This window comes from Cottoperca gobio, chromosome 13 (genome assembly GCF_900634415.1).
Source record: "Cottoperca gobio chromosome 13, fCotGob3.1, whole genome shotgun sequence".
In the NCBI taxonomy this organism is placed as follows: Eukaryota; Metazoa; Chordata; class Actinopteri; order Perciformes; family Bovichtidae; genus Cottoperca; species Cottoperca gobio.
Window position 1 is genome coordinate 11,567,166 of NC_041367.1, and position 59,798 is coordinate 11,626,963.

General features: G+C 43.5%; 1 protein-coding gene across 1 annotated transcript; it reads right to left on the reverse strand.

Moving 5' to 3' along the window:
• Window positions 1-644: 644 nt before the first annotated feature.
• arhgap35a (Rho GTPase activating protein 35a) lies at window positions 645-58,834 on the reverse strand. The gene is made up of 7 exons (XM_029446147.1): window positions 58,188-58,834; window positions 19,590-23,439; window positions 15,114-15,255; window positions 9,017-9,094; window positions 7,679-7,810; window positions 6,058-6,163; window positions 645-4,817 (listed from the first exon to the last, which is right to left on the reverse strand). The coding sequence occupies exons 2-7, from the start codon at window positions 23,325-23,327 to the stop codon at window positions 4,322-4,324; spliced, it is 4,692 nt and encodes a 1,563-aa protein (XP_029302007.1). The 5' UTR covers window positions 23,328-23,439; window positions 58,188-58,834; the 3' UTR covers window positions 645-4,321.
• Window positions 58,835-59,798: the final 964 nt, after the last annotated feature.

A 59,798-nucleotide genomic window follows, 5' to 3' on the forward strand; every position in this document is an offset into this window, starting at 1 on the left:
TTCTTAAGGTTGTAAACTATGGGTCTTCAAAAGGGGGTCGGTGACCCCTAGGGGTCCTCAGAGTTACTACATACGTTGGATCATTTGAATTTATTTTTATTTATATTAATAGGTCTGAAAATACAATAACATGAATTCAACACAACCAGCTAGCTAACCTGTGCAAGCAGCTCCCCATAAGTGAACTAGTTAGCTATGGATACATATTATCTTAATAGCATAGTATTGTATCAATGTATTTTTATACATGAGACTTTAGGCCGGCCCTAATGTTATTGTAGGCCCAGTTTAATATGCAACTGAATTTTACACATACAGTGCGTAGTAGGGGGGGGGGGGGGGGGGGGGGGTCTTTGCTCAGTTTCTCTTTCAGCTAAGGGGTCCTTGGCCTGAAAAATGTTGATGACACAGGTGTCAAATAGCAATTTGACAACAATAAAACAAAACTTAACTCAAAGTTCACTTACTGGCTTTTCCAGAGCTTTGTTGGGCTTCATTTAGAAGTTGATTAAGACATTATTACACTAAGTAACAGACCGTGTCCCGGGACATTCACGTTTCTCCACACACTTGATCACGATTTCCTCACCTGTTCCATGTGTCAGTAATCACTCCGGTGTAACAAAAGAGACAAGAAGCACAAGTTTTACAAGATTTGATTTATTAACTATGATACAGATCACATAAGGCCTTGCTGTATACACCATTCCCATTGAGACAAATTACCATACTCAGCAAATAATGACAGTTTTTTTTGTTTGATGTTATCTTTTCACTTTACAGTACTTCATTTATTTATTTTTTATTATTTTCTTTCCCCCCCATTATTTCTTAATATTTTTTTTTTTTATCATCTCTTAAATAGCGAGAGTGGTGGAGCCCTCTTCCTTGGTTGGGAAGAAATCATGCACTATACTGGGCTGGTCTCTCAATCGTTCACAAAGAAATTGTTAAAAAAATGCTTTGTATTTTTTAATTATTAAAATAAAACATAAAAAGAAACTTTTTTTTTCTATCACCACTGACTAAAGGGCAAAGTGTTAGACCCCCTAACATACCAATAAACAACCATTTGAATATAGTTTTGCTTGTTTCTCATTTTAACTTAACAGACATCTGTCACCATTGTTGCAAAAAAAACAAGAAAAAGGAAAAAGAAAAGCAATGCAGCCACATATCGCTGAACCAAAGTCACATTTTTATTTCAATTGTTCTTCTAAACTGTCACTTTGCTTCCCATCTCTCCCTCGACCCTTTTTTCCACAGTCTTTGGCTGCCTCACAGTCAGTTCAGTATTAACACATTGATATACACAGGGAACGCCACTGGCCGGCGTTCACACACAAGTACCAGTGGTCACCCCCCTTCCTCCCTCCGTCTCCCAAATAATGATCCCATTCACCCGTTCGCTGTCTGTCTTCCCTCCCTCTCCCTCTCCCCAATCTCTCCCCCATCTCTCACACTTTCTCTGAGGATCAGTGTGTGTAATCTGGACGAGCTAACAGGGTTACACAGTGGGGTAATGACCGCAAGGAGAACTGCATTCCTCTCCTTCACGTTTATTTGGATCACGCTGGTGTCTGGCCGTCTGCCAAGCACAGCTTGCTAGCATGTTAGCTCAAACCCACCCACCCAAACACACACTCTTAATTCCTCTATCCTCTAATCCCACACACACACACACACACACACACACACACACACACACACACACACACACAAAAACACCCACACTCTAGGTAAATAGGTAGTGTAGACTTATAAAAGCTCCTTAAAGAGTTCAGTGATTGGTTAAAAGGTTGTTTTTCTTCTTCTTTTGGGCAGAGAGGACAGTCTGGGGAGACATGCAGAGATGTAATTCAGTGTCAAACAGAATAAGTGACCTTGGTGAGCATCTGCTTAACATTAACACGCATAAATTGACATGCGCACACTTTCGAGCTCACACACACACACACACACACACACACTTCAAAAGCTGCATCGATCGGGGCTCAGCAATTCTCCTCGAGCCCCATCTCACTGGTTTCTACGGTAACAGCAGGCTGGGTCGAGGAATTCTGTGATGCTCCGTTCCAGTCATGCAGACGGATGAATGGACTGTCTGTTCTGTCTGCTCCGTCTCTCCCAGACCCAACTGTCTCTCTTGGACTAGAAATGACTAGGGGATGTGGTGGCATAACAGTGACAGCGGGGGGAGTCTGGTCTAGTGGTTACACTTTTGCAAATTATATTTCGAGGCCCCAGAGAAACAGGTTTGAGTCTCCTTTGCGGAGGCATAATGCTGTGTCCTAAGAGAACAGCGTGCTGGGACATGGAGCAGTGGTTACCAATTATTTCCAACGATAAAAAGCCTCATCTCACACCTGTCAAAGCTTGAGCATCGCTTCCAGCTCTTACTTTCTGGCCCGTAATGCTACATTGTGCCTCAATCTCCTAAATCTTTATTTCCTTCCACTCAAATATAGCGACTGGGAAGTGGCATGCACTCCTTTACAAAGGGCAGAGTGCTGTGGTGAAGTGGAAACTAACAACAAAGCCAGAGAGGCAATTTTATTCACTACATGTCTAGTCAACTGCAATGTACAAGTAGCTACAGAGCATGAATCTATATCTCAATTGATTTGTACCAGATTTAAAACTGCTGTGTTCTTTTATTTACACTCTTAGACTAAATGAGCTCAAAAGTTAATCTTACTGACAAACAGTGATGAAAATCTTAACAATTGCACCTATAAGAGAATCTGACACAACAGTAGAAAATGGTGCTACGCCCATGCAGTGGTGGTAGAGACGTTATGGCTGCAATCCCCACTTCTTCCTCTAGATGTCAGTGGTGTGCTCCCAGAGAGAGGGAGTAGGGTGGACTGACAATAAAGTGAACGTGGCTGTCATGTCATGGCAGCTGCAATTTAAAATGTGCCTTCAAAGTGCTCAGAAAAGTGCTTTTTGAACAAGGTCCTTATTGTGGAAACTGCAGCACCGACTCGCTTGTAAAACCACCACTGCGTGAAAGAAGCAACATGACAGGTGAAGGTCCAACACTGGAATTATTCCCACTATCTGCCTAATATAGGGAAATTCAGGTAAAACAAAGAGGCATGGATACATGCGCACACAGACAGACAGTCACACAGACACTTACAAGGCCACTCATTGAGCTGTAGGCTCTGTGTTTCCCAATATTTAGTCAAATGAAGGACAGAAATAAAAAACTTGGTGGGAATGTGAATGGAGAATTAGACCAATCAAAGTATCCACTTTTTAAGCCGTTTTCTTCATGTGTTAACAAAGACTGGGTATGAGGTTGAAGTTCAAACTAAGAGAGAGAGAAAGCAGGAGAATGGGAGGATCCTTCCCACAATGCAAAGAGTGTGAGAGTTCCCATAATCCTTTGCTACAATTTACCGTCTAGTAGATCCGGTCGGTTGAGTATTTTCTTGTATTTGGCATACTGCCTCAACTTAAACTGATTTTGTGCAAGTGTGTGTGTGGCCGTATGAGGGGTTGATAGATAGGAATGTGTGCGTGTGTGTGTTGTGGAGGACCGAACATCCTGTCGGGTGAGTAGTAACACGTGTTTCTCGCTTATGTCATCTGTACAGTGGCGAAATAAACAAACATGTGTTCAGGTCTCGCTCTCTGCTCTACTTTGTTCCAGCCACAGACTCCCAGGTAGGTACAGTAGGTGTGTCGGATTTCAAAAACATGCAGCGACCACCTAAATTCCCAGCACAGTTAGAGGCTAAGGGATTGAGGAGACGGGTTGTCGGAGGCACACTGGCCACTGGGTGTGTGTATCAAGTGTGTGTGGTGAAGCAATCCCAACATAAAGTTCACATTCCCCTTTTCACTTTACTCCCCGAGTCCCTCCCTGAGTCCCTTTAACAGTTATTGGCAACATCTCACTCACTAGTGTGTTTTTGTGTAGGTTCTCTATAAGGCAAGGAGGGCAGGTCTCGATGAAGGGAGACTGAGAGACAAAGGGATAAAGTGGCGAGGGAGGGAGAAAGATCATACTGCCAGTTCAGAGGCTCTTCAGTGTTCCCCTTTTCTGCCTTGTGTGTATGTCCATTTTTCTAAAAGCAACAGAGGCTCAAACGCCCCCTTCTTCTCCCAAACATGTAGTTTTCTCCCTGTACATACTGCATCTCATTCAATATTTCCCCAACTTCTCTTTCTACCTCCTGCTCTCGTTTCAATTTATCTTCTTCAATTCCTTGCCAAACTTCAAAATCTCTTATTCTAAACCCTTAAATCTCTCTGAATCTCGTTATCCGTCCTCTTCGTTTCCCCCCCCCTCTTTCCCTTGATCCCTGGTTCACAGCGTGTGTTGTTCCGTAGGGGGGTGATGGGGGTGCAGGGAGGGCGGCAGCAGGGCTGGGATCGGGGACTGGGGAGTAGCAGGTGGGGAGTGGGGTGGGGATTGATGTGAATGTTGATGGTGAAGGTGGTGGTGGTGGTGGTGGTGGTGGTGGATAGGAGGGCCGTAGTGTGGAATGACAGGAGGGGTGGCTGGGAGGACGTAGGGAGTCGGGGACGGAGTCGGCGAGGATGAGTAGCCTCCAGCCATGCAGGAGTAGGCCGAGGTTCCTCCGGAGAGCGTAGAGGTGGGAGAGCCAGGGAGGACCTCGGACAGCGGCTGATTGTAGAAGAAGTACGCGCACTGGTGGATGAAGCTCTCGATGATTGTCTGGTAGGTGCGGGTGGCAGTCAGGGCGTCCATGGTGGTGAAGTCTGGTCTCATCAGTGTGGGCCAGAAACAGATGGACAGGTTCTCACTGGTCATTAGATTCGACTTGTTGTTCTGGCTCACTCTGCACAACACAAAGAAACAAAAACATTTAATTAATAGGCCACAAATTACCACCTCATTTCTACCAGCTGCAAATGAGCTGCTGCTGATCAAAAGCCGATGGTGTCCTCTGAATCTCCCGATCACATGAGCCAAATCATTACAAAGTGTTTTGCTGATAAAAATGGCATAACATGGGCAATCAAAACAGCAGGGGGCTCTTTTTTTCTGAGAGCAACTCCGGTGTATACTGTGTGGGAGCGTAGCTAACTGATATTTTCACTATTGATTAATGCCAATCATTTCCGCCAATCCTTAGGTGATGTCACCAAATGTCTTGTTTTGTCCAGCTAACAGCCCAAACCCAAAGATGATGTAAGAATCCTCACATTAAATCAATTGGAGCCATACAATGGTCATATGAAATTTGATTAATCTCCAGATTTATTTCCTGGCAATCCGACTTATCGATTAATCATTGCGGCTCTCATATTTTGAATTTTAAAATAATTTAACAAGAGGAGTCTACAGCCACGCTAACTGCTCTGATGCTGTAAGCTCATGCTAGCATGCTCACAATGTTAGCATGCTGATGTTTTGGTGTAATGTTTACCATGTTCATCAACTTAGTTTAGAGTGTGAGCATGCTAACAGTTGCTAATTGGCACTAAACACAAAGCACAGCTGAGGCTGACGGGAATGTTTTCAGTTTTCATAAGTACTAAATATATAAATATTCTGAATGAATTTTAGATGAAAGAAGCATCTACTTGTGACCCATCATTAAAAGGTTACAGTGTAGAGTTGTGAGCAGTTAAAACAAAAAGTTATAATTTTTAGATAGTATTATTTGAAGAAGGTAAAAGTATATTTTATTTGATTATTTTGAGAGAGAAAAACTGTTGAAAAGAAAGCCTCATGTTGTGACATTTTGTGGCATGTCTCCCCTTGTTCTTTTAATCATCTTGTGACCCCCTCAGATTTGTCTTGGGACCTCTTGGAGGGTCCTGACCCACAGGTTTGGAACCACTGCTCTACACTAAAGATCCCATTTTTGGAGAGTACTTGTCATCCACATACAAATAGAAGTTTTAAAAGAAACACTGCATTAACACAGATCATGACTCAACCTGAGTAACTCAACCTTTATTCTGTCAGTGTGCTAGTTTCGGTGATGTCACCACTAGGTCACTCGACTGTGTGACCGGCGGTGTCGTCAGCACGGCTGTCAGAGACCGACTCTGACCCCGTCACTCACTTACTTGTTCAAGTGGCTGGTGACATATTTGAAGACCTCGTAATTCTCCTTGGGGAAGCGGCGCAGAATGTCCTTCATCGTCTGGAAGCGCTGCTCCCTATCGGGGATCTCTGAATGGTTGAAGAGAGAGAGGGAGAGAAAGAGAGAGAGAGGAGAGAGAGAGAGGTTAGAGGAGGGACGAAAGTGGCTGAAAGAAAAGCTGTCAGGGAATATTTGGAAAAGATGTCAGGGGAGTGAGAGTTAAGATGAGGAGGAATGGGTTGGGTGGAGAGTACAATGGAGAAGGGGAGAGTTTGAAGAGCATAGTGAAAGCAATTGGATTCAGCTCTCAAATCCGTGCAGGACACAGTGATTTCATCCTACAACAGTACGAGTTTCACACATCCCAGTCACGAAAAAGACACGCATGATTCAAAAAGGACTCCAAACTAGAGTTTCAAAAAACACACCAGACAAAGACCACACACATTCCAGAGGAGAAAAATACACCCATCACAATGTCCTACAGATTACAGCTACTCACGCACGCACAAACACACACATACACTGGGTGTGTTAAGCCTGATGGCAGCGAGGAGTGAGTCAGAAAAGGCTGACGTCACCGGCTAACACAGTCCATCCTGTGTGTATGCGAGCGAGGCACAGAGCAGCATGTGGGAAAAGCAGATGATTTCCAATCAAGAGAATTTGAGTTTGTATTCCCACAATGAGGTCAGTGTGGATCAAAAACAGATTTCAGGCATAATGACTTAACACAGCCTCAGTTCCTCCTGCCGTACATCAATCATTGGTAATCAAAACATAACTTCCTACACATTATTTAAAGTAACGTCACCATGACAATATGCACTCCAATCCACCCGCCCAGCTTTTTCTGTATCCCTCTTTTTCTCCACCTCTCAGTCAGACAGTAGAAAGCTTAAATTCTCAACATGCCGATCACAATTAGCTATTTTCAACCGAATGAAGGCATTCTCGTCTCTAAACTCCACATCACTTTTCAGTCTCTCTCTTTTTTCCTCTATTGTGGCAGAGACTGCAGGAGCTTTATCAGGTCTCTGTCACGGCTGAAGAGTCTCACCGGGGCCGTTAAAAACACACACACACACACACACACACACGCAGAGCTTGGTGAGTGACAGCAGCCTTGCGGCCTAGGGGTAAATCTCTCTGGCACGATGCAAGACTAAGCTATGCCTTAAATCTCCATTGCGACAGATTACAGGACACAAAGAGAAAAGAGAGGCTGTAGAGAGCGCAGGAGCACCCTTGTTTATCTAACATATGACTGTTTTCTCATGACTTCATCCACACCCTGTTATCCACAGTGCTCCTGCCTCCCTCCATCATGTGCAATCATACCCACAGCCTCCTTCCCGAAGCCTTAAATATTCTCCCCTCCATCTCTTTCTTCCTCCATTCCCCTTTCCCTCACCTAGTGGCAAATCCAATTCTCCCCATGGATGGATTTGTATTGCAAGAGTTTTGCTTGTTAGGTTAAAGTAAAGTTGCAAAGAAAGGAAAAGGATTTAAGGCAAAATCCAATACACTTAGTGTTTTAGTGCAGCACTCTACCCCACATCCCCGTGCCCCGTGTCCCCTCACACCGGAGCCCCAGGACTTACTGAAGGCATCCACCAGATCTCCCTGCATGCTGTAGGGCACCAGAGGCTCGGGTAGCTCAGAGAAGAAGGCCTTCATGGCTCCGGCTACTGTGTTCATGGTGAAGTCTTTCTCCACCAGGTCCAGGTTGTGGTCTGGGGGAAAACAATGGAAATGCAAAGAAGAAATTAGTTTTATAAAGTAATAATAGTGTCATATAACTGAAAGAAATCAATAAACAGTAGTGTTTTATGGAAATAATTGACTTATTTTTAGTCTGGAGTCTGTAAAGTCTGGAGAGAGCGAGAGCGAGAGAAAGAGAAAGAGAAAGAGAAAGAGAAAGAGAAAGAGAAAGAGAAAGAGAGAGAGATAGAGAGAGACAGACAGACAGACAGAGAGAGAGAGAGCGACAGAGAGAGAGCGAGAGAGACATAAAGACAGAGAGAGAGAGCGAGAGAGAGAGAGCGAGAGACATAAAGACAGAGAGAGAGAGCGAGAGAGAGAGCGAGAGACATAAAGACAGAGACAGAGAGCGAGAGAGAGAGAGAGCATGTGAGCACAGACCTAATTGAAAAAAATATTATTTTCTGATAGCTTTTTACTTTACAAAAGGTAGTACGTGTAGACAGGCCAGAAAGAAAAGTAATACAGATACGGTTAGTGAGTTCTTGAACAGTCCGAGGAGAGCTCCCATTTTGAGAGTTCCAAAGTGCGGTGCTTCTGATGCTACTTCCTCCTGTAATGATTTATCTGAATCTTCAGCGCACTGCTGAAGTGCCATCTTCAATATGGCTACAAGACACCTACGCTGCAGTTTCTCCTGTTCTGTAATTGTGTTGTCCAATTGGCCGGAGGCTCAGAATGATTCAACGCAGGGCTTCAACTCTGATTACCAGTGTTGGATTTAACCTCAACCAGGCGCACACACACACACACACACACACACAGACACACACACACACACCTTGCCCTGCTATCTATCTCGGCAGGGACATGCTTCATTAACCAAACCAATCTGGAGGTAATTAACTGCCCACAGCAGATGGACACACGCATGGAGACACACATTGACAGCACTTCTACATACGTGTGAACATACGTACGCACGCACGCACGCACGCACGCAGGAGCAGGTAGAAGATTGAGGAGGCAGGTCTGAAGTCTAAAAGGAAGCGAAGGCCAATTCTGTAGAATTAATGCTCCCTGGTTAATTAAGGGGATCCAGGCGTGTTATAGGTAGAAGAAGACATACACATCTTTGTGTCCTTTTCTTCACACCCAGCTTGTTCGAGTACAGCTGAAGCAAGAAAAGAAACGTGTACACTTGTACGTGCGAGTACTGTGAGCGGAAAGTAACGTACCTTGGTCAAATTGCCGCTGCATGCTCTCCATCTCTGCCTTGTTCCCGCTGACCCTGTAGATGCCCTCTGTTGTCAACCCTAGTGGAGAGAGAGAAAGAGAAATTTTATTAGCACAGTGTTATTTTCATGTGTTTAATTTGTATCAAGTATTTATAGCAGCTGCTCAATCACCACCAAGAACTGCGTATAGATGCACTCTAAAGGGCTGAAAAAGCAGAGCTACTGCAGGCTGCTGTAAAGGCCTCTGCCATCTAAACACACTATTAGCACTATTTATTAAACCCATAAAGCACTCCTGCAGGTCTTCTAAGAGCCCACTGGTGCACTGTGACAAGCCGAGGCTACCTTAGTAACCACACACTTTAAAATGACTTGAGGGACTGCAGATGCCATGTGCTTTTCCTCACACACCTAACTTCATTCTGCGGAGGATAATAACTCTTCTCTACTTCTTTAGACACTTAACAGTCCAATTGCGTCCATCTATATTAAAAAAGGGCCACACTGAGGTTTTATAGAGGAAAAGTAGCTCAAATGTGCAAGTTCAAGCTCTTGTCGTCTATTTTACTATTTCATTTCTATTTAGATGTGCAAAATAAACTCACAGATAAGAAAACTACATTAGGAGGATTATACACAACTTTATCTAATAGTTCAAACAACATAAACAATTTTAGTGACCGCAAAAAAGAACGCTGCAGCACATTAAAAGATGCATAGAAAAAGGTGACTTAGCAATAGCTCCCCATTCATCACTATAACAAGACAAAAGAGCGGGAATATAAGAGTTTTCTATCTTTCATTCACTTCTGCCTGTTTCTCTCGCCTTGAATATGTATTTTTCCAGAATTTTAATGGCTCACAGCAGGTGCAGTCGAGTGCAATATGATTGAAGCAGCCAATTAAATACTTATTAAGGAGGCCTGTTGGAATTTATTATCTTCTTACAGCAATAATTCATCCAATTATAATCTAATAATCTAATATAGCCGACAGTTTCAGAGTTTTAACAACCAACAAAAATCTCCCGCATTGATTTTTCAAAACTCGGGGAGGACTTTTTAATTCAATCACTGATCCTTTTATTGAGCAGACAACCACTGACAAAGTAATCTTATATCTTCTCACATGCTGTATCATTTTCATTTTACAGGAAGAAAAAGCACAATGACAGTTTCAAAATTGTCCGCCTTCGGAATATTTCAAGTTCAGCAGCAGAAAGCACTCGTACAAAACATCTTTGACAGTCCAGCACCAGTTCTTATTTTGCATAACCTATCACATATATTAGCCTTAATAAGTACTCCCTGAATCCAATAGTGATGGAATTTGCAGTAGGCTCAGTAAATATAATCTTTAGACTTGTATTCCTTTGACGAGTACATGGATGTATTGCGAAAATACAAGTCAACCAAGTCAAAGCAGGACAGCGAAAGGCACACGGATAACTGGTGCGAGTGAAAGTTTCACTCAAATTTTCATTCATTAATATATTTTTTTTTTACAATTTACATTCACCGGCCACCTTTATTAGGAATACCCATTTACCTGTTCTATAATGCAAATATCTGATCAGCCAATCACGTGGCAGCAACTCAAAGCATCAGAACTGGGAGGAAAGGTGATTTAAGTGACTTGGAACATGGCATGGTTGTTGGTGCCCAACTGGTTTCTTGAACATGACAATGAGGTCACATTACTCATACGGCCTCCACAGTCACCACTTGGGATGTGGAGAAATGGGAGATTCGCATCATGGATGCACAGCCAACAAATCTGCAGCCACTGCGTGATGCCGATACAGAGGGCAGATATGGACCAGAATGTCGGGATAACGTTTACAGCACGTTGTTGAATCTATGACACAAAGAATTAAGGCCGTTCTGAAGGCATGAAGAGGCCAACCCGGTACTAGATCTGGCTAATGATCTGGCCGGTGATGAGGTAAGATTCCATCCTTCCATACTCAAAATTCTCTTTTCGTTCTCACATTGGTGGAGATTCAGGGAGACAAAGAGCAAATCCAGAGGGAGTGAATGAGATAGGGAGTGGCAGAAAAAGAAGGCGAGATAGAGAGAGGCAGGGAGGAAATGGGAGAGCTCTCAGTCAAGGCATACAGCATCGATCTCCTCCTTCTACCAATCAATTATCCACAAAAGCTTTTCTAGCCAGACACTAGGAAAACAGGAATGGGAAGAGCGATAGGGAGAGGGGAGTAGTGTAGCAGTGGTGGGGAGAGAGCGGGAGAGATAGGGGGCAAAAGCACCCAAGTAAGAGAAAGATAGTGGGGGAAGTGTGAGGGCGCATAGGAGTGAGGGTCAGGACTGATGAAAGGGAGAATGAGAAAAAGATACAGGGCTTAAGATAAGGAGGGATATATAAAGAGATGTGTTTGAAACAACAAAAACACATCAAAGATGGAGGAGAATGAAAATAATGGAAGCGGAGCCGCTAAGCACGGGGAGGGTGGGGGGAGTGAGCGGAGAAAGACGGCAAATGGAAGAGTTTTAAAACAAGGTGAGCTCTCCTAAAACAGACAACAGCATCCTCTTCCTCTGGGGTCGAACAGAGCACTAGCGCTTCCTGGGGTCAAAGTAAATATGAACACTTCCTGTGGCAAACTGATGGTTTCTTTCTGCATCCTCTAACAATGTCTTCTTTAGTCCTGTTAGAAAATGGAACTTAAACTATTAACTTTCCATTCTTTTAAGCTGTTATTAATCCATACAGTGCATAAGACTTTTCTCGAGACTATATCGTTAGTAGAAACCTAAAAAAACAAAACCATCCATGATGACTTCACAGCTTCCAACATCATCAAGTGGGCAAAAAAGCGATAAATGTCCCTGCAGTTAGCGGCTGTGCTCCTGCAGCATGTTACTGCCTGACAACACTCCAGCTGAGGCCACATCAGCCCAGACGGCAGCGGCCGATTTCATAGTTCACCCTGAAAACAGCCGCTGTCGCTGGGTGCTGCCCTTTACGTCGCTATGGGAGGCACCCACGGCCGGCAGAAATGCCTGCACACGCTAACACACACACTCATCACCCCTGGCACCCGTCAGCAGAACAAACTGCGGCTACCGCGGCGAGAGAAAGCCAGAGCTGAGGAGAGATAACAGCAGTCACAATGGATTGATTTTATAAAGCTGCTTCTCTACAAACTCTGAATGCATGAAAATAACACAAAGTCCCACCGCTACAAAAGGGGGACAAAAGGAGTGAAGCTAGGAAGCGCAATTAAGAGGAGCAACAAAGAATAAGATGTTTCAATAGAAATACAGAAAACAAGTTTTTCTTCAGTGCCTTGTGTGTATTGCCAAAATATGCGGTTGTTGAATCCATAAATACAGTTTTCTGACGAGTGAATTAACAATTTGACTTTGTTCGAGGGTAAGAGAATATGTTTTTTTATCACATAGACCAAGGTTCAGCATATACGAACACAGGACTGTAAGAGGATTATCAATGACATTTAAAACGGACTAGTGCAGTGCCCGTTTGCATGGCCTGCGGTATTGCCGTTTGCCGCCTTCTCGAGAATTGCTCATCCAAACAACGTCACACTCGACACTGCACTTCCTTGGGTCCTCTGCAATACAACCACTAAGTGTGAAGTCGATTGGATGAACAGTTATCGAGCTACTTCTTCAGATACTTTTTCGCTTTAGTGGAATAAAGGCAGGAACGCTGGGTTTGACTTGGGAGTAGTTTGAGAAAAGAGGCAAAGAGGAAGGATGTAGGTTAAAGCTGCAGGTCCAGGCTCAGCGTCTCAACATCACTAATTATCAACTCACACTATAATGACAAACGTTGTAAGGTAATTTCCCTCGAGTGCCATTATACCCACAGATTGTAGACGCAGATACGGGAAAAGAAAAGTCTGACTTACAGCAACTACAATCGAAACTAAACGGCACATTGTAACTCATTTCCCCTCGCGGCCGCAGTTCTCCTCTGTGTGGGTGTGCCATTCTATGCTGCATGCGTTAGTATGGAAACCAACATTGGTTCTGACTGAGATGTGTGAGATCTCCTCACACATGCACACACGCATAAATAACACGGGAGTAAGCTGAACACACACAAAAAGAGCTGAGCCCAAACATTTTTCCAATTTCCTACCTTTGATATTGATCGGACAGAGGGAGCTATGGGGCAGAACATTACCTGGCAATCCCCAGGCGAAAACACAACCGGACACACACACACACACACACACACACACACACACACACACACACACACACACACACACACACACACACACACACGAGGAAGGAGAGAACGTATAAAGGAGGGCGAGCAGAGTAAGAGGGGATAGGAGGAGCAACAAATGCAGTGAATTGAGAGAGGTGACGATAAGACAGGGAGCAATAGAAATATGGGTTAGGATGAAAAGATGAAAAATCAAATCTGACAAGTGAAGGTACTCGTGGAGACAGGAGGGAGAAGGATGACTGGATCAGGAGAAAGCAGCCGAGAAACAAGGGCACAGGAGGAGAGGAGGAAACGGAGGATTAGGCAAAATACTAAAGGGAGCGAGTCAGGGTAAGAGGTGGAAAACATCCTCACGTATGCACACACACACACCAGTGTGTACATGAACGCATATTCAACCAGTTTGTTCTCCTTCATCCAGAACTAAGTGCTGTGACTGCTCCAGTTAACACCTGAACAGGGGGAGGTGAAATCTAACGTGATGCCTTGTTATCTAGAGCTTTGCCCCTATACTCCCACACAGAGGAAGGCGGTGGATGTTTTGTAAGGCCGCAGTAATCCACAAATACAGAGTCTTTAATCAGGGCAGAGATTACAGTGGAATGCAGTGGCAAGTCAGTAAACGACAGCAATGCAACACATGCAGCTCACTTTATGGAAGGTCGTTAAAGACAATTGTAAGCAAGGAAAGTGCACACTTTTATTAAACATTACTTTAAGACAAACATTAAAATTCAAGTATCAGGATAGTCACTACCACCAACGTCATGGTCCTTTTTTGTGTGTTCATTTGGGCGAGTTTACATTCTACAGTTTAAAACATTGTTGGGCTGATTCCAGTGTTTTTTAGATCCAATTATTTTTGGAACCAGATTAAATAAATGAATGAATAAAGAATTCAGTATTACTCCATCACATCTTTGTTTCTGGCTGCATGCAGAGAGAGCTTTGAAACAGCATTCAGGCCTTTATGTTGAAAATGAAAATAGTTTTATTTTATGAGTCTTGCAGAAAATACAATTAAACGGCTAACTAAATAATAACAAATGGAGACCGACTCGTGACTTCAGTATCTAAAATCCTGTTCACGTCCCAGAGAGACAAATATCGACACGTACTCCTCGACCCTGAACTAAGTCGTCTCTGCCACCAGCTGTTACACTAAACCAGACAGGGGCACCAGCACTGCCTGACAGGGGGTTTGGCAACTGGGTAAGAGGGTAGTAAGGTTATGAGAGGCTATCCAACCACATCTGGTGCTCCCAGTACTCCCAGGGAGGAGAGGAGAGGAGGTACTGGGGTGTGTGGATGAAACCTGATAAACACAATAATGCACAGACTCTAATCCACACTAATCTCAAGGCTCATTGATGGGTATGATGCTCTGATGGCTAAAGTTTTATAAATAAAGTTAGCACAAGATAATGTAACTGTAACCACTGGAAACAGAAGCCAGCATGATATTTCTGATGCTTTTGATTTAACCAGTTGCCACAGAAACAATATATATGTAATAAGATCTCATCATACCTCATTTTGCTTTACTTTTATGAGACAACTATTTAGGTTATCAAAAAGCAAGTTAACACCCCAATCGGGTTCGTCCCTGGACCTGCTCACCTATAAAGCCCACAGCTCAGCAAAGCATTACTATTTAGACACAAAGGCTGCGTGTGATTTAAGGAGGACAACAGAATCACACTCTTAGCGATGAAGACTACAGTATGTAACGATCCCACAGGGTTAGGGTATAGGGTATAGAAATAAAAGAGAGCATACGCAGAGGCATATTTGATCCTTTTGAAACAACAGCTTGTTCTGTGTTAGGCATTAGGCATCTATACTCCTTATTACGTCAAATTAAACAGATTCTTACCTGTTGTATCAATGAAACGGATGCACTTCTCAATGAAGACTGGGATTGGCCTCTCAGGAGTGACCACGGTGGCCAGCGGCAAGCCAAAGTAGTTGCTCTCGATGGGTTTTGAGATGGAATGCCTGGGTTTGGCTCGTGGTTTCTGGAAGAAGAAAAAAAACAAGAGGAAAGAGCAGATTGGTGAAGGTTGAAGTCTGAGTTTCCCTCTCTCTCTCTCTCTCTCTCTCTCTCTCTCTACTGCACTGCAGCTCTCAGATAATCAAACTCTCGTATTCATTGTTTAATTACTTTCTAACTCCTGTTATTCTCCTGTTAAGAGACCTCTAATGCACTCCTGCAACATTCTCTGCCTGCCTCCGTACGGCTGAGGCATCGGCAGTAATTGTACTGCGGTTTAATGGTGTTCAGTGGGAATGTTTTGAAGGCCCCTGAGGCCTGGATCTCTAGTAAGTCTGTCAGCCCCCTGAGGCTCTGCCCTGGCAGGCTGGGTGGTGAGGCAGGGATGCATGGTTGGCTGCGCACACAGACTGTGGGAGCCGTGCAAGCCTGACAGACAGACACAGGAAAGGAGCCGAGGAGGGCTCATTAGAGAGAAGGAGCCCGGCGTGCCCTCTGCTCCAGATACTGGCCTCACTGCACTCCACCAAACATTCTCGATAGCGCATGTATACACACTCACTCACAGTGGTGCTCAAGGAAACAAGCAGGGAAACACTAATTAAGACAGAACAGATCAACACAGGCTCACCTGGACTTTTTCTACACCACCTTTTGTTTGAACATTTAATTTATTTATTGTTGTTAAGCTACATTATCTTTCAGCCGGCTTGCATCATGCCTCTATCTAAAAGAGCCTGACCGACACATCTGCAGACTAATATCGTTGGCCCATCCGTGGTTATTACCTATGTACATGTTTAATGTGTTTTTTAATGGTTCAAAATAACTTATATTTGTATGTTTAATGTCCAAAATGTACTGTTATATTTACTGTTATGGTTAGCTGTCATAATAAATGTAATTGTTTAACAAAATAAATAAAAAATATTGGTCAGTATATTGTTATATTCACCAATATTTTTTATTTATTTTGTTAAACAATTGAATTTATTATCCATTATCATCCAGGTTCTTCTATCAAGGGTCGTTTTCTATGATGAACTGTAGAAAAAGGGCACCGTCGCTACTTTCCCCAGCCAACTGGGTGCTTCGGGGAAATAAAATGTCAAATAACACGGACTGGCTTACTAGAAAAGTCTGCACTTTCAACAAGGCCCCTGAGATGCTGGATGAAGGCTCTGTACTGAAACACATCTAGGTTAAATAACTGCAGACTTTCCCAGCAAATCAGTAACTGTGCCCAGTTATTTTTCCATTATGAGCCCTACAGGAGCCGATTCTTAACTAGAATTCCTTCACTTATCACTCCGAGCTAACTCCCCTGCTGCCCTGCCCGACTCCTCTGTCATGCTCCCTTTCTCAAAGTACAGACATCTTTATGATTGTGGCTATTAGCCGAACATCTGCGCATATACATGTGAAGAGTGTATTCACACGTGCACAAAACACCCACATGAGGCTTTAGTTGAATAACACAGCAGATGTGACGCTACAAGACAACAGCCTCTGTGGTGTTCGAGAGTTGTACTGTCATCACTCACTGCCAGCTTGGTTTTTAGCTCCAACGTAGCAGCTCATCATTTATTTGTGTCCCATCAACCTGACTGTTGTATATCTGTGTCCTAGCTCAGTTTAGCAGCCCCCCCCCCTCTCTCAATGTCTCATCCCCCTGCAGTTTTGCCTTCTGGCCACTCTTTTTTGTTGCTGACTGAGACGGGATATGTTGCCAGCGCTGAGAAGACAAAACAGATCTCTACCACAAAAGACAAACAAAACATCCTTAATAATAACATACAGACACCATGGTGAGCGTTTACATACACAGTGCGCTGTAGGATGCTGAAACACAAAACCGCAATACAAAATAAAAGATCAGTTCTATCATAACTCTTATTTCTCTCCAGCTCATTTAATTTTCTTTCTATGGTTGTGTTTTCTCCTTTTCTTTGATCGTCTCCCTCGCTCTTATTTCTTGTATGAGGACACTAGACTGGAACTAGGTGACTGAGGAATTTGAAGCATTTCTCTTGCTGGCTAGATGGTTTGAAAAAAGCTGCAGGAGAGAGGGGGGAAATGTTTCCGGCCTCTCGCTGAGGGAGGGCAGGACAGAGACACAGTTGGTCATTGCCTGAGGTAAAGGGGGTTTTAAAACAGGCTCAGAGTCTAGTTTCAATTATTTGTTCCTGTCCGTCATGACTCATAGTGGCTAGGGCTCTGACCGGGAAAGTGTTTACACTGCATAAACCCAAACCTTCACCCGAAAACCAACTGAAAATCTGACTTGTTAACCCTGACAATCCTCTAACAGGAACTGGTTCAACACCAACCCCGAGTCACTGCTACAACAAGTCTCCCTGACCAAATAACTCAATAACATGACAGTTATCCTGAGGGGATTTCAGGCTGCAGCAGATTGAAAATGGACTCATCTTTGAGACAGCTGCTTAGAAAACAGGTGATGGAACTTGATCACTTTGTTACAACCACAATTAAGCCATAATGGCCTTTAATGCAGATATCCAGATCCCAGACTTGCCGTAGGGCACACATCAGAGGCACTAATTAGAGTAATGGTGATCTAATTTCTGCTGGCTTCAATTTTCTTGGGGAATTGTTTTGAAACGAGTCTAATAATGTGTCACGTGATACTTTATTGATCCCACTTGCCCCCCTCAAAAGGGCAGGGTAGGGTAGGGTAAAAGTCAGAGCTAGAGCTTGTATACTTGCTAACATAGGGTTTACACTGGTTTATCCAATTCATTGATAGTCTGTCCTTGCACACTTTTTCACAAGGACAAATGGCATTGAGTACACAGTGTCAGTTAGTGCATAAAGGAAAGCACTTGGTTCAGGGAGCTATGCGAATAGACAGGCTTCACGCAGGTACTTGGACATCACAGCTGAGTGTGTGAAAACATTAATCATCCCCCTTCTGTTCCACCCTACAGACAGCCATGGTAATTATCACAGACGCACAACATATGCAGCTGTAACTCCTATTCAGCTGACACTTCTGTACCACACCATGTGTGCGAATGAACAACATACCAGGCTGATAAGCCTAACAGAGTAAGGTCAAAACTATCGTCACAATATGTGTTGGAGACAATTACAGAAACGAACAGCAGAGGGGTAGACTGAGGCTGAGGGTAGAGAGAGATCAGGTGAACATAATGTGGAGAGAGAGAGAGAGAAGAGTATGACAGGAATGTGAGAAGCAGAAAGTAAGCAAGAAGAGAAGACAATCATTGTCAATACGAGAGAAAGAAAGGAAGGAAGCAAAGCAAGCCAAGCCGACAGGGAAGAATTTGGAGTGACCAGCCTTGGCACATACTTCAGCGTTGTACCTCAACAGTGAACAGTAAACAACACTGCCTTCACTAGATGACGCCGATGTCAAACAGTAGATCACCAATGGCAATTTCACTGCAACTAAGTTGTAAACGATGCTTAATCATACTACGAGCGGGGCTGGTTTTGTAAATTATAATTAAGGAGTGAATGATTCTTGTGTTTAGATTCAAGACATTTTTGCATGTTGGTTTTACTGTTTCCTGGACAGCAGGGGTGTTTACAGCAAATTTGCTGAGCTACAACATTAGTTTTAATTCCTCTTCATGTAACACTACAGCGAGAATTGTAAGATGGATGTTGATGTTTTTCAAAGTCTTGCTGAAATAAATGTCAAACATCATTTTGCCAGCTCTCATATAATGGGAAACCTGATGCAACCAAGCAGACAAACACATGAGCACCAACAGATACAATATCACAGTGTATACTGTGGCTCTGTCCCTAGTCATTAGGAGTTTCTGGCTTCTGGTACAGACGTTTCGTGACTGGAGTTTGTCTCTTTTTTCCTCTGATTATCTGGCTAGTTTAAAGAGCTTTCACAGAGCGGTCAGGAAAAAATATAGCAGAGCTTTCAGAGGAACTCCTACAGTATGGCATGTTTTCACTGAGCTAAGCTGCAGAGAGTAGAGCGATTATACTGAAGTCATTAGTTATTCCTCGACTTTAGCGATAAATCCAGTTATCCACCGAAGCAAACAGGTATTGAATCTCAGCCAACTAATTGTACTGAGGATTATGGACATTTTATTCAGTTAGAAGGTTATTTTAAGCTTTGGTTCTTAAAACTCTCAATATTTCAAAATGACAGTGATTTACTTGGGCAATATTCCAAAAATAATTATGCAACATTTTAGAATACCTCGTTTTGAAATGGTTAGGTCAATTAACTCAAATTGAATCTTCTCAATTTAAGATTTAACACTTTTTTAAAGTCACGTAACAGAGTAGGGACTCATAAATCAATTACATTTAACAAAAACAGACAGACGCACATGCACTAACCTTTGTATTTCTGCGCAGGCTCTTAAGGATATTTCTCCTTTTGGGGTCCTCACTCTCCTCAATAGAGTTGTCCTTTTGGGCTCCTCCCTCATCTTGGCTAGCCTTGGGTGGACCCCCAATCTCATCATCACTGCCTATAGAGAAGCTTGTCCTAAAACTGCTGAACTTGCCAAGCCGTTTGGATCTGTCTCTGTAAAGCTTAGGCTTTACCCCAATGGCGGACAACTTTCTCCTGCGCTCCAGTGAGCTGCTATCAGCCTCACTGTCTGACCCATTCCCCCCAGCACTCCCGTTGGAGTGGCCTTTGTTGGCATTGCGGATGGTGATAATCTTGCCTTGTGTGCTGTCATGAGGGACAGAGTAAATAGTCTCCTCTTCTGTGGGTCGAGGTTTGCTTACAGCATCCATGGGTTCTGCGTAGTCTGAAGGGTCATATCCACCATCGCTACCTGGAGCCCAGGTAACAGCTTGGGGCAAAGAGCGGCGGTTGGTGCCACCCTGCTGGTCCATGTAGGGGCCGAGGTTAACCTTACGGACAGGCTTGGGCTTCACTTGTGGAGGAACCTTGTTGTTCAGCTTGCTCTCAAAGGTGCTAAGCTCAGAAATGACAGAGAAGGTATCACTTGAATCCAGATCCGGTATCTTGAAGTTTCCCAGGTGGGAACTGAGACTGCCATCCTCCCTCAAGGAAGGGTAAGGTGGTGATGGGTCAATATCGTCCTCTGAGTCCATAGGAATGTTAACTGGACTAGGAGAGCCACAGCGAGGGCTCATGCTCTCATTGGTACATGCCTCAGCCACATTATCATACATGTGTGTAGCCTCAATAATAGTGCACTTCTCTACCGCCTCTTTGAGGAAGGTTTGGAAAAGGTCTATCTTGTGAAGCCCCCCTACCACCCCACCATGTCCACATATTACTGTGTTAAACCTGGCCTCTATTTCATGGGCCAGTTCCTCTCCCTGACTGACCTGCTCCTTAGCTGACTCTGAGTCCGACAGCTCCATCTGGCTCTCCCCTACTGCTAGCAACTGGACTGGGATGATGTCTTGGACCTCACACAGGAAAGCACATAATGTCTCCATAGAGGCCTTGCGGCGAGCAGAGTAAACTGCAATGTAGCCGTGGACCAGCTTTGTTTTGCGGAGCGAGAATGAGGAATGAAAGGAGAGCAGTGACAGCTCAACGTTCAGCCTCTGACCTCCTATACTGAGATCTAGCAAAACAGAAGTGCCACTGCTGAGGCTGGCGGCAGGACGGCAATGCTGGGGCAACAGGAAGGGAGCAAGGAGCTGGTCTATGTCGTACGTGTCTCCGCACATCAGGCACATGACTATCCTCAGGTCTGCCTCTAGCATTGGCTGAGACTGAGAGTCTCTGAAGGCAGAGGGTGGAGGGGGTAAGGGAGGGGAGCTGCTCCCTATGCTTCTCCTTGATTCTAAGAGGCCCTTCAGCAACTGGTTGATCTGCCTCTCATTGATATTGCGACTGTAGCCCATGCCTGGAGAGGCAGGGTCTAGGTAGGCACACTGCAGCTTTCCAGCCACCTGCTGCCCTTGTTGGATAAGAGTCTGAGCTGTCTCCCCCCCAATATCACCAATAGATCCCACCCCCCGCTTGGTGACCAGAAGGAGGGACAATGGGAGTTGGGCTAAGCTGTTTTCCCTTTCCCTTCTGCTTATAGTTGACTCCCTAAGCTTCTCTAGACTTTCAACAACATAAGAGAGGGATTCTTTTGAGTTGTACAAACACAGGCAACCATGGGGTGTAAAGGTTGGTGTGTGGAATGAATTGACTGGCAGACGTACGTTTCCTTCTATGGGACGAAGGGCTAACTCATATATCTTGCCATCTAACACGTACCGGTCGTCACTGGTGCACATTGCCCTTATCTCATTTGCCATCTCTCTGGCTAGACCATCTTTCCCTAGGATGACAAGATTTATCCGTTCAGCCCTCCCCAAATCCAATCTTGAACTATCTGATGATGGGTAGCGGGTAGGGAATCTTGAGGCCAGTATCTGCTCGATCTTACTGTCCACACAGTGGGGGCTATTGGGACAGGTGTCCTTTGTGGGGTGGTAGACAAAGTGGATATGTTTCAATACCAGAGCATCCCTTTCTGCCTGCAGCTTCTGCAGGGCTTTAAACCTTTGCTCCTCACCCAACACCTCTTGAATAGCTCCCATTTTCTCTTTACTTGGCTTTGCATCCACTTCCAGCTCATAAAAAAGCTCAGAGTATTCAAGGAGCAGTTCCTGAAAGTCCTCTTTGGCTCGGTCAATGATTTCCTTCTGGTGTTTGTTGTAGATATCCAGATATTCAGTCTCATCCAGCCAATGGTAGAAGTCTTCATTCATGATGAAACTCCGGGCCTCCTCCCAGGGTTTCCCTGGAGTGATGAAAGGTGAAACACTTAGTTTCTCCTTGAACTCCCATCTCATCTCAGCTCGTTTACGCTCATTTCTTAGATGCTCCAAGTGGGTCTCATAGATAGCTTCAGCTGTGGGGGTCTCCAGGAGGTCCTGCGGGATTCGATCATCCTCCAGGTTATCAATGTGTGGTGTGGCCTCCCAAGGAGTGTCATCCAGCACTATAAACCATTGGGAGAACTCTCTCTTTGTCTCCAAGACTTTCTGAACTCCAGACCAGCTCAGGTGGTCTATCTCATCCAACTCTGGTAACAGAACAGACAGGGCCTGTGGGAGAGTACTTAGATAGGCCTTCCTACGTTTCTCTATATGCTCTTGTTTAAGTCTATGCACATGCTGCTGGAAGAGCTTCTTGGCTTTAGCTGTCCCCTCAAGGAAAACATAGTCCTTGTACTCAGGGGCAGACTGCATGCGTCGACTGACCGTGGGCCATGTCTCATTGTGGTTCTTCACAATTCGGCTGACCAGCCACTCATAGCGGTCTTTGGCTGAGGCAATCTGTTGACTCTGCTGTTTTAGTGCCTCAAAGTAAGGGATGATTTTGGGCTTTCCCCTACTCTTGTCTATTAGCTGAACCAGTGTAAGAAAGGCTAGGTCAACATTGACATTAGAGCGTGCTGATGTTTCTACCACCTGTAGGTTCTTCTTGGCTAGGGCAAAGGTGTGTGAGTCTTTAATATATCGCTCAACTCCTTCATCACATTTGGTGAGAACCAGTACCACAGGTTTCTTCGTTTTGGCCAGCTGGTTGTACAGGTTGGTAACAAACTTCATCTGATCCTCAAAACTACGGTTCATTCCCCTGCTAACATCCACACATAGTAAGAAGCCGTCCACCAAGATTTTGCCTTCAGGCATCTGTTTCTGCTCAAAGTCCTGCTCCAGCCCCAGCTGATCTGTGCAAAAGTACATCAGCTTCTCAGCTGAAGCCAACTTGGTGGAAGCTGCCCTCTTGATGTAAGGCTGGAGTGCCGTGCTTCGGTGTGGCTGGAACGTTTGATCATCAATGAACTCTGTCTGCTCCACCACATTCATACGGCATTCAGGCCCCTCCTCCAACATGCGCCCAGCCTCTCCCCAGAACAGGAAGTGGTCATTGTTCACAACACGGCCTCCAAAGTCACTGGTGCTAAGAACGGAGGTGTGGTCTAGGTGGAAGTCATCTGCACTTGGCCGGACAAAGCGGTTACATAGGCAAGACTTGCCCACACCACATTGGCCTTTCTCCTTCTCCGTGCCGGACAGCCCAATCACAACGAGGTTGTATGTGGGTGCCCGGACATCTTGCTTTTTGGCCATCATCATCGCTGGCAGAGGCTCATCCTGCCATGCTGGTCACTTGCTCTAGGGAGAGGAGAAAGCTGCCAAGGAAGGAGGGTTCCCATGCAAGAGGGGCTCACTGAGCTGGGGTTTGGTCCTGTATATATGAGAGAGAGAGAGAGAGAAAGAGAGAAAGAGAGAAAGAGAGAGAGAGAGAGAGAGAGAGATATGATTAATCTAGAAAAATACATTTTAAAAAAACATACGATAAACATACGACAGGCTTTATTATTAGAGAGCTATTGTGTCTCATCTAAATTCCTACTGTGTGCCTATGTGCTGTTAATAATGTTTAATCTGTGATCCTATTTCTCCACTGAACGTTTCCTGAAAAGATTGAGGTCAGTGGCAAAGCTATTGGAATGCTGCACATTACTTAACCCCGCTGTAGCTCAGTAAAAGGCAAATTTTCCTCATTTAATTTTTATACTGCCAGGATTGCACTGCTTATAGTGGTGCCTTCCACATTTCATTTCTATGTTCTTGCGACTCGGTATGTGTTTTGGCTTATTATCCAACATCTAATAGTATGGTTAGTTTTCTCACAGCCAGCAGAATATAGTTATGTGGGGGTTTCACTATCGCAGAAAACACACACACATGAATGTGCATGCAAACCCATGCACATATGCGCCACCACATACTCGTGAAAACTGGCACACTAAGCTCCCTGCACCCCAAATGAAAGACACACACAAGAAGATGAAAGCAGATAAGTGTTCCAGAGCTAAAGTTACTAATTGGCCAACTAGGGAAAGCCATCTGCATTTTAAAAGGCTACACTGCCTGTTGGCTGACTCCTCTCCATCAAAAACATGTTTTCCTATGTTTCTCACAATACAGCTCTCTGCAAACAGATCAGAGTTGGCTGATGTACCATCACTAATGTCTCAACATATTTACCTACAGTAGATGCAACAAATTGGTGCCGTGCTGTCAAGATCTACCACATATAAACATACATAAATGCTTAGTTGACTGGCCAATCTCGGTATTATTTATTCTATCAGTAGATACGACCTAAAAATAACGAGAGAGAGGACAAGGGATGGGGGTTGCTCTTTATGGAATGGCCTCTTTGAAAGCAGAATTTGTAAGGAACAACAATCTTCCAAGACAGCGAGCACACAGACTTACAATAAGAGACCACCCCCTACATGTCATAACTGAGGCGTTAATGTAGTAAATCAGACATTAAAACCACTATTAATCATGAATAGCCCTTTTGACAGAGAACACAAAAACAGACAAAAGATTCATTGCTGCGGAGTTGAGTTTGTCAGACAACAGAGAACAGTGGATGTGCAAAGATGAACTTCAAAGCTCAAAACTGCTACACCAGAGGGGGAGACAATAAAAAGGAAACGGTATGAGGAGTAAGAAACTCAGTGGAACACACTGTAGATAAAAAGCAACCTCACACCTGCTGTGTATCGTCTCCTACATATACTGTACATTGAGTTTTACTTGAAAGCTGAGTGCCACTAATCGAAGTTCAAAGCTGACAGTTATTGCAAAGGCTTGAAACCCTGAGTTTCACTAAAGCAAATTCCAATCAGCCTGTGAATTAACATTACAGAGGCAAGACCGCCCCAATGCTCCACCAGGTGTATAACCAGGTGCAGGCAGAAAAAGGACTCAATATCAAAAAGAATGTCTTGTGTTTTGATATTTGTGGAGGAAACATGCATGAAAAATGGATCAAGGCTTCCAGAGATACACCCAGTGCCTGTATTAATAAGGTGTGGTGTGCTCAGCCAGGCTTGCTGGTTTATACATTTTGGATAGGTATATGACCTGGGAAATAATGGTTATTTCATCTTGCAAGTATGTTTACTACAAACGTGTATATCTTCCCGCCTGTGTGTGTGCACCAGCTAACAGTATATATGATGTCTATTGTGTGTACCCAGAAGTCTGATCACTGAAGACATCCAGTTGGAAAACTGTGCAGTATATACAGCCTTGACTAAATGAGAAGAACTGCAGGTGTGGCATCTATAGAGCTGGAGTCAGCAGGTTAAAAGCAAACTTGAGCTAGTCATGTTCACATCACAGAGCAGACAGCATAAAACACAAAAAACCTGCTGCCCCTGGAAATGATCTACTGGCTAAACAGAACATGTATCCAGCCTTTTAATAATATTTTTTTCTATATGTGAACTACACACCGACATAGGCACAGGCATAAAAAGGAAGGATCACCTCAAATCCATATCAGTCTCATCATTCAGTGTATTCTAACGTGTATACATTATATTTTGGAGGTCAACCAAAAATATTTTAAGTAGGACTGTGAGCTCTGCTATTGCGAAGGTTGCTGTGAACTGCATCTCTGCACATACTGAACTGTTGTGACATGCTCGATGTAGCTGCCTACTGAGCTGACAGAGGGTGTTACATACAGATAAGTATGGAGTTCTTGGAGCAGACTCACATTAGCACAAATGACCTATACGAGTTCACACATAAAAGTGCACACATGCATTTGCAAACACAGTATCCTATGCAACACCCTGGTGATGAGCGTGTCATGTGTGAAATAGGTCATGTTTGTGACCAGTTGTGAGTGTCTAGATTAAATAAAGTCAAGCACTCCTAAAGTCCCCATGGACCTGGAGGCTAGCCAGGCTCAACAATCACAGATGCATAGCTAACATCTGCTTCACTGACCCCACCTATCTTTTTCTAAGAATGTTCCTAAGAGTGTTCCTAGTGTGTGCCGTGTATGTGAATCTACACGTTCATACACTTTTTGTGACTGTATAACATACTCACTGCGGTATGCATGTGACAAACAGCTGGGGCATTTATGCCATAACCACAAAATGAAGGCAAAGAAAGGAGAAATAATAATTTTCTCCCTCGTGTGTCCGAGTGACATGTCAATATGAGGAACAAAAAGACGACTCAGAATTCAGTGATGTGACGATGCATTGATTTAAAACATAGCAGCAAATAATGAAAGAAAAGAAAATGACTCATGAGACTGACTGAAGTGCCCAAGTGCAAACTGACAGAAACATAGAATATAGATGACATTCCAAGCGCACAATTCAGCTCGTTTCAGCAGCCAGTCTACTGGGAGTCTAAGTGCAGCATTTCATACACAATAGATCTTGTCATTTCGGGAATACATTTCCTCTTTCCGCAGACCTATAAAGACACCACTGCCTGAGCTAAACTAGCCTTAGAGCGGTAGTCCAGTTGTAGAGCAGCCAGTCACTGGTTCACCCTGAGGCCCGGTGTCTGGTGCGCATGTCTGGCCACATACCACTGTCTCGAGGCCCAGGGCTGTTTAGGGCTGAGGCAGAGATAGGTTAGGGCCTGCGTTGCATCTGCCTCTGACCCTGAAACATGAGGGTAAGCATAAAGGAGAGGGAGAGAGAGTAGGAGGAGGTGGAAGAGATGCAGGAAGGAGTGGAAGGCGTTGGGGGGAGGAGACAGATAGAGAGAAGTTAGTGCACATGGAGATGATGGGGGTATAGAGAAGAATGGTTATGAGGGGAAGGGGAGAGAGGTCAGTGGCCTGGGTCATGTGAGCAGCACATTGGAATTCCCTCAGGGAAGAGGGGCAGGGCGTGGCGAGGCCTGGATAAGTTAAGGGTCAGGGTTTGACCAGTCACATCACTCGCCCCCCCCCCCACGCCTAATCACAAACAGCATTACAGGCAGGATATATACCACATCTCCATTTCCTTGTTGCTTTTTCTCCTTCCTTTCTTTAACAAGTATTTATCAATCTATTGGTTTAAAACAGTCTTAAAACACACTTAAGACTGCAAATCTCGCCTCGGCTGAACCTGCCCTTTATAGGTCTCTGACCGTCACAAGAACAAGAGAAGCCAAGGAGGATAGGATGCATCTGTAGGGTATCGGAGTGCAGCCTGAAGCTAATGCTCGGGTGGCAGGGCGTGAAGTTCATCATAACACGTGCTACAAAGGGCAGCAGGGAAGAGTGTGTTCTCTGCCCATGAGGAGCGAGACCATGTAGCCTTCACCGGGTGGCTGCATTCCTTTCATTACTAATAGTCAGTCAGCAGGCCTGTTTTGTTATACAAATATCCTTATCTCTTAGCCTAAATGGAGTGCACATGGACTAAATGAGATAACCACGAGTGTAAGCTGGATCTCAAATGGCGTACGAGGAAAATCCAAGTCAAGAGAAGTTGTGAGGAAACATATACATGTGTGAAAGAATAAAATAGCATTATTTTTAAAATAAATGATATAAATACAAAATATTTAGTGTTGAAGATATTCCCTAATGCAATGACGAAACTATCAGATATTTCTTACCAAATGCAGTTAATACTGAAAACTGCTAAACGACGATAAACGTGGAAGCCCGCTTGCATGGTTTTCCCAGCAAGCCCTCTGGTTGTACAGTATTATACACTCAGGAAGGCTGGGAGTTGACAGAAACAGAGGTCATGAAATAGTCATGAAGCAGTATGATGGTGATGATGATGACAGAGAGGCAGTGGGGGAAAACTCTCTCGCTCCCTTATTCTGTCAGACACAAGGCGGGCTGGCCCTCCCTTTGCTCCAGTCCAAAACATGTTCTTCCTCCCTTTTTCACTCCCTCTACACGATGCAAGTCTGCAACCAGTAGTACTTCCGCTCTCCTCTCCCTTATTATTTGTGCCGTCTCTTTTGCACTCGCCCACAAACATTATCCTCGTCATATAGATTTCCCATCTCCATCTGTCAAGATTTTTTTTTCATCTAACTCTTCCCCGTCTCCAACACTCTATCCCACACTCTTCCTCCCCCTTTATTCTCTCTGGGGACTTGTTGTCCATTAGTACAAGGGTCGTGGGCAGGGGATTGAGCTGTGGCTGGCTGGGGGGGGGGGAGGTTTACACTGATACTGTTTCTAAATGCAACAACAGATGAATGTACAGAAGAAAACAGGGATGATGAATATGACATGAATGCTGATGAAGACCGGTTCAAAACGACATAATGCTAATATATTGCAGGTGTGGTGCAGACTGGTACTGTCATAAACAACTGCTCAAAGAAATGTGCCTACATCACACCACATTTAACACACTTTACATAAAGAGCTCTGTGGTGCACTGTATATCGTGTTTTCACTAAAACAGAAGTCATTTGTCTCTTCCCCAAATGTGGCACATCCATCCATCACTCACCAAACAGGAAGTACAGATATCCTCACTGTTTCCCCCACTCTACTGTATGTGTGCACGCACCAACATAAACACTGTAGTCGGCACCATTGCTAATGCATTTCACATCAACCAACACCAACCAACAACAACCAAACCACAAGTGAATCCAACCGTAATGAATTATTCCTACATGAAGAAAATACTTAGACTAACCACAAAAGCTCAGCACGGCATGAAACGATGACGTTCATTTAGCTGACGCCTTGTGTCATGTCATACAAAATACATATCTGCACACAAAATACACAGAAACATTAATGTAGCACCCAAACAAGCCATCACATATCCAGCTCCTGATCCAGGAGAGCTGCTCAGTTGTGACTCGGATTATGGGCACCATGGATTAGCTACGGCTATTTGCGTCTTTCCATTTGCAGGACCACAAGTGGTGCTCTCTGTGCATTAGTGTGATCCGATGACATGGTAAAATAACAACGTGAAAAAGTCGCAGGAGACAAATCCTCCTACGGCTGCTCCATCGCACTACTGACACGTGTGCACACAGACACAGATGTGTGCATGAAGTAAATGATTAGCTATTCCATATCTTCTAATACTGCTCAATTTTCATACAGTTTATGTTATTGATTCCACAACCGTCTGCTATGGCCTAGGTTATCTGTGTATTATAGTTTATAGTAACCTAAAGTGCAACTGCCATGTGGCCAGGCTCTCCGCTAGAAATTCATTTCCACTTCCTCCCTGCGCCTGACATTGTCGAGATAGACGGCCAGTTACTGACGGACCCCCTGAGGAGGGAGGTGGACAGACAGACCGACAGAAGGAGGAAGGATGCAGGATAAGAGCAAAAGAAAAGAAATGAGGGACAAAGACGGTAAACAAACAGAATGCAGGATATCGGGAATAAGACAGAAGGAAGAGAGTCGACCTGTGAAGACCATATTCACAGCCTAATCTGAAATTCATGAGTATAACTGAACAGTTCAAGGAGTGTGGAGAAAGAGGAAAGAGCAAGGTTTAAGTCAGATAAAGAGAGGATCTTGAAAGAATGGACAGCCTATTTAGAGAGTGGAAGGAGAGAGCGGTAAGGGCAGAGAAGGAGTGTGTCACTGTGGTTTAACCTCTTCAACTGCGCCAGAAGGCCTCACTGATAGCGCAGCTAAATATAATGTGCTGGAAACATGGACAATGACAGCTATGAATTTGAACTACCACCGCAAAAAAATGCTCTTGCAAACGCACCGTGTCATAAGTACTTTCAGTGCAGTGCTTTCTTCAATAACAATCCCTCCAAGATGACAGCAAGCGAGTGAAAGTCAGAGGCTACAGTGTTTCTGCAGTTACAGCTTGGCTTCTCTGACCTCCACATGAGTTATATTCGATTTCAGGCACAAAGCTTCATTCTAAGATTATCTTCATCGATAGAAAATCACAACAGAAATTCAAGTGGTTCATAGTTTTCATTCATTTATCAAGCAAAATTGCTGAACATTTCTGCTTCACAAATGTGAGGTTTTGCAGGCTTTTCCTCCATATGATATAATTATAAATGTAATATATTTTCCTTTGTCAGACAAAACAAACAATTCGAAGAAGTCATCCAACTTTTTTGATCATCTTTCTCTTTTCTTTTAACATTTTATAAACAGACAGAATAATCACTAATGAAAAACAATAATTGGATAAACGCAGTGTGGCTGCTGGGATTGAGGGGAACAAACACTGACATTTGTGCACTTTGGTACACGGAACATTTTGCTCCAGAAATTCCCTGTTCAACGGGCCGCACAACATAAACAACAACAACAACAACAAGTGTTGCTTTACATGCACGGTCAGAAAGACAGACAAGCCTGTGTTTTCCTTTGGCACAAAAGCGCATCGGTGGGCCTCTGCTCTCCCTCCCACTTAATTCCGTCTGCCAGGCATGAACTGCCTTACTCCTCATTTCTTTCAATGCCCCCTGGCCCTCGTTCTAATTCTCCCTATATTTCCCGTCTTCCTCCATCTTTGCATGTCTCTGATGTGCTCCGTCCCTCTCTCTCTCTCCCTCAGCTCTGCCTTCTGCTGCAGCAGTACCTAACCTCGCGAGCCCAGCCCATGTCAGCCGAGCAGACTGTCTGCTGGCGATATTAGCATACATCTGATCCCTGCTCCCCTGCTAGAAGGCTTGTCAGCATCAGCACAACTGTACACACACATTCAGACATCCAATACAGCGGTCCTGTCCTCCCAGCCAAACTCGATGTAACGGCACAAACAAACCACTACAACGCAGACAGATATAGAACCTACGCAAATATGTCCGACACTCAACAGGAGAGGGGGGGGGTGGGGAGCTTGCATACGCATAAGCTTTGAGGTTAAATAGGACGGCATTTTGCCCTCTTCTTAAAAAGCAGGGAGATTTGGCAGCGAGTTTTCAAACCCGGCTGTAAATCTTCCACCTGAAGAATGAGCCTCCAACTGGTAGTGTAATTGGCTTCATACCTACGTCGGTTTCTCAAACAAAACAAAAATGTTACATGTGTCCTTGTTACAATACGTGCTTATGTCTTGGTGCATTAGTGTAAACTGCAAATTGCTTCCAGCACATCCTCTCTGTTTACAAATAAAATCAGACTGTGCATAATGGATTTCCTCTATAAAAGAGCCCATAAACTAGAAAAGGAGTTGTGCTCTCAAACTGCTGAAGGGAGAGTACAGCTGCAGAGTTGCTGAACAGAAACTTTCTCGTCTTTATTTCCCGACTACCGGAGATAAATCTGCACTCTTACCTCTGGGTGGAAAGGCGTCATGTAGTGAGAGAATGTCTTGATAAAAACACGATTCCACATCTCTTAAAATTTCAATAATTCGACTCAGTGACTTGACTTATTCAAAATCACAACTCCTCTCTCAGGCAGAGAAAGCTATCCACATAAAATACAATGATTTGCAAGCGACGGATCAACTGCCAGCATTACCTTCTATTTAATTGTCATTATTAACCCATTTTCAGTGGAGCACTCAACCTTTGCTAGAGTGGGTGTCTAATAGATGTGTTGGGTGTGTTTTCCAGATGGTGACCGAGACGGGAAAGCTGTGCGCGCTCGCAGAGCGATGATGCTGCCACCAGAGTTTAATTTTTATCACATTATCTACTGCTGCGAGGGGTTGATGGCCAGACTAAACTCACGGCACTCAGTCTTGATTGCAACACTTACTTAGTTGCAGCCACACAGCTTCTATTGTTTTCCATTACTACGACAGAAAGTTTCCATCGTGCAGCATATGGGCTTGATCACCTGTGTCTTTCTGCATCCCCGGCAACCTGCTTTAGACGGGTAGTGGAAGGATAAGGGAGAGTGTATAGTGCAACATGGCTGCTGCTGGGATTTGACTTCAAATACACACAACCATATTTAATTTGCATTCATTTAGATATGGTTGTACCCCAGTAGCTAGAAAAGCTCTCTATTTGGCCTTTTAACTAAATAAATAACATGATGATTATGCAAAACCCTAACCTAGGAGCACATTGTTGTCCATCAATTAGAGAGCCGTTAATAAACCACACACATTACACTAAATACACAGGATTCAGAAAGACTTTTACATTTGAATATGTTAAAGAAACACAATAATTTGCCTTCTGACCAGCACTCAGAACATAAGGACAATGTTGCTCAAGTCTTTCCATCTGTTCGTGTAACCCGCGGGCTTTGTATATGATCAGGTGTTATGATCCCAACAGGGAGATCTACCAGAGATCCCCCAAAGTGTAACTAAGTGACAGATGGTCATCACACACACAAAAACGCCCACACCCAACACCTACACCGTATGCTCCGACGCCGATACGGCACGTCCTCATCTCACACATGCACATGCCTTCTGACTCGTCTGCTCTCCTGCTTAAATAGCGAAAGTTTAAATAGTCTTAAAAATAAAAGTGTCTCTTCGTCGCCAAGAGAAATGTTCAAGCGCTGTTGAATCTTGAGACCAATTAAAATCGGAAAATGACACAAATGAGGGGACACGGATGGGCTTAGAGGGAAATGAAAAGAGAATATAAACCACTTTCTTCAGAATGCTGAAGAGCGTAAGCTCAGAAACAGCGTTTGTTGTGAAAACGCCATATCCCAGCACCAACGGTACATCACTGTGAGGCTGTGAATGCCGAGTTGTATTTATTCTGTTCTTGTCATGCGAGTGGACCCAAGGCGTTAATGGGCTGGCCCGAGCAGCAGTATCCTTATAGCATCAGCGCACCCTGCCAGTAGAACAAGAAGACAAACTAGTCAATAGGTGACACTTCCACTCGCATCTTCAGTCAATCCACTCAATCTTCCCCTGCCCTGTGGAAGGCTAATAAAGCAGCCACCAGTAATGAAAGATACGCCCGGACACTGCGCTGCCAACTCCTTTTGACAGGCTCTCCGATAGTTAAAAAGGCACAACCCCGATTCAAACACTATTGTAGACAGAACATCCCGATGCTGGCTTTGTTTGTGTAATTATTTCTTCGTTGAATTGGACACTTTTTGTACCCACAAACCGATCGACTGAGCTAGCGAAGGCTCGTTATAATAACGGATTTCTTTTTAAACTACAAATTGTTTTTGAAGGCTTGTATTGTTTGTAGACACCAGAACAAATTGTGTTTTTCATTTTGGAGTGGCGCAAAGAGAAAAGAAAAAAAAGATTCCTCATCTGTAAATGCAACCTTTCAAGAACATGGGTGTCCCATACTATAAGAGAGTGATGTGGATGTGGATGCATTGCGAGAGGGAGGGGAGCGTCTGAACTCATAAGTGAGGCACTGAAAAATATTATGAGAGAACAAGAAAGTTTTAACGCAAAGTGAGGCAAAGAAGGGGAGAAGGAGAGAGTTAGCGTCTGGGGGAGGAGAGGAGGAGGTTAACACAAGCAGCTTTTGGCAAGTGCTTTAGCACTTGCGGTTGGCTAATGGTACTCAGACAGGGCTACTTTACGATCGCTCATCTGCACTTCTTGCTGCTGCCGCCCCGACAAGCCTCAACATGAAAGAAATAAGCCTCTGTTTAAAAAGGATAGACAACCACTTTCTCTACCTCTTTGCCCTTCCCCTTCCCCACAGCTGTCTCCGCTGCCATTCAATTTTTATGATCCAGTCATTTCGCTCTTGAAATTGTTCTCGCGTCACTTTTTTGCTCTGTGTCATCATGGCATATACCAATACTCCTCACCATTTTAAAAAAGGCACAGTGGCATCGTACTGCATGCCCTAAGAACAGGATAACCTTACAGACGGAGAAGGCGGGTTCTTGAGACACACACGGACACACCCTAAATCAGCTAAAAGAAAAGGTACACAGCATGCTAAAAGAAAGGATGACACAGGGAAAAAAGAATGAAGTGGAGGACCGCTGCCAAAGATGGGTGAGTCACTGCAGAGTGAGAAAGAAAAACTAATGATACAATTGAAAACACCTGAACCTGCCACAGTGTAAATTAAAGATAATGACTTTTTACTGGTTGCCACAGTAACCAACTGTTGGCACAAAGGCAGATGGTTACAGAGGCTCCCCCCCCCCCCCCCCAAAATGTTCCTCCCTTCCCTTCCCCTTCTTCCTACGTCAGCTTTCATTTTTGTCCAAGAGCTTCACTCGCTCTCTCTCTCTGCCCTCCCACAAGCTCCACCAAAGTGGAGGGGCAATAGAAAGCCAAACAAATATACCATTTCCATGCTTTAATAACCCCCAACAAGAAAAAGCCTCTTTGTCTCTTCTGTAGAGAGAAATGAACCAGATTCAGGTGCACAGATGAAAGAATGAGATGGGAAAGTGGCGAGTAGACTTCCCCACTTAGAATACAATACATCTCCCACAATCTAATGTAGCTTAGTAAGCTCTACCAGAGTATGCATACGTACAACACATCACCTTTTAAAGCAGTGCCTGTGTGCACACATGTGGGAGTGTCACCTCTGCACTCCTTCTGCAGTGTGAGGGGAGGAAGCTGAAGGCTCTGGGGCAGCTTGTCCAGAGGTTACAGGGGTTGTGCTTGGTCATCCATTTTAAATCAGTCTCCAGACAGACACTGGAGCGCCATTACAGCTCAAAACTTTGTTGCTCTGCACTGATCTGCCTGCAGCTGCAGCAGTATTAGGGCCCAAGGCCAAGCTCTGCCTGCCGAGGCTCACTTAGCGGTGTCCACTGCCCTGTTGGTCCCGTCTACATCACAGTCAGAGGAATGCAGCCTTGCAGGGTAAGAGTCAAGCTTTAACCACAGTGAGATAAACACTTTGCAGGGTGAAGGACATTTTGTAACGGCGTCCATGTGCATGTACAAACACAAAACGGCTTCTTTAATCTCAGTCTTGCTGTACAGACATGGTAATTGTGTGGGAACTGGAGTACTGTTAATACACTTGTTCTCACATTTGTAAAATCATATTTTTGCCTGTACTTTTGGTGTTATGGGAAATAAGAGGTGAGAAGCCATGCGACTATTAAACACAGTGGTTATCACACCGCAAATGGATTTGTTATCGCAATAGGTGTTAATGCAGTTACAGGAGTAGAGCTGGGAAGCACATTCTTCACTATTTCTGGACATTTTTTAGACCAAAAGATTAATCAAGCAAATAATCAGCTAAACTAATTGATAATGAAAGTAATGGATAGTTGCAGCACTCGACAGGATGTGGCTATATGCACTGCTATTTTCTACTGTCCAAAAAAATCTAATTTTCTTGGAAGTATGTTTTTATTTAGCATATTTAAGATCAGTTATGTCAGATTTGAAGCAGCGGGAAACAGCTAGCCTGGCTCACTCCAAAAAACCAACATGTACTTTGTACATTTCTGTTTGTGTACAGAATAAACAAACAAGATAAAATATGTTAATCACTAACTTTAGAGGTGCCACTGAGCATATTTTTGAATTTATGAAAATCAAGCTAATCACCCCGTAGCTCCAGCTCTATAATTAGCACACAGATATGAGTAATAGGGGGATTTCCCAAAATGTCAAACTATTCACTGATCTTGTACATATCGTATAACATATACAGTATGTATGAATCTGAACAATAAAGTTATGGCATAATAATTCAAAATGGCCTAAAATAAAACTCACAAACAGTTGCAGTCCAGTCGGAACATAAACCTGAGGCTCCAACTCGACCGACCAATAGTGTAACTGTATCGCTCGCTCAGTGACAGACTTCTGCGTTTATAGGACTGGCTTCCGCTTTGCTGCGAACCAGCCAAAGAAAAAAAAAAGTATCTTGACCTCTGTTGACCTCCTCCTGTTCATTTCTAAAAGTTACATGTGTACTATATTATTTATTCTTGAAACTAGTTTCTACGCTGTGCCTGGTCCCTCTCCAGGCCTGGACGAAGAAAAGTCTCAGCAAAAATCAGGGGGTGAGAATTAGATCATTCTCTCTGCTAAAAACAGGAAAGGAACCATGTTGGATTTTAAAGCAGTTCTTCTGGCCCTAATCCAAGTGTTAACCCCGTACCTCCCACCCCATGAACACACGCACACGCACACACACACACACACACTATTAAATTCATTCCTCTACTTGCCAAGTCTCCTTTCCACTATTCTCTTCCTCTCCCATTCCCTCTGATTGGCCACTCTCACTACCTCATATCCCAGAGTTCTCGTGTGAGCCCACTGGCCAATCAGGTTACCTGATACGGTTCCCAATTCTCTCGGACATCGCAGCCAGAGGAAGGCAAAACAAAGATCCCTGCCTCAGGAGGAAAAGTTGTGCAATCCTTCATGCTGCTTTTTGCTCGACTAGCCTTTCTCCTTTCTAAAATACATACGTTTATTAATGCATTTGACAACTACTATAACTTTTCACAGTTACTGGTGTATAAACAGAAAATGACACATGATATACACAATTGTAATCATATAAAATGTCTTCATATAAGAGGATGCAGCTGAAAGCCATAAACTATTTAAGAGGTTTACTACATAAATGCTAAATAGGGGGGTTAAAGTAAGGGGTTGCCAATTTGGTCTTTTTTTTAACAAAAATAGGGACAAAAAACTTTTGATCCGTGATGACCCCATGAGACTTTCATGACTTGCAGAAAGGAAACCAAAGAATATGCTCAATATGCCCATTCGCAGCTCAGGGCCGGTGTTACTGCAGCCTCTGCACTTGAGAGCGTTCAAATGCAACACCAGCCTCTTTAAGTGCTGACGTCATCTCAGATAACGCTCACCTCACAAAGACACACAAATGTGCACACCCAGCTAGGCGTACCATCTTTAAGCCTTTCTAATCCTTGATCTCAGACAAAGGAGGGGGCTCTCTCACACACACACACACACACACACACACACACACACACACACACACACACACAAGATGTAAGTCTGTCTATTGATGAGCGCAGGCTAAGGTCATTACTGTGATTGTCGTGTGAAGGTAAAGAGGGATTATTTTGCCAGCGTCCACTCAAAACACACCAGGGGACTTAAGGTTCTCCCTTTCGTCTTTTTCCTAAAATCTCACCGGCTCACTTTGCTTCTTATTCTTTCTCTCCCGTCTCCATGGGGATTTGAAGGGGGGGTTGAGATGGGGAGGGGTGAGCCAGTCAACAAGTTTCTTTTTTATATATCAAGAGATTACGGAAATATGTGAGCTGCGTGTGCAAAGCCTCGACACGCACAATGACCAAATGACCTTGAGTGGGCTCATTCATAAAGCCAACCTACATAGAAAGGGGGGGGGGGGGGACAAACAACCAAATATACCGGGAGTTGGGGGGGGGGATAAAACCTTGTTCCCATTGCACTCTGGAGACTTGCTGGCATGGTGGTAGAAAAGTGAAGAGAAAGCTTTAAAAAGGCCCTTGGAAGTGAAAGAAAGAGAAAGTGGCAAGCTGAATCCTGCTACTACAGCTATTCACAACTTTATTACAGAGAAAAGATTTATTTCTAAAAGTCTACACATCAGCCGGAAACATTTCTCCAACTTTTTGTAAACAACACTGAACACAATGTACCTACACATTAGCTCCTAGCATCCAATAACCTTTCTAATCCTTCAGTGGCAGTAGCAGCAGACTGCTCCTGGCTCCCATCCCACAGTCCACTCTGATGTTTAGGTTTTCAAGTGAGGCTCGTCTCAGCAGAAACAACATACGATAGGAGCTAAATCAAACTCTTGGCACGATCAGGGGAGTATGGTAATGAATGAGCAGAATTTAATAAGAACTGTTTAAAGATAAATGACAGCTTGAGGAATGCTGAGGCCAATTTAAACCCAATCTGACATTGTCCAGACTAATATAGTAAATATTGTTTAAATAAATCTACGGTTCTTTCTCCGCTGCCTTTTAAACCCTATCCCTTCATCTCCTCATTAACTGGCCTGTCAGGCTGTCTGTTTGCTGGGCTGCTCTACACAATGACAGGTTTACCTCCAGTCAGATTCCCATTTAGATCCCTGGAGAAGCACAGGGAGGTGATAGCGTGTGTGTGTGTGTGTGTGTGTGTGTGTGTGTGTGTGTGTATGTATGTGTGTGTGTGTGTGTATGTGTGTGTGTGTGTGTGTGTGTCCAACAATACCATAAAGCCTTGCTGTAATTGTGTTATAATCACCTGTGTTGCTGAATGAGTTAGTTCAGTGTGACTCCTGCATGGACACCAGTATATTCAAATACAAAAGACATCAACAGGATGTAGAAAAACGTGGAGCATGGTAAGCACACAAGAATTGTGGGATTTGTTTTGTATGTATGCAGTAGTGCAGTGCAAAGTCCTCTCTATTGCCCCTTCAGTTGAGTTTCAGTATCTTTGCTCAACATCAACAAGGTAAAACCACAGTAAAATAAAATAAATAGGATACACAATTAAGGCCCACCTTGATTTCCAGATGGGACTGTAGACTTCCTTTACATCATATGCCATATGACCAAAGAGCAGAAAAGTCTGCCTCATAGCACTTAATCCCGCCACAGTTGGGAGGCTCTGAATCTTTGGTTTCACACATCTCCCACATTTTCAAAGTCTACACTGCTCACTTACATCTTCATCACAGCAAGACAGAAGAGTGGATGCTTTGTAGAAAGTGTCTGGTAGACTGTGTTGAGTATAAACGTACATCATACCCAGCATGGCCCCAAGGCACTCAGACTGATACATCCCAGACCATAAACCCAACCATTAATGCACAGTCCTGCTACGCTCTCATTGGCTCTCCTAGAAACCAGAGCCCATTACCAGGACACTGTTTCCTTTACAGCTGTCCACATAAGGCTAAGCTTCCAGAAAAAATGTTGTCAGGGGTGTTACCGACAACTGTATTTATTTCCTCAGATGCAGAAAGCAACAGCCAAATCATCCTTTGTTTGTCCGATGTCAAATACTTAGCTATAGTGTTTGTGTCAAACTGCTCAACTGATGGCAGTTTTCTTCCCCCAATTTTAAAACATATTTACATACAGTTTAGGCTATTTTAAACTCATACATCACATATAGATTAGTCAAGGACTCAAATTTACATTTAGCCTTGAGAGTATTCCTGAGAGAAAACCAGAATATGTCAAACTGGCTTGAATGCAAGTGAGATATATATAATAATATATAATATGTGTAAAATTGGCTACAGTATATGCTCAGAGTTATCAAATAGTTACACCCGCCGTCATAAGTGTTTGGTCAGAATAGGGCCGTAATTCATGAATTTATTGCATCCCTGAACTACCTGCTTCTTCACCACTGAACACAAATACCAACGAGATTCATCTGCATGAAGCACAGAGGAAGGCATACATCTTCTACTGCTCTCCACATACAAGTGTGTGTAGTGTGCATACTCTCCTCGTCTTCTGAAAGAGATCCCAGTGGGACAAAATATCCATGTAGTGTATGAGCAGTAGGGGGAAAAAAGTCCTCCACACTCAAGTATGGGTTTTCTGGTATTTCACACTAACTGTTAAGCATACAGCCAAGTCTGCTGGAAGGCAAATGTATGTGCACACGTCACCGTATCACAAATGTATCTGTAGGCAAATTATTCCGCTTCTGCTTTGACAGCATTTTCTCGGAGCCCACTGCTCACACACTGACATTTCTATATGCTGGCACAGGAGACACCATTTCTTACTGACTACAAGCCAAAAAAGGCCCATGCTCCCGTACTTACAGATTACTATTTTAACTGATACGGGATAAATGTAATCTCTATGAACAGAATCTGCATATGAATGCAGATTCTAAAAAGGCGAAGGGACAAGACTTTTGGTATCTGAAGCATTCTGGATTCCGTTTGTAGTCCATGTAGTATTGACCAATCATGTTTGAGCGGGCTTTGGTTGAATGCAGGTGAAACAGTCCGTGTGGAAAGCAAAAGAGGCGGAACGCATTGGACGAAATGCAATCTCGGCTATCGTCAATTAAGCTTTGTATTCGCTCTTAAACTGGCTACTTGTTAAACGTTAAGCGCATGGCAAAAGAAGTCTTGGCCTGGACATCTGCTAGCTAAATCGGATTCACCAAAATATTGCCCCTCGACCCCTGGAGACTTAGCGTCGTCAGACCGATAGCCGATGGGATCCGAGACTGAGGACTGAGTGTCTGGTGTGACGTGCACCCACAGGTGCATGTCATGTTGCCGACAAAGATGAGGACACATGGCTTATAAACATCACTCAAATGTCCTACGTGTTAACACCTAGTTCTCACACACACACACACACTACAATCATTTCATTCAAGCCATATTCACACAAAACCCACCCACGCATGGACACACCACACATGCAGAGCGTGTGGTATAATAGGAGAACATGCAGCATAAAGACAGCACAAAGGGAGCTGGACCTGACTGACTGGTGACAACACTCCCATTCATCACCATGCCCTTGGAGACTCTACATCCCTCCACAGTGACAGCAGTCAGCAGATCACACACACACACACAAGTTGTGTTACAAAAAGCACAAACGCACAGCATACAACGGCCCATGTCAGCATCCCCATCACCACCAATGGGTTACTTGTGTGACTGTGTGTATGCGCTTGTATCCACATATATTATTCATCTGCATGCGAGCACATGAACGAAGTGTCTCTGGTAGGAGAGATAAGGGGCTTCTTTATTTCAGTCTTTCGCTTGTGTGGGAATGAATGTGTGCATGTGTGTGTTCTTCCAAATCATCTTTTAAAAACAGACCATTTGTTAAAAGAGAGGAGTGGAAACATTTAGAGATACAAATAAGGGAAGCAAGAGGGTTTTTAGGACAAGGAAAAATAAGAGGAGACAGAAAAGAGGAATCACTTATAGGACAGGGGAATAAGGGAAAGTGAGACGAGAAAGGCAATGAAAGAGGAAGTGAGGCTTGGAGATGGCAAAGAAGGAGCTCAAGGGGGCTTATCGTTGTCATATTTTCATTTTAGTGTACAACCCTTGGATTTATCAAAGACAGATTTGGAGAATTCAGGCACATCCTGTACAAGAAAACATTGCAGATCTGCCTTCCCATTGTAGTCCACAGTACTCAGCATTCATCCACCCCATCAGCACCGACAAGCCAATACTGTCAACACTTAAAGCGGGCTTTATTCCATCTACAACACAGTCTGTTTCCAGAAAACACAACACACACGCTGGCACAGGCAGAGTTACACGCACAGACTCTCACACAAAAACATCTCTAGAAGAAAGGACTGGACGGCACAAAAATCATTCCTTTTCATACTAAAATGAAAAAATAAACCATCGTTTTTTCATCATCCTCCTGCATCTGCCTACGCCCAAATAATATGGAGTCTGGTCATCAGACATGTAGCAGACAGAGGAGGGGATGAGCTAGGTTAGGAGAGCAGGGGAGGATATTCTGGGCTCATGGCTACAAGTACCTGTATGAGCTGGCCTAAAGTCTGTACCTTTTATTTAGGGACCATGTGGTAGGGCTGAATGATTCATTGATTTTATATCAAAATCACAAATTGAAAGAATGCAATTTTCATCTAGCAAGAAAATAATTAAATGCGTCTTAACAAGCAAAGGAAAGTTTAAGCCAGCTATTTCACCTTCACCTTTCCTGAGCTGTAGTCAATTATTGTTAATTGTGTGAGTTGGCGTAACAAAACTGTACTAATTACACTTGGCCAAAGATTGTTTTGTCAGAGAAACACCACTCTGTATCATTTTTGCTTAAAAAAATAAAAATTAGGGGCAATCCTTGTTTCGCTATTCACAAAAGACCAGAGTAGCACGTCATGCATCAAAAAAAATTGTCATTCATTGAAAATAATTATTCAAAGTTGTGAAGCAGCTTGTCCCTCGTCTATGAAGCTAACGCTAGCTAAAGCAGCCACGGTTCAGAGCTGATAATAGTATTAAGTGTGGTCTAATATTATGTAGACCGCAAATACGGACCTGAAGTTTAATTCATAGGAAATAGATGGATAGATACTTTATCACAATTTTAAATATCACAACATTGGTCAGAAAAAAAAATCGCAATTAGATATCTCAAATATTTCAGCCCTTCAAGATGGTCACAACTGTTTGTTATTTTGCTTCTCCAGCAACCACGCCCGAGTGGACCTGCAGTGTTGACTAGCAGAGAATACACTGTGCATCTGGTGCCAGAGGTTTATAGAAAAGCTGTATTTGGTGAACAATTCTGAAACCCTGTATGCATGTGCAGACACCGAGAAAGAAACTACTGCACAGACCTCCTTCCGTATTTTACAAGGAAAGCTATTAATGCATGCATGTATTAAGGTGGTGCAGTGCAGGGATTCAGGGACTTGTCGTGTCTGAGTATCAACATGTTTCGAGCACAAAATATTGGGCTGCAATCTTATGGGCAGAAACAAAGACGGTATACTAACTGTATGCATAATAATGTGCATGCACAGATATACACACACACACACACACACACACACACACACACACACACACACACACACACACACACACACACACACACACACACACACACACACACACACACACACACACACACACACACACACACACACACACACACACACACACGCGCACAAATACCCACAATAGAAAGTCGGTCAATGAATGGGAGGGGGTAGGCAGACGAGCAGGTGCTGTGTTGGTGAAAGATATGGCTTCTGTCCACCTCAGCATTTCTAAACACTCAGTTATCTTCCCTCTCTACAGGAGGAGAGGTCATTTCTTTTTGCCTCTGCACCACCGTCCTCTCCTCATTTCTGCTTTCCCCCCTTCTGCTCCAGCCTTTTCTCCCATCTCATTTATCTACCCCCACCTCTCCTTTTATATCCTTCCCCTTTAGCTTTTAGCTTTTTTTTTGTTCCTTTTCCAGCATCCTCCTGCTTTTCCTTTTACACTCCACCCATCTCCTCCTTCCTCCGCCGCTCCTCGTCGTCTCCTGTGCTCTCGGTGGAACAGCCCATTCAGCAACAAAACAAAGCTGCCCACAGCATCACACACTGGCTAATCAAGCAAGACCAGAATGCAGCAGCCCTCCCATCCACTCAACACCACCATGATACTTGGTCGCACTGGAGTGGAGAGCAGCAGGAAGACAGGAAAAGGTAGAATGTGTGGAAATGTTGAAAAGGAATAAATTGGCGTAAGAGAATACTACCTATGCAGCTGATAAGCGCTTAAAAAAAAGGTAATTTTCATTCCGGCCTTTGTATACATTTAACTCATGGTCATAGCGAAGAGAATGAGGTTGACGGTACAAAAGGCCGTAACCACTCCAGGTAAAGATGAGATGGGAAGGAGGGCTAAAGGATGGCATGAGGGAGAAGCTGAAGGATAATGGGCTGAAGTAAATTCACTGACAGGTCATCCCCAGTGTGAAGCAGTGCATTCATGACGATGATGAAACCCAACAATGGTCAGCTGCAATTTCCTCCTGGACAAAGGGTGAGCGTTTACAAGCTAGCGTGCCAGCCAGCTTCTCCGCTAAAGGAAAATAACTGCTGTTCAGCTTCAGGGAGAACTCAAAACACGACAGAGAAGCCAGTCCTGCAAGATGCAGAGATAGGAGAAATATGTAAACATGCCACAGAAAGCCACATAAAAGAGCTGGTGTATGAACAAAGCGGATTGTAAGCTGGCAAAAAGTTGGAATCACTCAGGTGTATATTAGTTGAAGTTAAAATAAAAATATTCACATATTTGCTCCATGGTGGGATTAGTGTGTTACTGACATGAGAAACACATCCTCTTCTTACTGCATGAAGAAGAGGGAAGGCTTAAGATCAAGGGCAGGGAAGACTGTGGAAGCAGAACTGCAGCAGATATGGAAATGTGCTAAAAGACAGCAGCAAGTAACTTGTTGTAACACTTCCCCCAGGTTCTCAGTCTGGGTTCCATCTTTTGAATTCTGCATTCATTAGTGTCCAACATCAGAAAGACCTCATCATAACTGTACATCAGAACTGTAGCTCTACGTCTCTGGACACCAAGGCGTATCCTAAACTGTCTTTAACATGGAGTATTTAATGCTTCTATAGTATTTGTGTGTCACAATATCAATAGATTTAGTTCATAGTTTGAGTCTCCTGAAGTAACTGTCAAACTACCTTTCTCTCATCTTGACTTTGTCATTACCATGAGGAACCTGGCCTGATAAAAAAAAGGTAGGAAGGAGAACTAACCGTTACATCAAAGAGAAATCAGCCAACAGCTAAATATAAAGCACAGGTGTTGAAGCAATAGTTTGACATTTTACGTATAACCTTTTTTCAAAGAGAGTTAGACGAGAAGGTTGCTATCTATTCTAAAAATGCCAAGTAGGAGTTTTACGGCATGTTATGTGCAGGATTGTTCCTTGGCCATTCGCAGGGACTTCCTGTTATCTTGTAGTCATTGTGAGGTTGCCAGACAACCAGCGGACACTCCAGGAAGGCACTGCTCTTAACCTCCCCATACAATCAAACATAATTGTCTTTACACTTCAATTTTTGTACGCATTAAATGAATGGGATATGTGTTGTGAGGCTATCAGATTCCCCGTTGAGAGGTATCGATCTTCTCATCCAACTCTCGCAAGCAAGCAAATAAGCACAATTCTCCAAAACGTTGAATCATTCCTTTAAAAGATCTCCCCGTTCTCAATACGTATCATTTGGATTTAATGATTTTCTGAAGGCTTTCCTCTGCTGACACAATTCGCCCCTAAACGCTCATTTGCACAGAGATTATAGGCAGACAGAGTGTACCGTTTAACATGTTTTGTAAAATCCAAAAACATCCAAGCCCTTAGTATTGACTGTAAAATAACGTCCGATTCTGGGGTTCAACGCGCTACATTTTCACTTGTTCTGACGATACGCTGGCGCCAAGTAGGGAACATTTCACTGCTCTACAGAAACAATCATACGGCAAAGCAAATGTCATCACGTTTGAAGGTTGTAATGTCGGCAGGACAGAACATCGAGGTGTGATGAAAGACAATAATGGTGTTAAAAGGAAAGAGTGGGATGGCAAGGAGGAAGAGAGGGCAAGAGTGCGCTGCGAGGAGGAGAGAGCGTGATGGTAAGGCACGGAGAGGGGAGAGCGCGGTGATGAGACCGAGAGGCGCGGGTGATGAGACCGAGAGGCGCGAGTGATGGTGTGGAGTGGAGGAGAGTGTGATGGTAGGATGGGATTTGAGTCTTTTAACTTCATTAGTTCCGCCTCAGTCTGGGGTCTGTAGATTATGTCTAATTAAGCAGCTTAACATGGCTTAAAAAGCACCACACAGAAAGCACAAGAGCCTTATCTGTCAACCTGCTCAAACGATTCTCCGCTTCTCCTTTTCTTCCCGTGGCAGGCTAACATAAATTCCCTTTGCATGGCCTTTATGCTAGAGCGATTAGAGGCTCTGACATCGGTGCGAGCTGGATAGCTAGCAGCCGCAGCGATAGCAGTGTGGGCTTTGGAGAGAGAGACAGAGCATGTGTGGAGAGCAGTGGGGAGGCAGAGGGGCAGGCAGATGCTTCCTCTCAGACTGCAGGGGGAGAGAGAGTCGATAAAGAAGGGTGGGGCTCACCAAAAACGAGTGCTCCTGTCATTCTAATGAGTATTAGTGCACCAGACACAGTTAGGCCCTACAGTCTGCTCATTATCAGTGTGTGTAACACTAAATCACCAACCAGGCAGCAGCATTTACACCAGTGTGGTCCAGGCAATAATCTAAAATGACAGGTGATGTATAAACCAAAGAGCATCCTAGCTTCGAGTAGCCTGGATATGCTATGTAGTGTGATAGACACAGAGTTATGGTTATACACGGTTTCTGTTCACTCATGTGTGCAGGCACTTCCTCAACTATAGCACTTAGTCAGTAAAACAAATCTGATAATAAATTATATAATCTTGTATAAAACTTTTAAGAAAATATGCCAAAGGTTCATTGCTAGCAGCTTCTTAAATAAGATTTGCTTTTAGTTTTTTCATTCTTCCATAATTATTAAATGAATACAATTACATATGTGCATATATACGAATTTTAAATACATCAACTTGGGTTTTTGAAAATTGTGGTGGCCATTTTCACAATTTATCTTTTGATCCAGAACATAAATCGGCACATTAACAGACTAATGTTTCTCATGATGATTACAATGATGATTCAGCTTCAGTACATTTTTACACACTAACATAAAGCCGAAATGGAAAATACAGAACGTTGAACTATCCTCATACCTCAGGCGATCAGGAACCTGGATCATGTTGTAATCTGTATACAGGGACAAGATTAACAAGGTTTCTCATGTTCCTTGTTAAACGTCTTATCTCGAACATGATCCGAACCCGCATACGACTCAAAGCTGGGAGACTTCTCTGTATGTAAACATACTTGTTATAAAAACGGTTACAACGGTAACAACAACCTTTGCCAAGCAGATACTTCTGCTGGGTTGGGTTACTGTAGATCCTGTTTGGTGAGACACTTCATCACAGCAATAAAAAAAGAAGAAAAAAAAGTGAGGCTTCTGCACCTATACCCCATCTGTTAATTATTGAGCATCATCGCGGCGACAGCAACGTTGCGCGACATCAGACATGCCTGGCTGCCACTTGTCATCGCAGAGCAACTTTGTTTTATGTGATTGAGGAGGAGTTGGAGGAAGTTTTACCAAAGCAACAAAAAAAAGAGGTCACTGGGAGTTTGGCTCCACACGGATTTCCACACAAGGAAACATTCCCCACCTGAGGCATACAGGTAGACACAAACACTCCCTTCTTTTTCAGTATCTACAGGCATCTCACTCCTTTATCTTCTTTATTCCTGCATCAGTTATATTATCTTTTGTGTCACAGGTATGCAAAAATAAAACTACATAGAAAAAACAATTCCCTCTAATCCATAAACACAATCTTCCAGCTACTGAGGCAGGATGTACAGTATTATCTATTGTGCAAGGCAAGATGTCCGCCCTCAAAACCGGCCCATCTTGTTAAGATGCACCAACACACAAGAGGATTGGGGAAACTGTTCTCTCTCTCTCTCTCTCTCTCTCACACACTCACACGCCTCAGAACAAAATCCACAGAACATCTCTTTCTGACACCAACTCATCAGGTGCGAGGCCACAGGGCGGAGAAGATCAGGTCTACGGCAGACACACAAACATTTGCACAACATGAAGTATTTACATAACAACAAAAAAAGAAAGAACAAAGGAAAAGAGAAGTAGAGGCCAACAGCAACAGAGAGGAGAAGAGGAGCGCAAGGTAGTGATGAAGAGATAAAGTCAAAGCCTGACTGATTTAGTGAAGAGAGTGCGGGACTTGGAAAGGAGGGAGAGATGAAGAGAGAGCTGCTATCTGATAGAAGGGATTTGCCCTTCCCTGGAACAGTAATTTACTAAAGCCATTCTACAGAGGCCCATCAGTGGCGATCTGCTGGCAGATTAGACGACAAAACCTCATCCCTCGCTTTCCCCCCAGCCAATCAGCGCCGGGCAGCGAGCACAGGGCAGAGGATGAAGGGAGGACACGGGAGGGGGAGGGGGGAAATGTCCTGTCTGTCTGTTGAATATAGGGAGGCCACATGCACAAACATAGATGCACACACGATGATGCGCGATGAATACATGCAGGAGATTGGATTGGAGTCGGAGCTATTACTGTTGCATTTTCCCACCCTGAGGGCACAGCACTGCTTGGTTGCAAGAGCTGGGGATTTGTCATTTATAATCAGTTTTCTGCTCTTGTTTCCTCTGTGCTCGCTTGTGCTTTTTTTTGTTGCAGTTTGTATCCTGCCCTAAAGGCCCCCACAGCATTCCACTGTTGTGTCGGTCCAGTCTCTCTCCCCTTCTCCTACCTCCCCCCTCCATCGCTCTCTACATGCACTGCAGAGGCCTGTCAAGTGTGCCCCAGCTGTGCAAGCAGTGCGAGCCGTTTAACACGGTACCTCATCATGGAGCCCGGGGAGCACCACCCAACACACTCGCAGAGCTCTCACAACAGTGTTTCGCTCATGATGTTGAACATTATAGACCCTTTGAACAAGTCAACGACCCAGCGTGCACTAAAACAACCTTTCCTGGTGAACTCCCACAGCTTGAGGGCAAATGTCAACTTATCTTGTTCCTGACGACCAGAAGAAAAATACAAAATACAGCTAAATCAAATTTCTAATTCAAATGTGTCTACATTATAGCGTACCAAGTGGTTCTAGTTGCTTTTAGATAGACGTACATGCACACACCCATGACTGCGCTCTTCTTGGCAGTACAGTCCTAACCATCGACTTCCTGCGTTTCCCTCTTTTGCGCATGTGAAAAAACAAACAAAAGAACAACAACAGCGAGCCGTTCCTTCCCCTTCTCTGCCATCACTGCTTCCCGTCTTCCAATTTGGAACTGCTGCCCAACCTCACAAGACCCCAGGGGATCCCCGAAGGCCCTACGGACAGGATTGACATCATGTCTCCTGTCAACTATGACCTCTGGAGGGAGCAGGGAGAGAGGAAGATAGGAAAAGGTAAGGCCCTAGATGTAAGCCCTACTCTGTGGTCTAAATGTTGCATGTGAATACCCTCAGAGTTGCACAATTTCATCAAATCTGATGCAGTAAGGCCAAACACAGATAGAGGATATATTTACATGGTTGTAAAGCAAAAACTGAAATATTGTGAATGGGAGTCTCTGTAATAAGTGCGCTCATGTGTAATAACTTGAGTTGTAGTTCAAGGGCAGGTTAAACAAGTCTCAGGTACTTGTTTGATTTGTTCTTAGAAATAGCACACAAACAAGTGCACTGTAATCAAAACAGCATAACTCAAATGATCCGACATATGTATGGCAACACCTCAGATGATGGCTCTGATCTGCTTTCCCCCCCCTCTTACAATTCTTCTTTTCCTACTTTCTTTTTTTTAATTAAGTCTTGTTATTCCGAATCACTTCTCTTCCTCTCTCGGACACGTGCATACATACTTGCACAATATACTGTGCACACAGCAGGTGGTAGAAATAATGGAAGCATCAACATTCCTTTAATGACAGCTTTAGTGTAGTTTCTGGCAGACGTTTGACAGGAAACTCGTAAAAATGGCAAGGTAATTGCCAATAACTGCTATCACAGTGGTTCTGAATGTTTCCAAGATTACAACGAGAGTGGAAAAACACCGATTTTAAATCACATGTCCCAGACACGCCCAGAATCATGTCTAGTTTTGTTTCAAATCATTACATTGCATATTTCACCGACATACTCAAAATGGTTAAAATAAAGCATTACATTGATACTCTCAGAGGCATAATAACCACTTTGAATTTATTAAAGGTTTTTTTTTGCTTGACTGTCTGCTAGGAAGGTAGGAATGCCATTAGCCTGAGATGCCTGAGATGTTCCAAAATGGGCAAAGCTGTATTTTGGATAAACTCTTTTTGTTCAATCTATCCACCACTATGGTAAGTGGGGAACAATCCAGGCGGGGGATTCAAGTAGTACTGGTGTAAAAGCACATCCATTCTCTAATGAATCCCTTTTGCATTATGTATCTTGAAGCTGATGTGGAGCCAAACATTTCACAACCTATGATGCATGGACAAATATCAACCGCAAATACCCTGATGCCCCAAAGCTCGTTTAACGTCTTTCTTAATTGTTCAAATATATATTTCTTCCCGTTGACCAGATATGATCAACAAGTGAGAATAAAAAAACATGTTTGATCATGTTGTTGATGTGTAATACATATTTATTTTTTTTCTTATTTTATAATTACCTGTCGGGATTGTTGGGAAACCCATGAAAGGCTAGCTCTGGATTCCTCCTCTAATGATTTGAGCACTTAATTTAGGAAGTCTGCTTGCGTTTATTCATGACTTCGTAACTGATGCTTTTACTTTTATATTAATCGGAACAGCCTTCAGTCCAAAATGGCGGCCGCGCTGTAAGTGCGCCCTCTAGTGGATGTTGCGCAAAAACAACATTAGCGTCGTCTCTTGTCCTTGTAAGCTAGGGAGAGAAAGTCAGTCACTCTGTTAGTTATGTAAATTAATAACTAAATAGCTGGAGTACCCATTTAATAGGTTTTCTCGGTGAATTACACATTTTACACTTGATTTCTAAACATCACGCCTACCTGTACAAATAGCAGAATTCAAAATGTTAATCCAAATGTGAAGAGGCAAATGCTGCCTCCCCTCTTTGCTTCTCACTACAGAAGTGGTCCAAACTATGGCATTACAGTGGGGATAAGGGATCTGTGGAAATCTATGACTGCATGGACACTGTAACTAACATAAAAAAATAACATCCAATAAGTCATCTCGGATGACAACGCTAACGGTCTACCAATGTTTTGATATTCATGTTTCACCAAAGATTAGTCCAGCTGAGCTTCACCTCTCTGCATCTCATTTTCTTTCTGGCAGTCACATGGATTTAAGCAACAACAGGCCCAGCTCGTCCTGACCTGACAAACTGCATTCCCAACGACCTTTTCCCTCATTGGGCAAAAAGGTCTGCATTCTCTTCTCTCCGATGACTGTGACTAATACGCGCCGTGGTGTGTTGAGGCTGTCCTCTCCCTGAACAACCCTCAAACCAAAAACAACTCCTAGAAATGTTTACATTCTTCACCCATGTTGCCCTTACCTTTATCTTCGAAACGTACATACATCGAAGTCAGCATAGCAACAAAAGAAAGAGGCAGCAGGAATGGTGCAGACTCAGGTTTGTGGTTTTTGGGGAATTGCGTTCTCAAACCGTCTCACTTTTTTGAATCATGAACAGTAACTTCAATAGGATACATCATTTCCTGTTTCTCCCATATTAGGCAGAGTGTGACCTTGGCTGTGCTTAGTTTATTCAGTGATAAGCTGACTGCAACATGATGACTTTTCTATTCTTTAACCGAGGTGAGAGTATGAAATACATTTTAGAGCTAAAAAAGCCACACTGGTGAGTAATGGCTGGTGTGTTGAGACACAGTTCTCCAGTTCTCATCGGGAATGTTACAAAATGGTGGATCCTCAGGAGCTGCTGGAGCACTGCAACAGGAAATGAACTCTGACATAAGAGCTATGGACCTTGGGGCCCCAACTGCATCCTGGGAAATTATGGCACTGAGAAGAGAAATGACCCATGTCACCTACATGAAAACCCAACTCAGAGCCAAATCTGCTTACAATCCTCTAAAATGACACACTGAATATAGATATATGTATTTATATATTATTTTATAGCATTCATAGCAGCCTTTTCTAATCGCCTCTAGATTCAAGGTGATTCATCACTAAGAGTATTTATTTAGCACAAACAAATGTGCCGTTTGCCCAACAACAGTAACAATCAGAGTAACAAGGTCAAAAAAGGGCCAACACCGAGACTGGCAGACAGGCAGAAATGGTCTTTCTTTCATGCGGATGGACCAAGCAGCACCACATTCAACACAGCCAACAACAGAAAGAAAAGGGAAGGGGGGGGGGGAGAGAGAATGACAGTGCTACCATCCTAAGATATAACACAGTAGCATTTGGCTCAGGCTGCTCTGGGTGTGCCTCCTCTATCGGTGAAATCCATCTTTCCCTCCATCGCCTCCGTTAGTCGCCGCTCTCTGTTTTATGGCCGTTTTCCCAGCCGTGAGACAATAGTATGGACATCATTAGCTAAGTGGTGGCTGGATGACAGCCGGGGGCGCTGCGATCGATAACAGCAGGCCAAGACATCCGCAGGCTGAGCAGTGCTTATTCATCAGCCCTGGGCTTGCATGAGCCCTAGCTTATAGGCCAGAGAACTGGGACCGGGCCAGATAAGGGATGTGGAGGTGTCAGGGGCTCGCTGCCTGTGATAACAAATGGATATGAACAGCCACCTTATCTTCTCACCTTAAAGAGGATATGATTTTCGCTGTCAAACACAGCTGCATAACGGGCACAACCACTCTGACAGTTATGTTATGTGGGTGAGGAGAGGTCAGCCACTGTTGGTTACATTGTCTGTTCCTGTTTGTCGAATAGTGTACATACTTTTTCCAGACCCTTGTGTCCGAACTTTCAAAGTCATCAACCGGGAATACTAAACAATAACTGCCACATAATGATTTGAAAATGTTAAAATGCCTGGGGCAATGCTCCAAGTTAAGAATATCTAATCACAACATTGTGAAAAATGTCCCTTGTCAAAATACAAGGCTTTTGTATTTATGTGTAGAAGAGAGACAGTGTCGGCACATGTTAACTGGGGAGATGCCAAAGGCCACCACAGCGGTGGCCAGATCCCCCTGAAGTGGCGTCTGAGACAAACATCTAGTGACAAGGTGGTGGCCTTCCTGTGTCCTTAACCACAGCTGACAATAACATTGCACTGTGCTCCAAGGACAGAACATTTGAGGGATGGAGGGAGCCATGGGGACGGAAATACACAGAAATGGAAATATTCAGTGACAATGTGAAAAAGACAAGGAAGAGAAAAAGAAGCAGACTGCAACAAGAGCGATCGATAGCGCTTAGAGGGAGTTTGAGGAAAGTAAGAAAAACTTGGGGTCGAGTGAGGTACTTTTAAAAGGCCTCTGGTTGTCTGGTTCTGCAAGCACCTTTCCCCCCCCCCCTCTCTACTTCCGTCCCTCTCTTTTGTTCACCGATGCTTATCAGTCTGTGATTAAACCTGCCAACTTTAATTAGGATACATTAGAAGTAGAAATCTCTGCCTCCTACTCTCCACCTCTCTCTTCTCTGTGCTGCAGGTGTACGAAGACACTTCCAATAAAGTTGTCAGAATGCTCGGCAGGAGCAGCATGTAAGAGACGTCATGAACAACAAACTAAAACATCATGTTTCTGCGGTGTCAATATGCATTAACCATGAGCATTAACATGCACGTAACCCAAAGCGGTTCTATTTTGACAAAGCACAAATCTAGATGGAAAGAGAACCGTGACAATTTCCAGAAGAGGGATTGTATTTAAGATCACCACAACCTCACTTCCTGCCTCTGCACACAGTATTCTGTTTGTAAGATGCCAAATACTAAACTTATTCATGTGCCATCTTTCACTAGACACCTAATGTTATTATAGCTAAAAATGAAATAAAAAAGCAAACAGCTGTAGTTAGTCCCACGACATTGCTTTCAATTACAATGTGCACACAACAGTTAGAGAGGAGCTTGGGTGAGAATGCTAGTTTTTAGTTTTTTTTTCTCCAAGTTGTAATATTACACCTGACAGGAGCAGCTTACATGTGCAGCCAGTCTTCATAGATAACACCCCAACCTCAGAGTGTCTCAGTCACACTGAAGTTGCTTTTACAGGAGCCTTTTTTTCCCTTTCCGAATGAAATTAATCCGACTGATGATACCCAATGATGTAGCCTATAACTCCAGCACTAAATATAAAAAGGACTACACAGGGTGTCCTATTGACATGTTCCACAGAAGGTAATCAGAGAGGAATGTGCCATAATACACAATATATTAAAGCCAGAACTTCCCCACTCTCTACATTTGAAAAGGATTGACACGCATTGAGCGCTTAGCACCATTATTGCTTGACTGCTGCGCTTCTTACTGAACCAACAAGTTGTATAAGAATACACACAACTACTCCTGCGGCTATTGAACGGAAGAAGGTGTGCCCCCCGCGGCACCTGCCATCATTCAGAACAGCAAGCATGTGCAGAGAGTATATAAGTCTAATGTTGCGCACCTCTGAATCTTTGACTCTCAGCTCTCCTCTTCCTCTTCTCTTGACCCCCCCTCCCCCAACACACACACCCTGTAGGTGGACTTCCTACAGGAAACCCAGGGGCGCCACAAAGGGAGAATCTCCAGAGAGAAAGTCAAACAATGACATGCAGGGACTTCTCCTGACTCCAGCCCAATTTAGGCAATGAAGCCTGGAGGCTTGAGAGTGACATGAGGGTAGGTCAGCACGACAGGTTAAGACAAAAACTAAGTGTTGGGCTAGTGTGGGAAATGTGTGAGTGTGTGTATGTGTCCACAGACTACAAACATGCTCAAAGTTATCCTTTAATACGTGTGTAGGTGGATTTCAGGGCCGTCTCTCTTTGTTCCTGAGGGTGAGAGGTTTCCAGTGTCTACAGCCTTACAAAATCCAAAGTACAGTCAGCGTAAACACTGACTCACTGGAAAACAATCAGAGGCTATTATACCCTTAACATGAGAAAGTAATGGAGTATGTATTTATGCATGACAAGCCTCTCTTTCCAGACTAGTCCCCTACAAAATCCACAAATGTTGGAAAACGTTATGGTTAAGAACCATGTTGGCACTCTACGCCTCTTTTTGCAACTGATTACAGCGGCAGAAGTCCAACCTATTGAACTCCGGGCAGTGGCCTCATTTCATTGGCAGTGACTCAATCATAACATCTTATCTACAGACATGCCGAGTCATGGAATTCAACTGTGGCCAATAGCCAAGCCGCAGGGTTACTTATGACTGTCATTGATTGGTTGATAGCTGTAAGGGCACATACCAGGAACACGGCCTGAAGCAGAAACTGGCAGCTCACGTTTTACTTCACTCCCTCGTTTTTTTTCCCCTCTTCCAACTGACTACCTACTTTGTTGTGTCACTCTCTCACTGTTCCCATTTTCTCCCCTCATGTTCCCTCTCTACAGCTCTTCCAAATTACCATAGCCCATTAGCCTTGTCCCTCTGTTGTGTAATTGTATCTGGAATAGCAAAGCAGGGCCGTTCACGTCCAGAGGTCACCATTCCTCTGTGGCTTACATCCTGGTACTTCATCTCCATGGTCACCGTGCTTCAAACAGTGTCTTTTCTTTTTTCCCCTCGGGAAGAAATATGAAGGCTAGCAAAAAAACTCAGCAGAGCCCTACGGCCACCATTCAAACCATTAATCATATCTAAAGCCCATACTTTCCACTAGCATTACACATTAATAATGCATTTGTATTGGAAAAGCAATACCATAATAAGGTAGGCTTGGGATCGAGAGCAAGTGCAGTCTTTATTACTGATTCATTTCAATAAAAATGACTTTCAAACTTCTTGGGTGAGACATTTGTTAAAAAAAAGGGCTTATGCATTGGAATGGGCTACTAGTTATATATATATATATATATATATATATATATATATATATATATATATATATATATATATATATATATTATATATCTTTGTCATTTTCTTCCCTTAAATAAAAACTAAGCACAACCAGCATTGCTGATTTGGGGTCAGTTCCCTCATACATAATTCGGCCATTCAGGATATGGAGTTGAACTGGCTCTAAAACAGAATAGGGACACACTACAGAGGCCTCTATATCAAGCTGCCCCCATCTGCAAATCTGTAATGAGCATTGGAGCTGAAACAGTGGGGAGAGAAGAGAACCTCAGTTCAACTTGGGCAGGCACACTTTCTAATGGAAATTCAGATACAATCATCCCAGAATGCACTTCTCTCTGCCTAATAATCGGCCACTAGAACAAGGCCGCCATTGAGAGGAGAGTGACTGTAATCTGGTCCACCAAACTCCAAAGCTGCCCGCTATAATTAGCTTCTTTCTCCATCAAACACAGGCTTACACTGACTCATAAGCCAACCTCTCCTGTAATACAAGAGAGAGAAGAGATTTAGTGAACGGCACATTTTCAGATGAGCAGGGAAATGTTCCATCCTCGGCATATGGAGTCACCCTGCGTTGGCAGGTATGCTAGCTGTGAAATCCACAAATGAGCATGTGAGATGCCACCGTTTCATTCCGCAGCACAGTGGTTTGTGGAAATTAAAGCCTGGGTTGACATGGAAATAATATGGTATGGGTTAAGTTTTCAAATTGAGCGATCTTACAAGCATTGCTCCTTATCAAAAATAACTCACAGCTGGGCTTAGCTTTAGAACACTAAAAGGGATCAAGTACTTTCCAATTGCCTTTGTCATTTGGTTACTGGTCCAGTGTTGAGAAGTCAAGTGAGGACTATTAGAATTAGACCAAATAGAAAAACAGAGTCGCCTAAATATTCCTCCACTGTTTCTGTTACAAAGCAAGCCAAACCCTGCGATTTTCTGCCCACATAATATGGGACAGAATCTCACTTCCAGTGCCCCCATCAAAGGATGTATCCGCATCTCTGGCCTACATCCTGACAAACAAAGCCTGCCCTCCTCTAATCCCAGGAACATGTTCTAGTCCAGGGACTCACGACGATCCGCAGCCCAGAGGCAGGCAGGCAGGCAGGCAGGCAGGCAGACAGACAGGGGGTGAGTGGGTATGCTGGTCGCTAGCCTGCTGCCTTGGCAAATGGCACAGTTATTAGGGGAAGAAGAGGCTTTCTGGAGAGGTGTGACCGCACTGCAAAGGGCCCAATCAAGCAGAGAACAGAAGTGCTGACAGCTGCTAATGCATTTACCTGAGAGCAAAGAGACCGTCTTGCCAAGGAAAGTCTGTGTGTACACTGTGTTTTCTTCCTCCATAGCATGGTCGTCCCAATAAGGTTGATTAAGATCAAAGAGAGAAACTCATCAAAAAGCACTCAGTCAAAGAACAGCTAGCAATGCGGGCGGCAATAACTCAGTCCGTAGGGACTTGGCTTGGGAACCAGAGGGTTAGCCGGTTCAAGTAGGGAGTGCGTACTGGTAGCGGTGCCAGTTCACCTACTGGTCACTGCCGAGGTGCCCTTGAGCAAGCCCAACTGCTCAATGGCACTGTGCTGCTGTGTCCCATCGTTCTGACATCGCTCATGCATGTGTAACTCAAGACAAAACAACAGAATGAAACATTTTCCAATAAATGGCATTATACAGGGTTATAAGTGAACTTAGTTGCTCGGGAAGGACATAAAATCCACAACATAACCATATATCCATTATCAAATGACAAAGTTCCTTCTTGAAAATGTCCCCTGTCTGGCAGTGACACAGCAGTACAGGCCACAGCCCGTGCTGTGCACCTCTGTGTTGTAGCCACATCACAAACCTGCACAGACGTTCCCCCACTTATCTCACTCTCTGAAGTCTTTCACAGTCAATTTTAAATCAATATTCCAGGGGCAGGTAGAAAGATCACTTTTGAAATCAAAAGTACTGAAGTCCAGTGGAAGGACTCTAACAAGAAGGGAGTGGCTGGCAGGGCAATGACCACTTCGCAGTGGCGGTGAGATTAAGCCGTGACACACCGGTGACAAGTTCCATCACAAAAATAGATTAAATGGTAGTGTTAATCGTTATCATCAGGTCACCTTAGTCGGTCTATATGTACCTTATCTTAGAACATGGAAGGATAGACCGGCTGACAGCCAAGTTAAATATCCTCGCCTGAGATATTTAATTGGTGGAAAAATAGCTACACATACGCCGTGTATCCTGTCCTAAGAGATTTGAGTCATTTGTGTGACAGATAGGCTACAGTTAAATGGGAACTGAGCAGAGTTACCTGCAGGCAGAGTGTACGCACATTATCTAACTGTGTCACCAGGAAGCCCTGGACATGCGGCTTTGATGTTTGCAAAGTTAGTGGGGCATTTGACAAGAGAGAAGAGAATTACACATGACAAACATCTTATGTTTGTTTATACCATGACCTGAATATGAAGAGGGCCACAATTTGTGGCTACTAAAATGTTAAACATGTGAAACTAAAGCCCAGGCAGCTGCAGTAGACCACTTAAAAAAAAACTTGACAAAACCTCATTTATGAATTCACTTAAATGGTTTATTTTTAACCAGGATTTGATCATAATATTAATAAATTAGCTAAACATGCAGTATCAAACAGTTGCTTGACAGATTTGTCCAACACCAAACATCCCATTTCTCCTCTACCAATTGAATGTCCTCGTTGCTCATTATATTCCAGGAATACATGGGGAGTTTCTCCAGGCCTGACAAGACCAATGCATTCCAGGTGTTGTACAAACAATTTTAATGTTTGGACAAGATCCATTTGTATGACCCCCTTTCTCTCCTCTGTACACTTCCCATTTAAAACATGCACAGGGCCACTGTAACTTACATTAGAACAGGTTTGATTTATTTTATTTTTTTAATATACACCCATGAATGATCATTAGAATAATCATTATTATTACTATAAAGGGCTTCAAATCACACCAGCCCTCAGGGGGACTGGGGTTGACTCCCAGTTTCTTGTCATTCGCAGCACTTTAAAGTAACACAAGCTGCAATTTAGAGAGCGGGTAAAACGCCTTAAAATGAATATTTTTCAACATTGTTTCAAATTGCCCATTCACGTGTATTATTTGATGTAGAAGAAGAGTGTAGTCTACATACCATAGCATTCCTCCCTGTCTCCAGCTCTCGTCCACTCCTTTCTTTCTCTCTCTGCGACTCACAGCCGGTGAAAGACTTTAAAAAAGACAAAAACACTTCCCTACCAGCACTCAAACTGATTATTGTTCGGCTTTTTTAAATAAGCAGGCTATATGTCCATTGCTTCCCACATTAAGTGTTCGTTTTCATCAGTCTGAAGTTTTCAAAAACGAGATGTATATCTCTCCCTGTCTTTAGAGGAAAAAACTACTAAATTCTCTTCAGGAAAAACAAAAAATGCTGTTCAAACTCCAGTCTTCTCACCACGGCTGGAAACGAGGAGGAAAGGGGGAGGCGTTGTAAAAGCGCTGTTTCGGTGTGTTTTTTCCTTCTTGGTTCAACCACCACGTTGTTTTGACCAATTATTATTTCCTTTGTTGTGTCAAAAATAAAAAGAGTCCGTATGAAACGCGACCACAAGCTTTGCCTTCTTTTACCAAAGCGCCGCTTTCTGGCGAACAACAGCTCGTCCGAAACCGTCGTATTCTCCTTTCTGATGTTTAGCCCCTTACAGGCTAAATGTGTGACGGCGTGTATAAGTCTATTTTTTTAGCTTCCCAATAATGGCGGACCTTCTCCCGAATCCAGCATCTCCCCTCCTATTCACAGAACACAGAGAGAGAGAGAGAGAGGGAGAGCGCGCGCGAGAGAGAGAGAGAGTCTCGCCCAGCGGTTCATGGACACAATTACAACGCACACGCACAATGTTTTGTGTTATTAAATATAGCTTTAATCAACCTGTTATATGCATAGGCCTTAAACAAATTTTACATTAGCTAAATAGCCATAACAGCCACTTCTTTCTGCATCCTATATATTTTATTTACTTTCTGGTCTGTTTCATGTAAACATTAATCCAACCAGACCTGTAGATGTATACAATTATCCGTGGACAAATTAATTAAATACAAATAAAATAAATATATGTAATAATGGCTAAACCATTATATACTCACACACAAAACAATACTATTTATAAGAGTGATCTAAAATGTGAGTAGGATATTTTCATTGTTATTTTATACTTATACTTTAACTACATTTCAGAAGGAAATATTGTACTTGTCTTCTCTTTGTTTATTGTTTCGTCTTGTACCGTTGGCAGCTGTGGCTACTAGTCAATGTAATCAACATATACTTTATTGTATGTATTTTTCATATTTAAGAGCAATTACATTCTGCCAGCCATCACATCTACATCACAATCATTTTCCTTTTTGTAGCACTTAGGCATAATTAGTTTGTTGTAAAGCATACAAAGAAAAAAGAAAGGGGAAGAAAAGAGGAGCAGGAGGTAAAGGTAAATATGAAATGACCTGTAATGTACAAATATGGGAGGCAAACCAACTGCCAATTTCATTTTCCACGCACAGATATTATCCACTTTGTCCCTTGTGTAAGAGATAATTTCTCAGTCTTTAAATCATTCTTTTCATCTCATGTATCTCAAAATATGATGCACTGTTATATATTAAAGTACCCAACCCAAGTGATTATAACTGTATGACATGGGCCAAATTCTGCAATGAGTTTTTAAGCTTTTGATTACATTTTATTTTTTACTCATTGTAC

Coding starts and splice junctions, on each gene's coding strand:
- arhgap35a (XM_029446147.1), bottom strand. CDS start 23,327: ATGATGATGGCCAAAAAGCAAGATGTCCGGGCACCCACATACAACCTC. Junction 9,095..15,113: donor CCGTTTCATTGATACAACAG/GTAAGAATCTGT, acceptor TCTCTCCACTAG/GGTTGACAACAGAGGGCATC. Junction 6,164..7,678: donor AGATCTGGTGGATGCCTTCA/GTAAGTCCTGGG, acceptor TCAACCATTCAG/AGATCCCCGATAGGGAGCAG.